General features: G+C 46.0%; 1 protein-coding gene across 2 annotated transcripts; it reads left to right on the top strand.

Moving 5' to 3' along the window:
* The first annotated feature begins 10,787 nt into the window (after nucleotides 1–10,787).
* Nucleotides 10,788–38,648, top strand: LOC148541898 (uncharacterized). Of its 2 annotated transcripts, XM_088473354.1 has the most exons (9): nucleotides 10,788–10,936; nucleotides 14,151–14,216; nucleotides 25,681–25,927; nucleotides 26,018–26,101; nucleotides 28,143–28,231; nucleotides 28,819–29,004; nucleotides 29,088–29,225; nucleotides 29,702–29,894; nucleotides 35,515–38,648. In XM_088473354.1, the coding sequence occupies exons 2-9, from the start codon at nucleotides 14,166–14,168 to the stop codon at nucleotides 35,787–35,789; spliced, it is 1,263 nt and encodes a 420-aa protein (XP_088329480.1). In that variant the 5' UTR covers nucleotides 10,788–10,936; nucleotides 14,151–14,165; the 3' UTR covers nucleotides 35,790–38,648. The 2 variants fall into 2 exon arrangements, with proteins under 2 accessions (XP_088329480.1, XP_088329490.1); XM_088473364.1 differs by lacking the exon at nucleotides 10,788–10,936 and having other exon boundaries at nucleotides 14,146–14,216; nucleotides 25,769–25,927.
* Nucleotides 38,649–57,384: the final 18,736 nt, after the last annotated feature.

Here is a 57,384-nt window from a genome sequence, read left to right as displayed (position 1 = left end):
TGTCACCTGTGAGAATCAGCACACAAGTCAGATTGTTACCAGTGAGAATCAGCACACAAGTAAGGTTGTCACCAGTGAGAATCAACACACAAGTAAGATTGTCACCAGTGAGAATCAGCACACAAGTCACATTGTCACCAGTGAGAATCAACACACAAGTAAGGTTGTCACCAGTGAGAATCAGCACACAAGTCACATTGTCACCAGTGAGAATCAGCACACAGAGCTTTCTATAGCTCTCATTCTATCTTATGACGCATGAAAGCCCTAGTAGTCCCTGTGGAGAATACTCAGCCCAACATTCACCTCCACGCCTTAGTAGAAAACAAAGGTGTCCATGTGTATAAGATGTATCGTGTATATAACATATCACATCACATATCATGCCTCATGCCTCAGTGACCTCACTAGGTCCTAATTAATGTGTAGTCTGCTTTCTCATAAATAATATCTCAGGGTACAAAATTACATCTTGTGTTTAGGCCAAAAGAAAACATTATTGAAAGTACATATGTAAGAGCATCTACTTAAGGTGGTGAGATTAGTTAGATGTCACTAGTAGTAAGCAGCAGATCTTTCTCTAGATATATGACTAGAACATACTGTACTGACCCATGAGGCATTCCGGTCACAAAGCTGTATCTCATTCTTGTATATTACTCATGACACTTTTTTACAGGAATTATTTCCTTAACATTTCACGTTATAGAAACAAAGGTCTCATCCAGACATAATAGAACTCTTGTTAGTGCATCAGTTTCCCAGAAAGTTCTATAGAAGCAGGAAAAGAAGTTGGGCAGGGTCTGGCAAAGAGTATGATTACAACACATCTCCACTCATTACTTAGTTCACGTTTGTGTTGTCATTGACTCATTGCCATGGTTACTGGCAATTCCTACAAAGTTTCCAAAGTCTTACAGAAACATTTCCACATTGAATTCCTAAACTCTGTGCTCACAGCAAAAATCAGCTGCAGGGTGTGCTCAGTGCAGGGAATACTGTGAGAGAGGAAAGTTTTGGTAGTGGGTGAGTGCAGGAAAAGACAAGGGGGAATCCCTATCTGACAAACAGACAAGCCACCCACAAAGCTCAGCAGCTGTACGTATATCACTCTGCATATTTCACAACAGTATTAGAAAGGGTATTATACACATTTGTCAATCGCTTTTTACATTTGTTTTCATGTCGGTGTGTAGGGCCGGATTAACAATGGGGTGGGTGGAGTTGCAGCTCCAGGCCCCCCCCCCCCCCATGGAAATAAGCCCACATCACCAAGGAGGATCCGCTGGAGACAGTAAAAAATTAATTTTCCTGTCACCACAAGCGGCTGTCTGAGGCCCTGCTGATTCTCAAACCCCACCCCCAACAACCGCCTCCACACCCACAAGGTAGAATCTCTCAGTCCTCCGAGTCCCAGTGGCTGGACAAAAATTCAAAGGGCAGCACAGTGGAAGGCTTCTCAAGCCCTCCCTATGCCACATAGTGTTCTTTAAGCCCCTCCTCTGCACCATGTGACATCAGACCGCCCCCCAAGAAAATAGGACCACTTCACCAAGGAGGATCCACAGGAGACAAAAAAAATCTGTCCTGTCACCACCAGCGGCTGTCAGCGGCCCTGCTCATTCTCAAACTGCACTCTCAACAACCACCTCCACTCCCATCTGGGAGAACCTCTCAGTCCTCTGAGTTCTGGAAGTCGAACATAAAATCAAAGGGCTGTGCAGTTGATAGCTTCTCAAGCCCATTCTACGCTACATAGTGTCCCTCAGAGACACTCCTCTGCGCCATGTGGCGTCGCATAGGTGCCAACTCACAGGGCTCTAAGTGGGTGCCACCATTGACACAGGGGTGGACAGAGGAGGCAACACTGACTCCTACTGGCTATCAGAGCGCTGCCTGTGGCTGTACAGCCGACTGCACTTGACTTGACCTTCCTGCCAGCTCCTGTCAGTTGAGAGAAGACCCAATGAGACTGTAAGCCTGGAGGAGTTGCCGAGACAGAGAGATAGAGGAAACATGCGCAGTACAGGTCCGGCGCCCTTCGCAGATTCCCAACCATCAGGAATATGTGACCACTGCTGCATAAGGTCCATAGTCACAGAGGAGAGGGAGAGTGTCACGTTTAGCGTCATGGAGTCCACTACTGAGGGGCTGGAAGTTGTGATCCTGGGTCAAGGAAGGAATCGGGAGGGAGGGGCCTGGATGTTCAGTCACCTCATCCACAAGCATCGGATGTTGATGAGACCTGACCTCGGGCGGAGTCTAACCTGCCGGGAGGTGTTCACCAGTGACCCCTCCAAGCGGGATATGGGTTTCAGCTGCACCCGGCAAGCAGGTTGCGGTTCCCAGGTCAGGGATCTTATGCGAGTGGGAATGGAGAAAGACACACCGCCTTGGCCCACTGGAAATATCTGTACCACTAGTACAGAGTAAGCACAATAGAAATGTGTCCTGAAGAGGTGCTGTGGGAGACCAGAGAAAGGAAATCCACTGAGGAGTATGTTCTGTAGCTAACACTGGAGAATGAGGATGTCACGAGACTAGGAGTGATAATCGTTGCCGTGGAGTTAGAAGGTGAGGGTTTAGAATGAGGAAGGTATCGGAGGCAAAGAAACCGTATATACGTCTTCATCCACTAGCACCAGACGGTGACAAGACCTAGTAAAAGGTGAGGAGTCTAACCTATCGGGATATGGGTTTTAGCCATATCCCGATTGGAGGGTTCACCATTGACCCCTCCAATTGGGATATGGGTTTTACCTGCACCCGATAGGCAGGTCGCGGTCCTTTGGGCAGGTGTCTGATGCTATTGGGGACAAATGGAAGAACATATATACAAGATTAAGGACACAGGTGGATGTGCAGATAACTGTAACATGATCTGTGAAGAGAGCAGATAAACGCTATGGGAATGAATACGAGAATTCACTAGTACTGGCATCAGACACAGTAGACTGAAATAAATACTGGAATCCTGGTACCATGGAACGCTACTAAAAGCTGGAATCTGGACACATGAGATGATGAAAGGATTTCACTGGCACTAGTATCCAAACATAGGAGATGGTAATAAATATTGAGGACCAATCATATACGGAAAGAATAATACTAGTAACTAGATGCTTAAGGAGATAATAGTCCGGAGCACTGGTATCTGCCGTGGAGCCTGGAGCTAAACACAGTAGGTTACTGTTACTGAATAAAGGGGCCCCATACATCAGCAACGGATTGCCGCAATCCTGTTATGCTGCAACCCGGCATCGCGGGATCGCAGAAATCCAATATGTTGGATTTTCCCGATATGACGATCGCGTTCAAAAAATTATCGTGATCGTCAAATTCGGGGACATTGAACATGTAAAAATTCAGCGATCCTGCGATGGATCGCTGAACATCGATGGTGGGTGGTCGGCGTTTCTGACCGGCAGATCACATTTCCTATCACATGGCTACATCGCGACAATCAGTCGCAGATGTATGGGCACCTTTAGATACACTCACTTGTATAGAGAAGCAGAGAGCTGAATGCAGACATGTACTAGGAATGCTAGAGGTCCAGCTGAGAGCTAATTAGTAATTAGCAAGAAACTTGACACCACAGCACACAGGGAAAAAGTCAAGGAACTGAATAGCTCACTATAAACAACTGAGGGCTGATGAGTAAAGGAATAATCCACACTGAGGTCTGGTGACAACCTAGGGAATATTGGATACAATGATGTGTACTGGTCTGGAAGCCCAATGAAGGCTAACAAGTAATCCTCTCTTGAGAACTGGAGACAGCCTGGGAAACGCAGAGTACAATGGTGAAGCCTGGAAGCATACACAGTAGTAATCACTGGAGAATAGAAGTTGTACAGGCAACTACCTGCTGCAAGAGACAGACTTAAATACCCCTAGGCAGTTGGTCATTAGATCATGAGATCAGCTAAAAAAAAAAAAAGTGAAATTAATACCTCGCTGGTACACACATACAGTCAATATAAATTAAATTAAAATAATTTAATAATAGGCACAAAAAGTATTAAATAAATACCATAGAAATATTATATTCACAAAGAATCAATAATATGCGACAATAAAAGATGATAATAATAGTATTGGAACTAAACACTGGTATAATGAACAATGGTTCTTGATGAAATTAGAATGTTCACAATAAAAAATCAGAAAGTACTGTGTCCCGGATGCATAATAAGATCTTATTGAATAGATAAAAAAGTGCACAAGCAATAGTTGTATCCACAAAATGAAAAATATACAATACTTGCAAGAATGTAACAGTGTATCCACTGCCTCCTGATAAATGGATCTGTGCTGCTCGCCAAGAACGGCAAGCAACGGGGGGGGGGGGGCGGAGAATGTATATCCGCGTGGACATGAGCCGCTAAATATCACTGCGGCAGTATAATACCCCTTTTCCACCTAAATTCCGGGTCTGACCCGGAGTTGGAACAAAGTTCCTATCCGGATCAGACCCGGAATTTTGCTGGCGCTGACTCGGGATATTCCCGAGTCAGCGCCGCTCACACCGCAGTCGGGTCTGCATAGACCCGGCTTTTGCAGAGTGAAAGTGGACGCTTGGAGATGACGTCATCTCCAAGCACCACTGAAGCCAGACCAATCGGCCGGCTAGCAGCGCACTCCAGGTCTTCGTGACCCGGAGTGCGCTGTTCCCATAGCAGGGTTTCACGGGCTAAGCCCGTGTTAAACCCTGCTAGTTACCTGGGTTGGATTGCCGGGTCACTCGACCCGGCGATCCAACCCACTGCCCTTTTACACCAGGGAGCTGCCCGGGTTAACCCTTCAAAAACCCGGTGTAAAAGGGGTATAATTCTCCACCGGGCTCCACAAAGCTGGATCAATGTATAATACCTCAGTGGTTAAATGAGCAGCTTGTGGGGTGTAAGCGTCCGGCTATAATGCGGCTTGAAGGTTCCCTGTCCGGCTCCACAAGTAAGTGGCTGCAGCACTGAGTGTCTTGGCACTTTCAACTTGATGAGGGGAGTATTTTTACCACATATAGGGGTGATTGCGTGGACACGACTTCAAGGAATATCCCTCACTAGAAAGCAGAGCAGCTGGCATTTGTGAACAGGAAAGGCAGTTCAAATAGTATTCTGGTACATCAGCATATCTCAGACCGTGGGCAGCAACACGTTTCGTCCCTATCTTGGGACTTTTTCAAGCATAATGCCCATGGTACAGATCCCTCTCTTAAATAGGGGAGGTAATAAATCCAATCGATCCCTAATTGGAATCAGCATATCCTAATTGTGTCCAAAATAGGGAGCCAGAGACAGTTGCTATGATCTTTGCATATAAATTCTCATGGTCAATTATCCATACACAGTAATATCCATATGATGTACAAGGTCCATATATACATGTAGGCGCATAACCATATATAATACACATACATGCACATATACATATGTGCACATAACAGTCAGAATTATAAAGCATACTGTATGTAGCATTCAATACAATACCATATAAATAAGAATAAAAATTGATTGATTAATAAACATTATTAGATAAATCTCATTTAAGAGTAACAATCCACATCTAAGGTATCTAAAATATACCATTGATAGTACCCTATCTCTATAACTAGTACAAATTAATAAACAAAAATTACTAAATTTAATTGAAAGAGAAAATTATATATAATAAATCATTAGGTTTAATTGTATAATTAATCTTAAAATATTAGAAGTATATAATATATAATAGAAAAATTCGACATACCTGGTTCAATGAGACATATTAATTAAATGTACAAATATCAATGTGAAAAAAATCATAAACATGCACATAGCGTGTTTAAACATGCGTGTATGTACAGATGTAAAAGCACACAGAGAAATGATCAATCATGTTTGCACATGCATTGACAAACGCATGTGTGTATGAACCCCCTATACACAAATACATTCATAGACCAGGCATCCACAAACAACAACAGTCATAAGTATAACAAATAAAACAAACAAAATGTGATGGGACCCATGTCTATAATCATCTATATGACCATACGCACATCTAGGTGTCAATGATATATATCCATATGTACTAGCATACACTAAATCTACATATACATATAAAGAGAGATCATCTAAGCAGTGGAAAAATTATATCGCTGTGCTAGCTTAACTGGAGAAAATTATCAGATATAAATCAAAAATATAGCTGAACATAATGTTGCAATCTCCTCGCTGAACACTAGAATGTCAAAAGGAGACATACCTGCAGTAGGACGCATAGCATCACAGGGAGAAATTGACATGCGCATCGAATAAGAAAAAAAGGAGGACAAATGGTGGAGAAATGGAACAAGAGGTGGGTGGGGGACGCCGTGTGGCATCCAGTGACCAGACAGTACATCTGGATGCCAGACAGCGACCACCAACCACATCCCAGAGACCAGCTGACAGACTGCAGGACTGCCATTGGGAGAGACTAGTCAGATGACACAGACTAACATGGCTGCGCCCATGTTCGCCACCGCGGGAACCAGGACGCACGCATGGAAGCCCTAGCAGTCCCTGGGGAGAATACTCAGCCCACCACTCACCTCCACCCCTGGCGACTGAACACCTGACAGCCCGAAGGCGCTGGCACAGTGGTGAGTAGCGACCGATCCCAGGCCGCATTCCTGACAGAGGATATGCTGCTGATTTGAGGAGAAGGAGGATCCGTACTTGTACACTACTGTGCGTACTGAGTACACAGGCAAAGGTATTTTGACACACTGCTGCACTAAGATATGGCACTAGTAAAATAGCACACAGGCAAAGGTGTTCTATCACATTGCTGCACAAGGATATGACACTTGTAAATAATGCAAAGGCACTTGAAATAGCACACACAGGCAAAGGTGTTCTGTAGCACTGCTGTACAAGGATATGGCACTTGTAAATAGCACACAGGCAAAGGTGTTCTATCACACTGCTACACAAGGATATGACACTTGTAAATAATACACAGGCAAAGGTGTTCTATCACACTGCTGCACAAGGATATGACACTTGTAAATAATACACAGGCAAAGGCACTTGAAATAGCACACACCGGCAAAGGTGTTCTGTAACACTGCTGTACGAGGATATGGCACTTGTAAATAGCACACAGGCAAAGGTGTTCTATCACACTGCTGCACAAGGATATGACACTTGTAAATAATACACAGGCAAAGGCACTTGAAATAGCACACACCGGCAAAGGTGTTCTGTAGCACTGCTGTACAAGGATATGGCACTTGTAAATAGCACACAGGCAAAGGTGTTCTATCACACTGCTGCACAAGGATATGACACTTGTAAATAATACACAGGCAAAGGCACTTGAAATAGTACACACCGGCAAAGGTGTTCTGTAGCACTGCTGTACAAGGATATGGCACTTGTAAATAGCACACAGGCAAAGGTGTTCTATCACACTGCTACACAAGGATATGACACTTGTAAATAATACACGGGCAAAGGTGTTCTATCACACTGCTGCACAAGGATATGACACTTGTAAATAATACACAGGCAAAGGCACTTGAAATAGCACACACCGGCAAAGGTGTTCTATCACACTGCTGCACAAGGATATGACACAAAGTGTTTCATGTAAAAATCCACCTAGTCTCAAGGTTAAGCAGTCTCCCGGCTTTATCACCACCTTGAATGTGGTCTATTATTTTATTTTAGATCTTAAACAAGCAATAGAATGCCCCGATTGTTTAACATGCTGGTCTATTTATTTGCCTTCTATGGTTGATCATATTACTGGCGGTGGAGAGCCATCTGATCTTTGATTAATCTGGTGGTCTATCCCACATAGTAAAGGCCACACAGGAAAACTATAATGTATACTACAAGTTTGGTGAAACACGTTTACTTGTGACAGATATGGAAAATTTTGCTGGAATGCGAGTGATTCAAAGTAGGTCCTGGAATCAGGTAATTGCACATTGTTTTTTAATTTAAGTACTTATAACAACCTGGGGACCAGGATGATTGCTGCCCCCCACAGTCAGAGGAGACTGCTGCTGCTCCAGCAACCCCGGCCTGGGTTATTAGTACAGGTAATTCTCTGGAGAAAATTATGCTGCACACAGCATGCCATGATGACCCAGTCAATCTTGTCTACAAGCAGATTGATGGCTGTGTGGAAGATTCTGAAACAATTTCTTAAAATCCCAAAGGCATTTTCCACAACGTGCTCTAAAAAGTTTGTATCCTCTCCTTGGTGAGTGCCCTTTGCAGATATGGCTTCAGTATGTTCTCTTGTAGTGTGAAGGACTCATCACCTACAAAGACAAAATTCTAGCTGTACTTAGTATCCTCAGAAGACGGTAGTTTTCTGCTTAAAGGACCCACCATCCTATTATAATAACAGGATCCGCTGTTTGTACGTGGGGTTATCCACACATGTTTGCCATCTATGGCTCCCCCACAGTTTGGTAAGTTCCACCAGGTATCAAATTTTTCAGCAATACTTTGCCATTCCACCACAGTTGTAGGGAACTAGATCAAAAAACAAATGACAAATATTTTAAATACATCACCTTACCATATCTATAATATTTTACAGACTGCAACACCAGAACTGCTGGTGGATGTGTCATCTGAAACCAGCAAGGTGTCAATGCTGCGCAACATTGCCACCAAAGGTTTGCACATCGCAGCCTGTAGGGTGCGTCGTATGTCCGAGGACAAGAGGTTGCACTTTGAGCGCTTAGTATATGATCTGTTGGTATGGGGGTATCTGGGCTGCTTTGGGCACAAACACACATCACCGACAAGCCTGAACAGCTTGTTAGCGGTAGTCCCATACTGTCCTCCTCTCTCCCAGTGCCAAATACCCCACACACCTATGGAGGTCAGTCCGGCATTCCTACTGCCATTTACTCTGCGATGATGCAGTATCCACCACATACATTACCCCATGACGCTATCCCACTTGAGGGACAATTTACAATTCATAATTATTGCCTTTTTTATGTTGAAAAGAGGTACCCATCTATCAACTACTTTTATTATATGTAACAAGTTTTAAAACTCATTGAGTATAATATATGGTGCTCCAGCCAATTAGCTCCCAGATGTCATTTATCAAACAGTGACAGTTATAAGAGGTAACTGGCTGGAGCACCAATTATCATACACAGTGATTTAAAAAACATGTGTCACGTTTTTATGAATTCAGACTGGGTTCAGTGAGAGAAATAGGAAAAGATAAAGGGCCAAATGTAATAGGGTGAGAGTTTAGAAAATGTGAGAGTTTAGCAGTAACCGCTCACATTGGTTGAGTTTTATCTTCAAAATGGGAAAACATCTGAATGAGATTTTAAATCTTGAGAGTTTTTTAAGTCTAAAAAAACATGCAAGTTCACTCTGTTACTTTGTTTTTGGACTCTATTACATTGGCAAAGTTTAAAAAGTGTCAGAAACTCTCACTTTTCTAAACTCTCACCCTATTACATTTGGCCCACAGTATTTTGAAAACTTGCTGGTTTGATGAAGTTGCTTTGCATGTGTGAGAGATGCGCAAGAGAATAAGAGAAGAATTGCTGGAAAATTATGTGAGAGTTAACTAAGTAATCGGGGTCCGAAAAAAATGCAAGATTTGAAGCTCTTAACTACTTTGGGCAATTTGAGCTGTAACCGACTGAAGTCAGACTTGGACTGGATCCGGACTTGGACTGAACCAGGCTGGACCCGGACTTGGACTGGACTGGATTCAGGCTTTGACTGAACCGGGCTGAACCTGGACGTGGACTGATCCGGACTTGGACTGAACCGGACTGAGGGCCTGATTCAGAGCCACTCGTAAGCGGCCGCTCGTTCGCTCTGAGCGATGTTCGCACAACTGCGCATGCGTATGGGTCGTAATGCGCAAACCAGTCATTGCGGTCGGAAATCGTGCGCTCGCAAAACAGCGAGGGGCTGCTAATTTGATTGACAGAATGTACCGTTTGTGGGTGGTAACAGGGGAAGGTGCTTGAAAACGGGGGAGTGGAGATCCGCACGCAGGTGCGCCTAACGGTAAAAAGGCGTTTAATGGGAGTGCATAATTAGAAAAGGAGCGTCATCGACCACGTCACTTGGTTGTCTTTTAGCCTGAACTGCTCGCAGTGATTGCGGTAGGAAAATCCTACCACAAGTACTGCGAGCAGTTCTGATGCCTTTCGATGTTCCCGATTAATTAAATAAATACCGGACATGACGTGTGTTGCAAACGGCAAAGGGGCGTCTTTACAAAATAGCGAGCGCATTTTTCGTTTGCTCGCTCAGACATAGAGGCGTCAACAAACCGCTAAGAGCGAGCGCTCAATTTAAATAGCCGACCCCTTTTTTGGAACGACCGTCCGCAAATCAGGACTTGGACTGAACCGGACTGAATCAGGGCTTGAACTGAACGAGGCTAAACTCAGACTTTGACTGACCCGGACTTGGACTGAACCGGACTGGATCCGGACTTGGCAGGAACAGGAGTGGTGCTAGTGTTTCGCTGGACCGAGATGTAACCAGAGCTGAAAGCACTTTCCGCAGAAGAGAACTCAGGAACAAGCCTCTGAGGAGCATAGATAGTCTGGACACAGGCAGAGCTGTCGAAGATGTTGCACTTGCAACTAGACAGTGTGGCAGGAAGTCCTTTTATAGTACAGCGTGTGCATTGATTGGACCGGGAACCAGGAAGAGTTTTACCATTGGTGGTGTGGAAGTCAGCTGACCCTACCAAATATATAGTGTCGCCCAAACTCCGGCAGGAGACTCCACACGTGCGACGCCAGTGCAGTAAGCAACGGGAGACAGCAGGCACCAGGAGAGATCAGAGAGACCAGAAACCTGTGGCCGGAGCTGAAGGGGAGACATGACATGAAACAGTAGACGGGACCGCAAGCAACAGTGGTTCTCACAGCCTGTCAGCACCCGTATAGGTAAGTGCCGAGGTTTTGATCTGGGGACTCGAAGCGGTCGTGACAACTTGTTGTGTATAATAACACTTATTGATAAATGGGCCTTTTTATTTTTCTAGTTTAAATTGTATAGTTATTTTTTGTTTTATAACGGGTGTTTTAAAGTTTGCAAAGTTTCCCTCTGCATCTTCAAGTGAGGTGCAGAACCTTCCCTAAATAATTGTAAAGTTACAAATAAATATTTTTTTTAATATATAATTACTTTTTATTATATGGTGACGTGTTTAAAATATGGTGCAAATGTACGGTGAAAATGTCCAAGTAAATTTAATAAAAAGCAGTTTCTTTCACAAGAAATAACAGACTTGTGTTTTTCTTAAAGTATTGCTGTTTTAGTACAGAAATTATGGCTTTGCATGTCTCAGAAATTATATTTCCCAAAGCTTGAGGTGAGATGAGGTTTGGCTCCCTGAACTTGGTATTCTGCCTCCGGATGTAGGGAGTCACCAGATGCAGTAACTCCTGGAAGGTGGCATCATCCATATGCAGGAAATTGCGGTAATCCCCCAGTTCCTCTCCAGCCCCCTTTTGTCTCTCCAGCCAGAATCCCTTCTGTCTCCCCAGCCAGCCCCCCTTATCTTTCTCTGGTTTTTTTTCCGTACACCCCCATCCCCACTCCCTCCCTTATATATTTTAGGATTTTATGTTCTAAGCCCTACCCCATCACTTAAATATTTATTGTTTGTGCCTCCCCCCCGCACACTCCTTACAATATATATGTAATATATACAGTATGTAGTTTATGCTTTAGTCTTTCCGCAAGACCTCCTCCACCCTTTCCCTTATACAGTATGTGTGTATGTGGTTAATAAGCTTGTGTCTCCTTTTTTTTTTACTTACCTGTCCTTCTATTTCTTCCTCTCCTCCTTCTCTTCTCGTCTTCTGATCGCTGCTGGGGCTCGGCTCAGGCTGGCCAGGGAGGAGCATGTTCGCTCCTCTTGCAGGCTGTTCTTCTTCTAGCCGGTGTATGAGAAGTTAGGACGTTACAACGCCCTAATGTCTCACTCCCCTTCATCTGCATCAGAGTTCGCCGATGTAGGATGAGGGACTAAGGGAGGCAGAGACAGCCGGGTGCACCACTCACGATTCCATCGCAGACGGTGCCTGGCACCTCACCAGCGCAGCAGTGGCCAAGCAGACGGAGAGTGGAGCCCTTAGTTTCTGCTGGCCGTCAGGCATGTGCATGCTATGCACATCTGCGGTCTTTCCAGTAACAAAACTGTACCGGTCCGGGAAGCAGATGTTATGTTAGCCCCTGGGTCTGCCTCTGGGTAGGAGCCAGGTAGGAGCCAGGTGCAGGCCCCCTCTCTGTCCGGGCCCAGGACTTCAAGCCCGATAATTTCCCCCTGATGGCGGACAGGGCATATTGAGTGAGGGATATTTGTGTGTCTGTTATGTGGCCAAGGTATGATGTGAGTGAGGGGTATTTGTGTGTCTGTTATGTCACGGCTGGATAATGTAGCTGTTGGAACTGCGGGCCCACCATGAAAATAGACCCACTGCCCACACAACCAGCTGGCAGGGTTAACAGGAAAAAAAATCCTATCACAGACTGCCAGCTTGTGTGTGCTGTCTATGGCCTTGACCAGAGCCGGATTAAGAAGGGCGACCCCTCAGGCATTAGTGAAAATGAAGGCTTGCGGTTAGTGCTGTAAGTAGAGAAGATGAAGGGGGCGTGTTCCGAGGAGGGAGTGGGGGGGCTAAATGGCCAATTGTAAAAGTCCACCTACCTGCTGGGCAGGATGATCTGCATCACTCCCGCTTCCAACTCCTAGTGATAACTAGAATAACCAGTACCTGGCCTGCAAGGTAAGAGAGAGTTTAACTACTGAATATGTACAGCATGAGTGTCTCAAACTCTGTGTGCATGTATGATCCTCTGCATATGTGACTGTATGTGTTACCCTGCATATGCTTATGTGACCTGCTGCATGTGTGAATCTGCATATGTGACCTGCTGCATGTGTGATTCTGCATATGTGACCTGCTGCATGTGTGATTCTGCATATGTGACCTGCTGTATGTGTGACTCTGCATATGTGCCCTGCTGCATGTGTGTCTGCATATGTGACCTGATGCATGTGTCAATCTGCATATGCATATGGGGCAGCACAGACGGTGTAATGGTTAGCGTTACTGCCTCACAGCACTGAGGGCGTGGGTTCAATTCCCACCACGGCCCTAACTGTGTGGAGTTTGTATATTCTCCCTGGGTTTGTGTGGGTTTCCTTCGGGTACTCCGGTTTGCTCCCACACTCCAAAAAATATACTGATAGGTTAATTGGCTCCCCACAAAAATGATCCCTAGTGTGTATGTGTGTGAGCATGTGTTAGGGAATATAGACTGTAAGCTCCATTGGGGCAGGGACTGATGTGAATGGGCAAATATTCTCTGTAAAGCGCTATGGAATATGTGTGCGCTATATAAATAACTGGTAATAATAATAATAATATGAGACCTGATGCATGTTAAATACATTTTTTCTTAGGTAATGGAATCGATGGGAAAGACTCTTTAATATTTACTGTCTACTAGTAACTCCCTAACACTATCTCTATCTTGTGACTTATGACTATGCTCTTAATTTTAGACTATAGGGACTCCCTCTTAAGTGCCCCGAGTCCCCCAAACCTTTTTCTTAGGTAATGGAATCGGTTGGAAAGACTCTTTAATATTTACTGTCTACTAGTAACTCCCTAACACTATCTCTATCTTGTGACTTATGACTATGCTCTTAATTTTAGACTATAGGGACTCCCTCTTAAGTGCCCCGAGTCCCCCAAACCTTTAATCCAGCTCTGGCCCTGCCCAATGAAACCCAGCCGTGCCGCTCCCCCTCCCACCCAACTGTAAGAACTCCATTCTTTCCAGGTCAAGTGAGTACGTGGGCGTAATACAGATCACTGCCACAGCACAGAGGAAGGCTACACAAGCCCATGTGCCTCTACAGAGATATATGTGTATATACAAACTCATACATCAGTAAAGGGACCCGGGTCACCACGGTCTGCTTTCCGCTCGTCCCCATTCCACCTCCCGCTCCATCCAGCCCCCCTACTCCCCAAACCATCCCCGCTGAATACTTACTCAGATCCTGGCACCCGCATGCATATATGAATGTGTATACATACATATATATAATATATAATTTTTATTATTATGACATTATTACAGCATACTGCAGTCAAGATGGGATGCCGGGCAGCATTCGGAATCACACATGGTGTCATGGGATGTAAGGTGAGCTATTCTCTTTTAGTTTTGTGCATACCTCTGATGACAGGTGTGGTATGTTGACATGTTCTGAATCTCGACATGCAGGATGTCAACAATTTAATGCAGCATTACATTATGTAGATGCTGCAAATTTATTGAGACTTCTTTCCTTTTAGACCTAGTAGATTTGTACATTTTCTTTGAGAAAAGTCTGTAATGCAGTTGTTGCTTTCTTATTATTTTATATGTGTCAGGCTTATTGGCTAATAATGATTAGTGTAATTATATTCGGTTATAAGTATAATTATTAGTATAATTATATTTGTATCGTATATATGCTATTACCTGCTTGCATGTACTTGGTACTATTATTTATGCTATTAACTATTTGCATATACTTTTTTTTTTATGTATAGACTTTATTTCTATAATAACCAAGCAAACCCCAGTCAGGATCAGGGGCGTATCTACCCATTGGCCAGGATGGCACTCGCCAGGGACGCCGCCAAGGGGAGGCACCATCTGGGGGTGCCACCCATGGCCAGGGGGTAGAATCAAGACAGGGCCGCCAGGACTGCAGTCCTGCGTACGCCCCTGTGGCTTGGCGGCTCCTCAGTGCAACAGCAGCAATGGGGCGCACATGACGTCATGTGCGCCTCGTTAAAAAAAAAAAGCTTTATTTATTCTATGTACCAGGCAGCCGCCAGCAAGCGATGGCGGCTGCCCAGACCTTGACATCTGGGAACTTCCGAGATGTCAAGGTCCGGGCAGCCGCCATCGCATGCCAGCGGCTGCCTGGTAGGTATAAATAAAGCTTTTTTTTTTTTTGAACAAGGCTCACTTGACGTCATGTGCCCCTTATCGCTGCTGCTGCTGCACTGAGGCGCTGCTGGGCCACGGGCTGAAGTTGGTAAGTATTTGTGGGCTGCGGGGGGATGGTGGCTGGATGGTGGGGGCCAGGGACTGGAGTCGGGGGCTGGATGCGGGGGGCCAGGGACTGCAGAAGGGGGCTGGATCCGGGGGGCCAGGGACTGGAGCCCCGCATTACAGGCAGGCTAATGGTTGGGGAGACAGGAGGGGGGTGACTGGGGAGACAGAAGTGGGACGGTGGGGCTGGGGAGACAGGAGGGTGATAACTAGGGACACGGGAGGGTGATTGCTGGGGAGACAGAAGTGGGATGGTGGGGCTGGGGAGACAGATGAGGGATGGCTGGGCAGACAAAAAGGGGGCTGCCTGAAGAAACAGAAGGGGGTGCTGGCTGATAAAACATGGGGGTTGGCTGGGGATACAGAAGGAGGGTTGGCTGTAGAGACGTTATAAATACAGAGGAATTATTCAAAAAATATGGGGGGAAGGGTGGCGCCAGTCCATTACTTTGCCAGGGGCGCTCGGACCCCTAGATACACCCCTGGTCAGGATGTGCCTATGGGATGAGTAAGACACTGCCCCCCCTTCCCCCCTCTTGGCTGCTGCTCTTCACTGCGGACCAGCTCTAAGGCGGCGGCCACGCATGCGCAGTTTGGCAGAGCTGCGGATGTGACCGCGGCCTTTGACCCTGCCTTTGGCTCTTTCATATGGGGGCGGGCGGCGCTATCCGCCTCCTCCGATCCTGCCTCGGTGCATCAGCACAGGATGGGACTGCGGCAGTGCTGTCAGGCGGAGCCGCGGCTGGGCATCTTTATACTGGGGGGGGGCTGCTGCTGCCCACTCAAGGCGCGGTGTGCATCTCTCCCAGGTACCACAGACTGCCTCATTTGTGCCCCAGATCATAAGGGGCTGTAATACTAGCAGCAATGTGTTGTAGTGGGCAACCAGGGTATGTGCCTGTTGCCTTAGGAGATGTGGCCACTGCTTTGATCACAGCCAGCCCTCTTTAGTGTCTAGGGCAAGAGTGGGTAGGCAGGCAGGCAGGTAACAGGTTAGGACCCTTCTGTTCCGGCAGGCTGTTGCGACTGCATCGGTCCAGGGTGTTTGCCCATCTCACTAGTGTCAGCAGTGTAGTTTCTCCCTGGCGTAGCCACTCTGGCTAGTCCCCCTGACACTGCTTAGGCGTTAATAGCCTTACGTATGCTGGCATCTCTGGCCAACACATTGACCTCTTTGTTATCAGTGGAGGCGGTCTCTCCTGGTGCGTCTGCAGTCCATTCATCATTTCAGCTGTCTCCTCCAGTTCAGGCACAGCTGGGCCTTTGGCTGTCCAGCTTCTCACTACCCTGGGTGTTCAGTCCCTCATTCTCCACCACCTTCTACTGTTTCTGCAACACATAATGCTGTGGTGTTTTTTTGTTTTGCAGCCCTTATGTCTGCCGGTGTTGCTGCTGTTCCTGCGGGTACCCCTTTGATGTACTGTACATTGAGGATAAGTCTGCTGCCACTAGTCATTTGTCAGCTGATGGCGCCTGTTCTGGTCCTCTCAGTGAGTCCATTGCGCCTGCTCGAAGGGATAGTAAGTCGTTGTGTTCTTCGTCCTCCTCTGATACTGATAGCTCAGAGGATAGAGGCAGAAGGCAGTCATGTTGCCGCCGAAATCATTATCGTCATAAGATACAGGCCATCAAACTCATCAAGCGAGGACAGTTCGGTTTCTCCGGGGGAGACTAAGGACCTGATTCAGACCCGTTCGCTAAGGTGCGATCGCTCGCTGCCGCACGATTGTTGCTCAGTGCGCATGCGAGGCTACCTCAAGGGCTACAAGCAGCTCCGATGGCTCTCGATGTTACCGATTACTCTAACAATTCCAGGAGATGCCGTGTGTTGCGAGGGGAAAGGGGGCATCTTTATACACTAGCGAGCGCTCAGTGCCGTTGCTCGCTAAGACATAGAGGGCATCCTTACGCCACACAGTGCGAGCGTGGAATTTAAATATCCAGCCCCTTTTTGCCAGCGAATGGCGCATCTTGCAAGCAGGTCTGAATGAGCTCCTAAGGGTGGAGTGGTACACTGCGATAACACAGCGGTACTTAGAGGGCTGCGTTGGAGGATTTGTGACTTTATTCATAAGGGCAAATATGTTAATGTTTTTTGCCCTTGCGGCGAAAGCTAAAACGATTACAAGGCAGCTCAGTGGCGCGGGTGTATGGGGAAGGAGGAATATTGCTCATACCATATTTTTCAGGAGGGTGTCTTATATTTGCGGCGTGCTATCTGGAATCCCGTCCTCAGGAACACTTGAATGTCATCAGGTATCTTCTGATGTTTTGTTCTGTGAGCAATTCCTCCTGGAGGACATATGTCGAGAAATTCCGGCGTAAGCAGTTGTGATCCTCGATCATTGCTTTTGGCTGCAAGACTGTGAAGGTTTGGCTGGAGATGACTCAGCCAGCCCCCCATCTCTTCAGTACCTGCCCCTAGGTGCCAGCAAACTCCCTTCACCCGCCACCCCCCTCGTTGCTCAAAATGGGAGGGTGCTATGCCTTCCATGGTTACAACTGCACAGCAGCAGCCCGTTGCGGGTCACAGCACGCATGTCTTCGATGTGGGGGGTCCTCACCCTGCAAAAGATTGCTTCCTTGCCAAATCTGTTACTGCCCCCGGCCGACCAGCTGCCGGTGGCGGATCTAAGTAGGTCGGCATTCCCTATATGCTCCGGTCGTATATATATATATAGGGTGATGGCTGAGTTTTGTTTTGGGGTTTTTCATGATGGGTTTCCTTTGTCAAATTCTGGCCTTGTTTCTCACGGTTCTCCCAAAACATTTGAGGTCTGCCTCGGAGCTGCCGCACATAGTTGCTCGAGAAAGTTATAAAAGAGGTGAAGCTGCAAAGGATGGCGGGTCCATTCCCGACCCCTCCTTTGGCAGGCCTGTTTCTCTCTCCTGTGAGCGTCGTCCCCAAGAAGGAACCAGGATTCTTTTATATTCATGGGCTTTCACTTACAGGACGTTTTCTACATAGACAAATGCTTGCCTATGGGCTGTTCCATATTGTGCGCCTTTTTGAGCGTTTCAGCACATTCCTGCATTGGCGTGTTGCTGCTGGCACAGGGGAGGCCGGGGTGGCACACTACCTCGATTTCCTGTGCATTGGTCTAGCTGATTTCCCTCGCTTCGGTAATCTATTTATCAATGCAGTCATTGTTTGCCTTTTTTTGGGGTTCCCCTTTGCGGACAAGAAATCGGAGGGGCCAGTGACACGGCTCTCCTTCCCGGGTATCGAGATCGATGCCTTGGCGGGTTGCGGTCATCTCCCCCAACACAAATTAGACAGGTTGCACGGGGCGATTGTGGTTGCGCTAGGCATGGGTAAACTCACCCTGCCTCAGGTGCGGTCCATGCTGGGATTTTTTTACTTTGCCTGCAGGGTCATTCCCATTGGGAGGATCTTCTGCCAGAGATTGGAAAGGTCTATTGCAGGCGTCCTCCGCCCCCATTATTTGTACGTTTATCAGTCAAGATCAAGCGTGACTTGTAAGTTTGAGATGTGTTCTTTTCCCAGTTCAACACAGTGAATATCTGTCCTGCCCCATCCTGTAGAACTCTCAGATGCAACTTTTTACTAATGCTGCTGGCGCGATTGGCTTTGAAGCTTACCTCAATGGTTTGTGGTGCGCTGCACCTTGGCCGTTGACGTGGGCTGCGGAGGGGTTCACTAAGAACATGCTGTTGGTTGAGCTGTCGTTGTTTTACGACTCTGGGGGACCGCTTGAGGAATGCTAGTATAATTTTTGGTGCGACAATCTGGACATATTGCATGCGATTAACTGTCAGAGTTCGTCCTCTCTTCCGGTCGTTCATTTGCTAGCGAGACTTGCTCTGCATTGCCTGCTGCTTAATGTCCATTTTGTTGCCAGGCATGCACCTGGTGTACAGATTGGGATTGTGGATGCACTGTTGCGGTTCGACTGGCTTGTTTCGGGAATTAGTCCCTCAGGCTGGTTTCCCTCAGGTGACCCGTCTCCTCATTATGTTTGACAGATATTGGGGCCAACATGGGGGAATTAGCTTTAAGGGCCATCGCCCCAGGACTATGCGCTGTTATCAGGCGTTTTTTGGAATGGGTTCTGGGTTTCAGTGGCTCATGCACGTAAAACTTACAGCAAGTCATGCTGTTTTTTTCTTTGGGATTTGTATGCGCAAGGGCGCTCGCTCACTGTGTTATGGTGTATTTTAGCAAGCGTGTAATTTTTCTCTGCATTATATGGCAGGCCCGACCCCTCCAGGTCCTTCATAATTTCAGGGGCCTTGGATGGTTGGTCCAGGTCGATCCCTACAGCGTTTGACTACTGGCGTCCTATATATATTTCCATGTTGCTTTAATTGGTGGCTGCGGTCCCTTCAGTTTGTTTTTCAGATTTTGAATGTTTGCTATTTCAATTAGGCTTTGCCATGGCGCTTCATGTAACGTTTTTGGATCTGCAAATTAGTGCCACCTCTAAGAGGGCTGACCCACCACGCACTATAGCGGACATAATTGTACGCCCAGATGTGATGTATGCCTTATACGGCGCTCCTAGACGGACCAGGTTGGTAAAGGGCGCTGGTTTTCACTTTAACCATGTCCCATTCCAGCAGTATGTCCGGTGGCGCTGGCGAGCGCCTTTGAGCAGGTGTGCGGCGAACGGGATGGGGCATGGTTGATGCACGAGGATGGATCCCTGGTTACAAAATACCAGTTTTGTCATGTGTTGGAGAGTGGCCTGGTATCTTTCGGGCTCGAGCCGGGTGAGTTCGGTACTCACTCATTTAGAATAGGAGCTGCTACATCTGCGGCTTCTGCTGGGTTATCCGACGGGGATATCCAATCCCTTGGTCAGTGGCGTTTTGTTGCTGCGTTCCCACTCTATATTCGTCTGGGTTTAGCTATTTTTGCATCAACGTAGCTCACCGGAGGCCTAACCTCTTGCCGACCTACTGCTGGAGTCTATGAGGAATTTTTAATTTTTCCCCCCGGGGGCCCAATTGGCTTCTGAATTACATGATATGGCGTGATGGTTAGTTTACTCCGGGTTTTGTTTTTTTTTGCCTCAAGTCTGGTTAGCTGCGTGGTTCCCCTCCCCCTTTCCCCCCTCTTTGTTACTTTTCCATGTCTTGTCAATACAGTGTGTCTGTGGTTCACTGCTTTGTTTGTGTTTTTTTGTCACACTCCGGGCTGTCACGCTGTCGGGATTGCGGCGCTTACCTCGTCGGGCGCTCTGGCGTGGTCCCTCCGGTGGTGGTGCTGGGCCTTGGAGAGCGGCGCTGGGCACAGGGGGTCTCCACAGCTTGAGGGGGCCCATCTGGAGAGTCTTGTGTGCTGGTGAAAACTGACAGCGCTTCCACTGCTGGGCGGGGCCATTTTGGATCCTGGTCAGATGTCAGGTTGGAGCCAATCAGCTCACAGCTGTCCAGGGAATGCTGGCAGCCAATCATGCACTACCTGAGGGTACTCATTGGGGTGCACAGCAATTAGGGACAAGGCCTGCAAGGTGTATGTTTGGGGCTAGCATTGCCAGGAGCACTTGCATGGATGAAAGGGCTGGCTGGGACCTGTAGTTCCACGGTTGAAAGTAGCGTCGGGGGATACGCTATTAGCGGGCAGCGTGTACGATATGTATACCTTTTTGTATTGTCGAAAGGTAGCGTGTAGATCTTTTATCTGTGGATCTATTAACTGTCGACCAAATTGGCATTGATCTTAGACTAGGCGATCTTTTATCTGTCGATCTATTCACTATCTACCTATTTGGCTTTGATCTGTTATTCTGTCTATCTTGTTTGTTGTCGATCTGCATATCGTCGATATGCTTTGTTTCGATCTTATGTTTTGTCGATCTCATGTCCGTGTCGATCTTCAGGTGGTCGATCTAGGGGTCTGGTTGATCGAGCAATTGTTCCTGTTAAACTAGTAGGAGTCGATGTACTGTGGTCGATGTATGTATTGTCGATCCCAGTTAGGATTATCAAACAACCGGATACCCCAGAGGGAATCCTGAATTATACCATCTGAAGATAGCGTTATTAGAAGGTTGCGCAGTGTAATGCAAGTTGCCTCTCCCGCTACCCCTCCTTTTTATACCCTTTTTATTTACTTTCTTTTTGTGTTTAATTTGTCCTCTTTTCTTTTTGTTGTTGTTGTTGTTTCTGTAACGATATTATAAAATTAGTGGCTGATCAATAATTGTGATGTACAAACCATTTTTTTAAGGATCAATGTTTTATTTGTATTTTATTGTATACATTTTACATTTGTTCTTTGGTATATTGTGTTTCTTGCCAACTAATATTCTACATAAAAGAGGTTAAAAAAAAAAAAAAAAAAGAGAAGAGAAGATAGCGTTATTATTGCACGGCTTCCTCCAGTATTTTCTTACATTTGAACATTAGTAAATTTCAAGCAGATCGCATTTCTCATTATAAGTATGGGAAATACGATCTGCTTACTAAAAAAATATGAATTTAATGACTTGCAGGAGAATTTTGTGAATTCTCCTCCAAAAGCCCTTAATACATTTAGGTGATACTAAAATAATGTGAAAAGGATATGAAAACACAAATTTAAGGCTTGATTCACTACTGTACGCAACTGCGAATACGCACACAAACTGCCGTTTGTTTCTCACTGCACATGCGTAAGCATCGCAGGGCGCAAACCCGCCGCTGCCATGGGGACTGCAAAAGTGCCGTTTGTGAGTGGTGACGGGTGGGGGGGGGGGTCGTCCGAACGCAGGCGTGCCAGTGCGTTCGCACGCCTTGGATAAATTTGCCACTGCGATGCCATATGCAGTCTGAGCTCTCTTAACATGCGTGGTTTTTACTCATTTCTGAGAAAGACAAATCAAGGGGATTAAGGGCCTGATTCAGAGCCGGTCGCTCTGAATCAGGGCCGGTCTTTTTTTTTTTTAGAACGGCCTCCTGGCCGCTCGCATAGCTGTGGGTGACCACCCACAGCTATAGTGAGCGGCCAGGAAGATGGTCGCGATGGTCAAGACCATCGCGACCATCGGGCTTGCGACGAGACCCTTGTGGTAGGGTCTCGTTGCCACAAGCCCCAGAGAGATCTCTCCCACTGACATCACTCGTGAAGTCAGTGGGGACGCCCCCAAACGGAGGCGTTCATATGGGAACGCCTCCATTTTGGGCAGCCACTCCCCCGGCCCACCCACCAACAGCGACAGCACGCCCCCTTTGTTGCGAGACCCGGAGCAACGGTGTGCCGCTATCCGGGTCTCGCGCATGCGCACGACGGAGCCGACTCCGTCGTGCGCATGCGCATTGGTCCACCATCGACCCAGTTGCGAGCGCACAGCGCTTGCGGACCGGGTCTGAATCAGGCCCTAAATCCGCACTGGAAACAAAAATTATGTATTACCGCCCTTGAGCATGAAAAGTTGCTCAATAATTAGCACATAAAGACAATCATAAAGAAAACCAACTATGGAAATCAATGCAATGTATAGTATACAGGACTTTTGTCTGGTTGGTGGTGCTCCCATGTGTCAAAATAACAATACATATATGCAGAGAGAGAAAGAAGACTCTTTGGCCCTCATTCAGAGCCACTCGTAAGCGGCAGTACGCTCATTCCGAGCGATATTTGCACATCTGCGCATGCATACGGTTTTTAGTACGCATGCGCGAACCAGTCAGTGCGGCCGCAAATCGTTTGTTCGCTATATAGCGAGTGCCTGCTAATTTGAGTGACAGAATGAGGCGTATGTGGGTGGTAACAGGGGAAGGTGCTTGAAAAGGGGGAGTGGAGATCAGAACGCAGGCGTGCTTAAAGGTCAAAGCGGGTGTTTTTTGGGTGTGCATAATTAATACAGCAGCGTCATTGACCACGTCACTGGGTTATTTTATAGTCAGAACTGTTCGCAATATTGTGGTTGAAAAAACCAACCACAAGAATAGCGAGCAGTTCATACGCTGTTCGATGTACTCGATTAATCTAATAAATAGCGGACATGACGTATGATGCGAGCGGCCAGGGGGCGTTTTTATCAAATAAACGAGCGTATGTTTTGCTCGCTCGTTCAGACATGGAGGCGGCAACAGACCGCAAAGAGCGAACGGTTCATTTGAATAGCCACCCCCTTTTTATGAACGAGCGAGCGCTAATTGCGAGCGGCTCTGAATGAGGGCATTTGTTTGGGGCACTCTTATGCGTTAGTTAATTTGCCTAAAATATAACTTTTATTAGAATTTCCTTTAAAATAAAGTGGGCTCAGGATATCGCCCAACACACAAAAAAAAATACAAACTTTAATTTTGTAAGAACTAAGGGCCTGATTCAGACCCAGTCGCAAGCGCTGAGCACTCGCAACCGGGTCGATGGTGGCCCACAGCACATGCGCATGATGGAGCCGGCTCCGTCATGCGCATGCGTGAGACCCGGCTAGCTCCGAGTCGCAAGTGCTGAGCGCTCGCAACCGGGTCGATGGTGGCCCACAGCACATGCGCACGACGAAGCCGGCTCCGTCATGCGCATGCGTGAGACCCGGCTATTTCCGGGTCTCGCACCAAAGGGGGCGAGCTGTCGATGTTGAGTGACAGCTTGCCCCGTTTGGTGGGCGGGCCGGGGGGGTGGCTGCCCAAACGGAGGCGTTCCTGAGGGAATGCTTGCCATTTGGGGGCGGCCCCACTGACATCACGAGTGATGTCAGTGGAGAGATTACGGCTCTGTTAGAGCCGAAAGCTCTCTGGGGCTTGCGATGAACGAGACCCTACCACAAGGGTCTCGTCGCAAGCCCGAAGGTCGCGATGGTCTTGGTGGTTTTTGCGAGCGCCTCTGAATCAGGCCCTGAATTCTTGTCTCAAATCCTATAAACCAGGACTAAATGTTGCTTGTATCAAGCAATGCAATCACAGGTAAGTATCTCCGTACCATAAACCCATTAATCAATGATTCGGGTATTAGGACAGATCATGCAAGCATAAGCGAATTAAAGCAACTTGAAATGATACCCATCAGAGGTATTTCTACTTAGCAATGCAGAATCAGAAAAGTTACATAATATTTTTCATAAGAAAAACGTTAGTTCTCCCATTACGACAGAGATATACAGTAATTTCTGAGTAAGGTCAGAGCTTGTGCAAGTGTACGTGAGGCTGCGATGGTACTCGATTGTACCGATGGTTTCTCTATTCTGCTAAGTATTATGGATGTGTGTAATGTAAAGTGGGGGTCCTTATGTAGTGCTTAGTTTGCATTGGAATGGATTATCATACTATCGCAGTTGAACTGCTTATGTATGCAATATTGCGTTCCATTGTGTATCTGGTCCTTAGTAAGGTAGGGTACACAACAGTTCCAAGTTCTAAGGAATATGACTATGATCATTTCTGTAGCTAGTGTTTCTGTAATAAATGTGACAGCACATACATTTTTAAACCTAAAATTATTAATGCATGTACAGTTTTACACATATTTTATTCAGACAAATTTTCTTTGCTCAATTAAGATTAATTGGTAAATTAAAAGTAACTAGTTAAACCACTTGGTAGTACCCAAGACATTTATTGGGAGCAGACAGTGAAGTCTCAAACAAGTCTCTATATAGTATATTTCTTTAGAAATAATAAATAAATAATTCTTCCTAGTAACTGTCAGTAAGAAAAAAAGCAACATTTTACCTAGTTAGTAGAGGTCAGTAAAATGTAGGTTCTTACTGGTGCTACAATAATACACAGGAATATCCCACAAACATTTTGAGAATGTATACAGTTGAGGGAATCGGTATGTAATGCCGGCGGCTGATTAGGTGCCAGATGAAATACCAACGCCGGAAGCCCGAACGCTCTACATCCCGACTGGGGCTTGTAAGTACCCTAACCCTCCTCTGCCCCCCCCCCTCCCAACCCTCCCTTAGTGGTGCCTAACCCTAATCTCCCCCCTGGTGGTGCCAAACCTTAACCTCCCCCCGGTGGTGCCTAACTCTAACCCCCCCTTCCCGCGACCTAAACCTAACCCTCCCAGGGGGGTGCATAACCCTAATCTTCCCCCAGTGGTGCCTAACCCTAACCCCCCCTTTCCCTAGCCTAACCCTCACCGGGGGGGTGCCTAACCCTAATCTCCCCTGGGTTTCCCTAACCCTCCCCCCCACGTCTAACACCTAACATACCCCGCTTACCTTCGTTCGGTATGGTGGCTGTCGGGATCTTGATGGGCTAAATATAGGCGTTGGGATTTACACGCCTATCTTTAGTCCCAAGTCGGGCTTTCTGCGTAGGGATTCTGGCATTCTGTACTCCGGTAAGTTAACTACATCCCCAGTTGAGAACCGTCTGCAGCAGTGTTTCCCAAATCTGATTCTCAAGCACTTCCAACAGCTCATGTTTTTGGAATTTCTGTAATCATGCACTTGTTGTTTACAGCCAGATTCAATTAGCCGCAGTGCTTACCACGGGCTTGTACCTCCAGGCTTTAACGCCTATTTGCTTGTGCGGAAAGCCCGCGGCCAACATGCGTTAACCTATAGATATTGGGTTTTTTATAAGATCACCAGTAAAAAAATAAATGTAGTTATGTTCTCCATGTCAGCAATCTCAGTTTATGTTTGTTTTGTGTTTTTAGGTGAGACTGATTGCTATATGTTCGCCTCAGCAATGCAGAGGTTTGTCTACTGTTTTCAGTGCTCCCATTTGTTCCTTGCCGGCTACAGATGCCCGCTCTGTGTTTACTGGGGGCAGAGGTGGTACCAAGGTTCAGGTGGTGGATCTGCGCAGTGATGCAGTAACCAAGCCCTGTGCGGAGATGAGAAGAGCAATGGTTGAGGTGAAGGTTGGAGATGACGTGTTTGGGGAAGACTCCACTCTGAATGGTAATAAGTATTCAACATAATGTCCGCATACTAATGTTAAAGGGGAAGTCCAATACTATAAATATATTTTATTTGTTATTGTTTATGTAGAGATCCAGCATCGTGCTGCCCAGCTGCTTGGAACACAAGATGCTCTCTTTGTGACAAGTGGGACCATGGGAAATCTGGTCTCAGGCAAGTGTCCCTTTTCTTAAAGGGGTTTCCACCAACAATAGATTTTATTTCGATTATTACTAAATAAATTGGTTTCTCTCTATCTTCCTCTGTATTTATATTAACTACCATGGTATATACCACAAAACTGATCTCTTAGGTTTACTTATGAAAGTAAAACACAATACCCCCCCCCCCCCAGGGCAAATTTGACGCCTTTATTTGTGCAAATGTCCCTACTTACTCTTTACTTGTTTACATTAGTTTATATTTACTGAAGTGGCCATTCTCTTTTGTGGGATGAGATTTATAAACGTTACACAAACGAGGGAGATTTATGGGGTCATTCTCTGGTCTGCAAGTGACTTCTGGCGGTATCCTAGGCTGGGACGCCATTTGCCCCTCCAAGGGGGACTACAGTATAATAATATGGAAAAGTGAATTACTGACTATATAATATAAACATTTACAAGTATAATAGTTACACATGTAAGAAATACAGTGTTGATGTTCCCATCCCATGACTGATTTATAGCATGCTTGTCACCTAAATATAACTCTCCTAAAGATTGTAAATGTGTGAGCAGGGCCCTCTGGCCTTGTTGTCTGTTAATACCAGTGTTGCCTACCCTCCCGATTTGGCCGGGATCCTCCCGATAATCGGGTGCAGCTCCCGGCCCCCCGTAAAGGCAGGCAAGCCTACCGGCGGCCGCCGATCCCCCCGACCCCCCTCGCAATTAACTGCTAAACCCCCGCAGCGGGGGGGGCGTGAATCACGTAATTTTGACCCCGCCTTCTGCTTCACAATGCATGTATTATCGGCATTGTGCAGCGGGGCCAAAATGGCGTGACCACGTGACACCGTCACGCCTACAAACATCAGTCACCCGCCCGGCCACTCCCTCTTTTGCCGGCCACGCCCCCCTGCACTGTCGATCTGTCTGCTCACTCCCAGAAGGAGCAGCCAGAAAGTTGGCAACTATGGTTAATACCCAGTCTTGTTTTATTGTGTTTGTCTCTAATTACAGAGTGCTATGGGAGATAATGGCACTATAATGTACATATGTTACATTTCATATAGATTATAGGCCAAAATGGTGTATTGTTTTCTATTTTCAATGGGTTTCACATTAAAGATCTGCAATGGATTGCCACAGTTCCCCATTCTGACCATGTCGGGGCTAAGGCATCTGGGATATTCAACATGTTGAAAATCTCAACCTCCCGATCCCGACCTGAAAATGATTGGAATCGGTGAGTTGTGAATTTTTAACATGGTGAATTTCTCCGATCCACCGATGGATCGCTGATCATCGATGTCTGTGGATCGGTGGTTTTAGTCGCCATTTGGGTTGGCGGCAGCACAACAGCGAATCGAGGCTCTGGTGTGTGGGGGCTGGGGCCCTTTAGATAGATAATAGATAAAGCATTAATGTGGCAAAAGACGGCAGATGAATCGTATTATAGTAGCCAGCTTTCAGTACATTGGCTCTAAATGATCACATAAGATCAGTTACTTAGAGACTTCTAGTCACCATCAACTATTTAAAAGTATGTCTGAAGCATGTATGATACAGATAGGGAAGGTCACAGTTTTGTAGCTGTTTTTTCCCCATTAATAGCATGTGTGTTTATAATTTACATGTACTGTAGTTGGTCTTTTATGCAGGCTGTACTACCCAGGTTAGATTTTCTAAAATTGCATCCAAAAGTGGCTGAACAAACCAGCTCTCAAAATAATAAATGGATGGGAAACTGGACCCAACCTTCCCCAAAATCCCACAAAAGATGACGCAGACTGATTTTACAGGGTCAGTTTCTTAAGGCACACATCCACATGCCGATATTACTGAGCGATTGCACGATTACAACATCGTAATCATGCCATGCCTATGTAATCACGAACAAATCGTGCACTATTATGTCGGATACAACCAGCGATGTGCACTCCTGCAAAGCTAATTATTTAGTGAAAGTTACAGGAGGACATGTACAATGTACAATACATTTATGCTGCATATTAGCAGTAATTACAGCTTGTATTACATGTTTCTTATCATAGTTATGGGCCACTGTCGAATCAGAGGGGCAGAGGTGCTGTTTGGGGATGAATCTCACATGTACATTTATGAACAGGGGAACGTGGCACAGGTAAGAGGTGTTTTTAAGAAAATAAAAAAACACATTTCATGCTGCGATTGCTGCTGGTACCAGCATGGGCCACATCTGTCTCAGTCATTGGAGGGTAATATAGGGCTTGATTCAGAAATGAACACTAATGTGATCACAGCTGCGATTTCGTACGCAATACAGCTGCAAAAATATGCTAATAATATTTTAAATATCACCCAAGCTTAAGGAATTCCACTACTGCCTTTGTACATGTGTACGACGTCACTTACCTGCGTAAATATCAGTAACATCGACGCATATCTTAAGCTAGGAAGCTTAAGCTGGAGAGAAGTAGTTTATCCACATCTACAAAGCACAACTTGATGCCAGATGGATCAAATCTAATTACATGTTGTTGTTTTTATTAATCCATATGATTAGAAAGGCAAGTCAGACTGTTAACTATTGTTTAACCTTCACACTTCTAGTTTCCATTCAAGCTTTGTTAAAGTGCCTCTAGAATAGATACATTATAACCATACAGATGATAATGCCGGCTCCAGTTGCCGTGGATTGTAAAGTGAACATGCTGGTTGGATGAAACTTTAATGCACATCTTGTCTCAGGTTGCTGGAGTGTTTGTCCGGCCCGTAAGAACACTGAAAAACGGGTGTCTGGACCTGCAAGATTTGGAGAGTAAAATCCAGCATAAATACCCTAATGTACACTATTCACAAACACGTCTCATATGCCTGGAGAATACCCACAACCGTTTGGGGGGACGTGTACTACCTTTGTCATACATGAAGGAGGTGGGTGTTGTTTGTACCTTTGACTTGCGCATTCTGTCTGTGTAGTTCCTTACCAGCTAAATGCAGACTCTTGACCTGTGCAGGTGCGGGACCTTGCAGATTGCTATGGGTTGAAAGTCCACCTGGATGGGGCACGGCTTATAAACGCTGCTCAGTCGCTGGGGGTGGAGCCAGCACAGATTGTTCATTTCTGTGACTCTGTATCTCTCAGCCTTTCCAAAGTAAGTATGGTTACAAAAAGACAAAATATAAGGATAAAACTAGTGGGTTCAGAAAATTGTTATATATGGTGGACAGAATATTTTCCTTTGGCAAATGAACTACCACAGTAAATGTGAACCTTTAAAGGAAGATAAATAGGTAGACACTATGCATTTTGGTTTACTATAAATTAGATTTTATTTATAATGCATCACATGGGTTCCATATTGCCGTACATGGGGATAAATCTGGCAACAGAATACGTAATTACTGTGAGCAGTTGGTATAATAAGGTAGAGAAGACAAAGGAGAGTGCCCCCCTCTCATTTGAGCTTAAAATCTGTAGGGGATATAGGTGGACACACTGGGAGAAGACGGCAGAGAATACAGGTTGACGATTGCTAAACTAGATTGAAAAAAAAAAAAAAAGAGTTTTAAACTTTTAAGAGCATGATGGGGGGCTGGGTCAGTACAAATCTCTTGTGTTCCATTTCAGGGACTGGGGGCTCCGGTGGGTTCATTAATTGGAGGGCAGACCGACTTTATCGCTGAGGCTCGCAGGACAAGGAAGATGCTTGGAGGGGGAATGAATCAGGCTGGTATACTTGCAGCTGCCGGGTTGGTAGCATTGAATCATGCACAAGAAAATGTGAAGCTGGATCACCATAATGCAAAAACTTTTGCTAAAGGTAACAAGTATGTTTGAAAGCCTCATGTTATGTAGTGCTGCTAACACCACCAGGGCCGGTGCAAGATTTATGGGTGCCCTAGGCAAAGATTTACCCTACCGCCCCTGCTCCCCCAGCCATCTACATAAACACTCACACACTTTTAACAAAACCTTGGTAGCAAAATTTGTGTGTACATTTTGGACAGTAATATGCCACACGTACCCCAATACATAATATATCAACACAGCTGTGCCACCAATTTATATTTATGCCAGACACCAGTGACCTAATACATAATTATGCCACATACCACACTTAAGTGCTCAATACATTTTATGGCGCACATCAGTGTCCGCAATACATAGTTATGCCACACATGAGTGCTCGCAATTCCTAATTATGCCGCACATGAGTGCCCGAAATACATAATTATGCCACAAATGAGTGCACGCAATACAGAATTATGCCACACATGAGTGCCCGCAGTACATAATTATGCCGCACATGAGTGCCCGCAGTACATAATTATGCCGCACATGAGTGCCCGCAATACATAATTATGCCGCACATGAGTGTCTGCAATACATAATTATGCTGCACATGAGTGTCTGCAATACATTATGTATTGAGGCATTGATGTGCGGCATAATTCTGTATTGTGGGCACTCATGTGTGGCATAATTATGTACTGCGGGCACTCATGTGCGGCATAATTATGTACTGCGGGCACTCATGTGCGGCATAATTATGTATTGAGGCATTGATGTGCGGCATAATTATTATGCCGCACATGAGTGCCCGCAGTACATAATTATGCCGCACATGAGTGCCCGCAGTACATAATTATGCCACACATGAGTGCCCGCAATACAGAATTATGCCGCACATGAGTGCCCGCAGTACATAATTATGCCGCACATGAGTGCCCGCAGTACATAATTATGCCACACATGAGTGTCTGCAATACATAATTATGCTGCATATGAGTGTCTGCAATACATAATTATGCCGCATATGAGTGTCTGCAATACATAATTATGCCGCATATGAGTGTCTGCAATACATAATTATGCCGCACATGAGTGGCCGCAGTACATAATTATGCTGCACATGAGTGTCTGCAATACATAATTATGCCGCACATGAGTGCCCGCAATACATAATTATGCCGCACATGAGTGCCCGCAGTACATAATTATGCCGCACATGAGTGTCTGCAATACATAATTATGCCGCATATGAGTGTCTGCAATACATAATTATGCCGCATATGAGTGTCTGCAATACATAATTATGCCGCATATGAGTGTCTGCAATACATAATTTTGCCGCACATCAATGCCTCAATAAATAATTATGCCGCACATGAGTGTCCGCAATACATAATTATGCCGAACATCAGTGTGTGCAATACATAATTATGCCGAACATCAGTGTCTGCAATACATAATTATGCCGAACATAAAGATGGCGAGAGCTATGCAGTGACAAACAGCAGTAATCTTAGATTACCATTGTTTGTTAAATATTGAAAGCATTACATAACCCCATTAGCAAGTGCTGAAGGGGTAATGTATTATTGTTAAATGGGGCCCTGAGTTTCCGTCACCCTCTCTGATCGATGCAATGTATCAGTGCTAGGGCGGCTCTTATGCTTACACTGACTGCTACAGTATGTACTGGTAAATAGACCTGAGTACAGTCCCTAGGGCTGTAATACCTTATTTGACACAAATCTTAGGCTGTTGTCACATAGGTTTTCTGCTGACTGTAATAAGTAGCTATTTAACTTCAGGGGCAGGGTGCATGACGTATCGCAGTCCACTGCTCTTCACGTGCATGCTGGAGTTAATTACGCCGATTTGCATGAAGACAATCACATAGGATAGCTCTCTTGGTAAGATTTGTCTTTTGGGAATGAGGAACCTCCAGGTCTATGGCAGAGAAGTCCTCTGGCGTCCTCCTGTGTATGCACAGAAAGACGCGTGCTGCAGGAAGTGCTGGGAGGAATCTGATTGCCCACCACCTCCAAGCCTCAGAATGTATCGCATTCTGGGACTTGGTGCATATGAAAAAATGATGTTGACCGCATTTCTTGCTTTGCTGCATCCTGCTCAATAGAAATTATATATAGAACTATCACTCTGAAACACTGAAAAATTAATACCGCTTTTCCTCCAAAGTCCCGGGTCTGACCCTGAAATTTACCCCATTCCCACTGTGGTGGGTGCAGTGTCGGCGCTTGGAAATTACGTCATCATCAAGCACTGGAAACTCCAGTGCTCCCCTGAACACCAGACCGGAGCGGACTGGCGACCTGCGGAGGGGGGGAGGGTCCTTCCGGGAGGGTGTCTGATGTCACAGGGGAGACGGGCAGGGAGAGATTACAGCTAGCCACACCTGTAATCTCTCCCTCCCCGGTGACAGCTGTCACAGACACCTTCTGATCTCATCCAATCACCATGCCATTTACACTGAGCCTTACCCGGGTCGTTCCCTCGTAAAACCCTGCTCGAAAATCTGGAAAGAAATGCCGGGTCAGACGACCTGGGATTTTTCACTAGGAGCCTTTTCCACTAAGCCGCAACTCGGGTTGACACGGCAATAACCTGGGTCTTTGCGGAGGTGGAAAGGGGTATAACTGTTCTTTCTGGCTATTCTTTTTTGCTGAGTGAAAGTCACTTTTCTGGCACTGGGCTTACAGGATTTCAGTGCACCTTCCACACAGTGGAAGCAGCAATTCTTTATTGGTTGAACTAACATTCATGAAAGTGCAGCCCATCAATTCCCTCGTGCCAGTAAAATCATTAAAACATGAGCAATGTTCTCAAGACTCCAAATAAGCAGGTAGTGTGTCTATCCCAATATCAATTATGTCCACAAAAAGGCTCTGAGCATCAAATACACTTTACCTGGCAACACTTCTTAAAGGAACATGAGCCCAACCAATACAGCAGAGATCTCTCGGTCCAGTCTTTAGTAAGTATGTCTCCATATTTGCTCACATCTGAGATTCTGCTAGCGAGAGCACGTCTTCATATATGCAACACTTCAGTAGGTGTCTGAGGATCCCATTATTGGTTCTGTGTACAATATTGCTCTTCTAAACCATAGATACATCCTTTACATGGATAATTCAGTCCCTCCTCCTGCAAATTACAAGGATATGAGAAGTCACCAAAGCAAGTCCATGTTTTATGTAAAAGTCATGGAAATCTGAGGAGGGAACTTCTAATTTACATTAGAGGCAAGTTATTGTTACATTATGACCAGCGATATCAGATTTCATTTTATTTACATGACTTTATAGATCTTGGCGTCATTTGTGTAAACATGTTATTTACCCCTTTCAGGAATGCCCACTGCTAATAACTAACCTTCCAGATATGCCACAATTCCTATTTAGGGGCCTATTTATTAATAATCGCATTTGCAATGCGATCTGGGTGTGATATTAGCACCCATGATCGCATTGCAGTTGCGCCGGGATGTAATAAAGAGCACCTGCAGGGACAGGGCTTCTGGTATCCCCTTTAATCGGGTGTTTTCGGGGAATATACTGCAAATATTAAATTATAAATGGGCCCCTTAGTCTTCTGTTGCTTTACTAGTAACCTTATACCAATACTAGTATTTCGGACTTGTCAGTTGCTGCGTCGCTAGCTATTGTGCAGAGTTTCTCCTCTCTGTCCCTCTATTCCTCCTGTCTCTCCCTGTTTTTGTCTCTATTCCTCCTCTCTCTTCGTTTATGCCCCTGGTCTTCCCGTCTCTCCATATTCTTCCTGTCTCCTATTTCACTACTGTTTCTGTGCTTATCCTACCTCATTATTGGATTCCTTTCCATGTATCCCTTATATCACTCTCTCCACCTCCCCTTCCCTATCTCTCTCTCTCTTTACTATGTTCCTTCAGTTATTTCTCCTCCTCTTGCTCCATCTGTCTTTCTCTTTCCATCATGTCCCTCTCTCACTCTTTTCCTTGCTGCCTTGGGGCCTTTGGCCCTGATTCAGCTTCAGACGGAATAGCTACGCTGCTCGCAAGCAGCTTAGCTATTCCATCTGTGCTGATATGGTAATGCAGCAGGAGGCATCACGTCCCCTGCTGCATTACGTATCCGAGCTAATTTGTCCAACGCAGCATTGGATACTCCGCGGACAGTCGGCCGGCTAAGGTGACCCATGAGGTCACGCAGCTGCGAGGAAGAGGCCAGGAAATCCCTGTCGGCCACTGGAGATCTTGGCCTCTTCCCTCCCCCCGTACGGTGGCGACATGCCTCCATTTTGGGTAACTGAGACTGTTACCGTGCGCATGCGCGAGACCCGAATAACGACAGCCAAGCCGTCGTTATGGATCTTGCACCAAAGGGGGCGTGCTGTCGATGGTGATTGACAGCACGCCCCCTTTGGTGGGCATGCCGGGGGCGTGGCTGCCCAGACGGAGGCGTTCCCATGGGAACGCCTACCGTCTGGGTCCGGCCCCACTGACATCACTAGTGCTGTCAGTGGGAGTGTTTTTGGCTCTGATAGAGCCAAAAGCACTCCAGGGCTTGCGGCAGTGAGACCCTACCGCAAGGGTCTCGTCGCAAGCCCGATGGTCGCGATGGTCTTGACCATTTCGACCATCATTTTGGCCGTTCGCTATAGCTGTGGGTGGTCACCCACAGCTATGCGAGCGGCCAGGAGCCCGCTCCAAAAATGAGCAGGGACGGCCCTGATTCAGAGCGAGTGCTCTGTCAGAGCGTCCGGCTCTGAATCAGGGCCTCTGTCTTTTGTACAGTGATGCCCACATCTGCCGCTTGTGTTTGATGATGCAGCATAGGTCGCACAGCAACAATATGGTGTCTTAGAATGTCTGTCAGAACTAAGATGACGGGGCCAGTACCAACGTGTACAAGGACGCAGTTGCTGGCTCTGACATGTGTTTTACTCGCCAACTCACAGTTACCTACCACAAATGTAATATCCTCTTAATCATTCTGTGCCCAAGTCCACACTTTACGAATACCATCTTAAATCCATCGTGACACATGGCAGTGTGACCCAAATGCACACATAGTATAAAAAACATCGGCCAACTGCAAAAACACTGACATTGCGTCCACCTCTGAATCGGGCCCTTTGTCCTGTTTTATCTGCTATCATTGGTCTGGCCGATATATCGGTCCAGTTCCGTATTGGTATTGTTAATCCTGAGAGGGGCAAAGGGGGGGGAGCGGCTCCCTTTATTTTGTGGTGCCCCGGACAGATATACAGGTGCAGCTAGAGGTGAAGAGGGATTTGGTGCAGCTCCTTAAGCTTACAAGAGGGAGGGACGTGGGCAGAGCCTACTATACTGTGCTCTGAACAAATTGACAGTCATGGGATGGAGTAAGGTAGGGCTGGCATGGCGGGATGATTTACAGGAGTGGCTGGTAAGAGCTGAGGGGGAGAAGGGAAATATGTTTTGTATAGTGTAGAATCTGTGTTGGCCAGTAAGAGGCCAGTATTTCTCTGAATGACACCTTCCTCCTTCATCTATTGGCTGTGCTGCAGACACTCACTTACCAACATTATTATACAGATAGGCTGAACTTGTTGTTCCAGTCAACATAACCCCCATCCTCACCTTTGACTATCTTGTGCATACTCTGTTCCTACAGCTGTGCAGGAACTGGGCTCACCAATCTGCTCCGTGGACCCGACCATCGTGGATAGTAACATTGTTATGCTGACACTCACCGATAAACTTTCAGGGGAGGAGCTGTGTGCTCAGCTGAGTGAAGTGACCACTGCAGAGCTACAACGTGGACAAGCGGTGACTGTGAAAGCGCTAGCCTTCTCATCTCGCCTCGTCCGTCTTGTCTGGCATCGTGATATCTCTGAACAAGATACCCTGCTCACAATAGAGAAGCTCAAATATGTGCTTCAAATATGACACCTGAAAGCTGGACAGAGCCTTCCCTAGGGATACTCAGGGCCAGGTTCAGCAAGGATCGATGATGCAATCGTGGAAGCAAGCGAGTACGCAGTTTTCCAGGCTAAATTATGCACATGAGTGCGATCGCAATGCTGCCGCCGCGCAACATGCAGACGCTCACTGCCCTTTGCTCACATCTGTAATACCTTGTCTGTGAAATCTGTGAAAACATCAGTACCATCGAGTACCATCGGAGCCTCACGCACAATTAAGGCAGGTCAGACCTCACTCTCAAACTGCTAAACTTCCTGTTGGTATCTAGAGGTCATACTTAATTATGTACGCCCCTGTAACGGCGTTCATACGCACTGACACGCCTGCGTTCACTTGACTCCTCCCCCCCTGTCAACACTCACAAACGGAACTTCCTGTCAATCACTCTGCGATGGGTCTGTGTACACACTGCGATCTCATTCTCGATCGTAGAGGTTAGATCGTGCACTGCGATGCATGCGCAGATCACGAGAATTGTTCGTCTGTGTGCGTCTTAGCTCTTGCAATCCTTGCTGAATCAGGCCCTCAGAGCAGAATCATTGTGTGATCTCTGTACATCGTGATTTTACCTTCTGCCACATCTGTGCCACGTAGATCTATTTTCATGATTGCAACAAAGGATGAATGTAGAGATTACAGATCGCTACTAAAACTAGTTTTACATGTTTTGGTGAAATTATTCCATTAAAACAGGGACAGGTAGTCTAAGGGGTCTATTCAGCAAGCAATATTTCACTTAAATCATGTGGAAACTAAGGTTATATATATAACATTTCACTTTCTTCTACTCCTTACTCCCCATAAGGGCACCTAACACATGACTGCCAACTCCCTGCTGCTTATTGTGAGTGTTTAATCGCTATTGCAGCAATGTATATAAATCGTGTCCTTGTCCTGCACTGTAATGTACTGTAAGTTACTTGTCTCTTGTTCACCTATTAGTTCTATGTACTATGTAAGGCGCTGCGGAACACTTGTGGCGCCATATAAATAAAGGATAATAATAATAATAACAGCAGCAGAGATTTTGGCACTCACTCGGACGTTGCATATGTGTTAATGCCCTGTTGCCCTCCTCAGGAAAGAAATCCTCATATGCAGACAAATAAAGGTGACACTCAGAGACTCCAATTTAGGTGAAAAAGTAATCCTGGTTTATTTTAACATTTCAGCAGTGGTCAGGAATAAAGTACAAACACCAATGAGACATATAATACCCCTCCATGTGACCACCTCCACCTGAGCCAGACAACAATAATCAATACACCGCTATAGCAAGTAAAGGTGAACGGTGAGGTCCGAAAAAACTCAGACCTCAAACCCCCAGCAACAAAGGTGATTGATAATTGTCGGCATCTGTGTGAACAATACATATTAAAAAGCACCATACACAATCTAAAATGACAGGACTATGGGTCTGATTCAGCAAGGATCGCAACTGCGATTATGCACGCAAATGGATGATTGTTGCGTTCTGCGCATACATCACAGTGCGCGAACACTCCACTGCGATCGGGACTGCGACCTAGACACATCGCAGAGTGATTGACAGGAAGTACCATTTGGGGGTGGTGAATGGGGGGTGGAAGGCGAAATGCATGCGTACCAATTCGTTTGAACGCTGTTGCAGGGACATGCATAAATTATCCACTGCGATGCCATATGCAGCTCTTGTACTCACAGGGGGCGATAAGGTTAGCAATTCCTGAATAAGGTCAGAGCTTGTGCAAGTGTGCTTGAGGCTACGATTGTACTCAATGTTAACGATGGTTTCGCAGTCTTGCTAAGTATTATGGATGTGTGTAAGGTAAGGTGGGCGTCGTTATGTTGTGCTACGACGGCATCGCGATCACAGTGGATTAGCATATCTTTGCAGTGAGACTGCATGCCTAATCGCTATTGCGATCTGTACTGAACCAGGCTCTAAGTGCAAATCAAAGTGAGCATACAGAAATAAAAATCATGATATATAACATTTGCATAATAATATAGCCTGATGTATATGGTATAAATACTGAAATAGGTATACTTTAATAGAAGCATTTTGCAATACACATAAACATTGCTACATCAAGAAATGCAGGGACAGCGTGTTAACACAACTGCTGTATCGGAGAAGTGTATTGCTGCTTAGCGGGGAAAAGCAAAGGAAAAATGCTAATAATCGAGACAAAATTTGCCGTAAATATTCAAGCCAAAATTAAAATTATTACTAAATAGACCTGTAAACTGGCTTTGCATACAGACTGCTAGACTATGTTTTAAGTTTCTATTAACACAGACGTGTAAAAAAGGACTATATTTTAGATATCCAACATGCTGCTAATGAACACCGCCCAATAAGTCTTAAGGTGCCCATACACTGGGCGATAAAGCAGGCGATCCAACTGATTGGTGCGATTTGCCTGCTATATCGCACCGTATATGGCCCTGATATCGGGCCGAGCGTGCTCCCGCGGGGTCGTACAACGCACCCTGATCTGTCTGCAGGACTATGAGATATGGGGATGCGATGTGCGATCCCGTGGATTGCTATGCGGGTGAGACAGGGGGGACCCGGCATATCGGGCAGTCGGCCACCCGATCGCACCGTGTGTGCGGACCGCCCGATATGTCGGACAACAGATCCCCTATCGCCTCGCACAGTGAAATCGCACCGTGTATGGGGGCCTTTAGAGATGGAAGTACTGAATTATTTAATCCTGGGCAAAAGCCGTACATTGCATTATTTTGCTGATACTGATTGTTCTGTCTATGTCTTAGGCTATACCCATTTTCATTTTAGACTCTTATTGTACATTTTATAATTTTTCGATTATTGGCATATGCATTTTATGTGATATATATTTTTATTCATTATGTGTATTTTGATAGATTAAACTTTTTATATCTTGTAGCTAGCGCTCCTATTTCTTTTGTGAAATTACCCTTATTTGTTGCTAGTGAGGTTCAGCTCCTAGCAGTAGTCCCCTAGTACAGTGTATTGACAGTTATTGCATTTTATTGAATATTCTACCAGTTTGAAGTAAATTAGTTATATTAGAGCCTATAGGTTTTATTTTTTGCTTCTTTACTAAATAGACCCCTATATTTTAAACAAGGTTTTTCTAAGATGTAGATATTAAACAGTTTGGGGAAAATACGAAATATACCTCACAGCTAATTGGTCATGCTGCGCGGTAAAATGCTATCCCCATGCTGTAAACCAGGGGTTAACGTGCGCTAACCCATTGATTCTAAGTAAAGTGCATAATCAATGGGTTTCACCGCTCCTTAAAATGTAGAATCTGCATTTTAACACAGACTTTTCTTCGCAACTAATGAGACTGCGAGGAAAAAATCTGCCTTTGGTAATTAGCTTGCAGACTTCTCACAGCTAATTGAATTTTGGGGACTACGGCCTGGCTTGAACAGAGGGCCTTGGACTAGGATGATCCTCCCTGGTTGCCTCCAGTACCCCTGGGTTATTATTACCAGTGTTTGCTACTGTCTGCCTATCTTAAAAATGCTGTAATATATGGCAAGGTTGCCCACTCTTGCCATTATCCTTTGCCTTATGTATTGAACCATTGGCGGCACGCATTAGGACCCATATGAACATTGGAGGGTTAAACAAATCAGCTCCAGAAACCTCCTGTTTGTACAAAACGCTGCCGCTTTCTAGCAATTCATCACTCACCTGTTCCTGCAGGTCAGGTCTTCCGGAAATTCTCAACATTGTAGCCAGCATCCTCGGGACATGGGCGCCGCCATCTTGTGTTTTATCATGTGATTGCAAGTCAGCCAGTCCGGGATCAGTTTGGCTGCACATGACTGTTGCAGCCAATCCACATCCAAGCTGTCCTATAAATCACTTCCAGGACCTTCCATCAGTGCCAGTTCAACTTCTGTGATTCCTGTAGTCTACTTGGATTATGCATCTCAGTTCTCTGGCTCCACAGTACCCTCCTGCTGCTGAGTCTCTGTTTAGCAAGCTGAGCTATTCCCTGCAAAAGCCTGTGTGCCTGATAAGCTTCAGGTGCTTCCACTGTTCCCACCTGCTGCTGGAAAACCTCCATTGCTGTCTGTCTGGTCATCTGCAATACCAGTGTAAAACTACAAGTAGGCTGCATACACACACAACAATTTTGTTACCAACGATTTTATGAACGATTTTTTGTCAGATTATCTGTCAGATTTTTTAAAGTGTAATGAATGATTTTTTGAACTACAAATGATTTTTGTTACTTCCCTTGATGAAAATCGTTCAGTTGGTCAGTCAGAATGAACTACAAACTAGAACGCGCATGAACAATAATCGTTCATCATTATAACTCAAAAACTGAACGATTTTTTCAATGATTGAATGATAACGACGTAGTTATAGTTAAATCATTAAAAAAATTGTTACGTGTGTATGCAGCTTTTCTTTGCATTTACTGTCATCTGCAATACCTGTGTAAAACTACAAGTTATGGAGCGTACACACGGTCAGATTTGTCAGACTTGTCAGATTTGTCAGATGAACGACTGAACGATTGAACGATTTGAACGATTTTACCAAAGTTTTGAACGATTTGAACGATTTTTGACTGCATTAAAGTGAATGGAATCGTCCAAGTCTGACTGCAAACCCATCAGATGTCAGATATCGTTATCTGACAAACGGGAACGTGCATCGTTGATCGTCCATCGTTCAGGCATGTCAGATATGAACGATTTTCCTTCAGATATGAACGACTGAACGATTTTTAAATCGTTATCGTTCATATCTGAAGGAAAAATCTGATCGTGTGTATGCACCATTATTCTGCATTTACTGTCACCTGCAATACCTGTATAAATTATAAGCTACTCTGCAATACCTGTCTAAACCACAAGTTACTCTGCATTCACTGTCATCTGCAATACCTGTGAGGATTTACAAGCCACTTTGCAAGACTACACTATCTTTTGTTCCTGTTTTTAGCATGGACAATCCACAAAAATATATATATATATATATATATATATATATATATATATATATATATATATAGGGGGAGGGGCCCCAATCCACATATATAGTCTACAGCTGTTCTCTGTGTTGCAAGCTTCACCCAGCTGTAACAAAACCTTGGTCACTGACGAATCCAAGACAAAACCAAACATTAATTCTGCATACACACGTAAAGATTTTCTGTCCAACCATCCAACTAGTTGATTGGTTGGAATGAAAATCTGGTAACGTATGGGAGTAACTGATGATCAGCAATTTGCTCCTAAATGCCAAAAAACAGGTGAAAATGGTCATCAGACAAGTTTGTTAAATGTTTGATCTAAAAAATATGTTCAAACAACAGTTTTTGTCCATTTTCCGGCGTTTGGGGGCAAATTGCTGATGTCATGTACTTTCATACCTTACCAGATTTTCATTCAAACCAATCAACTAGTTGGATGGTTGGACAGAAAATCTTTACGTGTGTATGCACCTTTATTCTGACAGTGTGAATTGGCCTAAAATGTATTCGGCAGGTAAACCTATCCAAGGTTTTGGCTCTCTGCAAGAAGTATTGAGCTGGCTGGAAAACCAGGAGATAACCCAGAGGCAGCTGTTCCAGTTCCTTAAAGAACTCTCTATTCGCCTGGATACTATGCAATTGGCCATAACAAGTCCAGGACATGATCCGCCTCCTGCACAGGAAAGATGTAGTCAGCAATCTTCAGGCTCATGTATGCAGTTACCCACACCTGAGAGTTTTGACGGAGACCCCAAGAAATGCAGGGGTTTCATAAATCAATGTGCGATCCAATTCGAGCTTTTGTCTGTACACTTTTCTTATGCCAGAACCAAAGTGGCGTACATGATTTCACTACTGTCTGGACAAGCTCTTGCATGGGCATCACCATTATGGCAGACTGCGGACACTATCCTCAGTGATTACCCTCGCTTCATATGTATCTTTCGCAAGATTTTTGACGAACCTGGTCACTCCACCTCTGCCGCAGCTGAAATATTTAGTCTCAGGCAAGGATCTTGTTCTGTGGGACAATACGTCATTCAATTTCATATCTGGTCTTATGAGCTCAAGTGGAATGAGGAGGCTCTATATGCGGTCTTTTGGAATGGGCTATCCGACCAAATTAAAGATGAACTGTCTGCCCATGAACTCCCTACCCAGCTCGATGCCTTGATCTCTTTGTGTACCCGGGTTGATCTTGGTTTCAGGGAGTGTCAGTTGGAGAAGGGTAGAGCTGATAAAGATCCATCTTGTCAGAACTCCTATTCTACTTCCTCTCCTTCTCCAGAAGAGTCCATGCAAGTAAATCGTGCCCGCCTGAACCCAGTGGAACGTCAGAGACGACTACGTGAGAGCCTCTGTTTGTGCTGTGCAGATTCTGGTCACCATATAGCAGCCTGCTCCAAGTGTCCAAGATGGCTGAGCACAAATGGTACTGGAGAAACCAGGTTGGGTGTGGCAACGAATTCTCCATCCACTCCTGATTGTGTTATCTATGTCACCCTCAAGCATGGACAGACTTCTAAGTATTTGGCAGCACTCATTGACTCTGGTGCTGAGGGAACTTTTATCACTTCTGATCTTGTCAACAACCTCTCTTTGCCAACTGAACGACTGTCTAGTACAGGCCTGGCCAACCTTTGGCTGTCCAGCTGTTGTGAAACTACAAGTCCCAGCATGCCTTGCCACAGTTTTGCTATTCGGGAATGCTAAAACTCTGGCAAGGCATGCTGGGACTTGTAGTTTCACAACAGCTGGAGAGCCACAGGTTGGCCAGGCCTGGTCTAGTACTATCCATCTTACTGCTGTGGATGTTAGTTGTATACCCAGTGGCATAATCGCCTATCAGACTACTGGCATTGAGCTCAATGTCGGGGTGTTACATTCTGAGACTTTAAGATTCCTTGTAATACCAAAAGCTTCCAATTCCATTGTTCTGGGACTTCCTTGGCTCCAGCACCATAATCTTCAAATTGACTGGGTTACGCTTCAGGTTACTACTTGGGGTCATTCTTGTCAGCAAAACTGTATAAAAAAGGTGTTACCTCATCACACCAGTAATGTCTCCTCCTCATCCAGCGAAACACCTGAGTTACCTCTTCTTCCAGTCCAATACAGAGACTTTATTGACGTTTTTAGCAAACACTTCCTCCCCACCGTGAGTAGGATTGCCCTATAGACCTCATTCCTGGCAAGACACCACCTAGGGTCTGAATTTATCCATTATCTCTCCCTAAGACTACTGCTATGTCCGAATATGTGAAAGAAAACTTGGAAAGAGTATTCATACGCCCTTCTGCATCCCCTGCTGGAGCAAGGTTTTTCTTTGTAAAAAAGAAAGATGGAGGTCTCAGACCCTGCATTGATTATAGAGGTATTAATGATATTACAATATAAAACCGGTACCCACTGCCTCTCATTACAGAACTGTTTGACCAAGTAAAGGGGTCAGTTGTGTTTTCCAAACTAGATTTACCTGGGGTTTATAACCTCATTCATATTCGTGCTGGGGACGAGTGGAAGACAGCATTCAATACCCGTAATGGCCATTACGAGTATCTTGCCATGCCATTTGGCCTATGTAATGCCCCAGCGGTGTTTCGAGTTCATATGGGCTGGACATAATCCCCGCATTCGTACATCTATCCTAGCTAAGAGTACAGTCTCGGTGGTCTGGGTCTCCCCATTTTGCAAACCTACAATTCAGCATGTCAACTCAATCATATTGTATCATGGCACTCTGCAACAGGGATTAAGAAATGGGTAGATATCGAAAGCTCCTTAATTCAGGGAGGATCTGTTAGCTCTATGGTATGGCTCCCCGGTTCGTGCAGACCAGCCTCTGCCTTTTTGCTTATTTTACTATCTGATTATGGGATAGGCTTCGCAGCTCTTGTGACTTAGCTTCTTACCCATTGCCCCTGACCCCAATTTGGAACCATCCTTTGTTTACCCCGGGCTGTGACAATAAATTTGTTGCTTTGTGGCTTAATTGTGGCATTGAACACTTCACCCACATTAAATGTGCATTTGCTACTACCACATTCTCAGACCTCCAGGACCGCTATGGCCTGCCCTCCTCATGTCACTTTCAGTATCTTCAAATTCTTAGCTTTCTCCGTTCTCAACCAAGTCCTCTACTTTACGCTCGCCTACTCCTTTTGAACAGTTATGTTTATTCTCAATTGGCCAGAAGGGTAACATTTCACTAATTTATCATTCAATTTTGGCCCCTGACCCCTGGCCTGTGAACCCCATGAATTGACTTGGGAGTCGGACTTGTCGTTAGCTTTGGAGGATGATCAGTGGGATGAGATTAGATTGCGTACAGCTAAGGCCTCCACTAGTGTATCAATTAGAGAAACTTGCTTCAAAGTTTATTCCCGATGGTATCTAGTACCCACCAAACTCTATGCCATTTTCCCGGCTACATCCAATTTATGCTGGAGACTATGTGGAAAGGAGGGCACCTTCCTTCACACCTGGTGGTCCTGTCCCTCTATACTTCCTTTTTGGGACCAGATTCGTTCATTGATTTGCTGTGTTCTTGAGATTAGGGTAACGTTAGATCCTGTGGCGGCCCTATTGAAAGCTCCTATACCTGGAATTTCCAAGTCCTAAGACAAATTGCTTGTACACATATGCAATGCAGCCAAATCCCTAATTGCCAAACATTGGAAAGATCAAAGCCTGCCTCCGTTGCCTGCCCTTGTAGCAAAGATTAACTTCATAGCCTCCATGGAGTATATTACCAGTTTACAAATTAATGGGGTTGCTAAATTTCAAACGAGCTGGTCTCTTTTGTTCCAGTCTCAGTCTCTCAATATTCCAGGGCTCTGCTGACCTTTCTATCTCTCCCCCCCCCATCCCTTTATATATTTAATTTTTTTAATGTATTTATTTAAATTACCACTTCTTTTTCTTTCCTTGTTTATTTAATTTTTTCTTTCACATTATATTACTAATTTTTTGGATTTATGCTACTATTTTTGTTTGCTTTAGTGTTTGATTTTACTATAATTTTTTATATATCACTATGGCTGGAGTTTTGAATTTATTTCCTATGCATATGTACTTCATTTTTTATATGTATTTTGGATGTTTTTCACTTTTTTTGTAATCAACACTGTATTTGATTTATGTTCGCTGTACGATTTACTTCAATAAAATAAAAAAATTTGTTTAAAAAATGCTTTAATATATGTGTTTCATGTTTTAGTTTCTGTGTGTATATTTGATTATTGTTATTTCCTGTAATTGTTTTTTCTTTATCCGTTCATATTTGAATACCTTTTAGGCTTTATTTCTACTTTTGAACTCAGAAAATGTCCACATTGTCATATCTTATTTGTTTTTGGTTAGGCTATGTCGTTTAATATTTTTGGGAGTCTCTTTGTTGTCCCTTAGATCCTGGGCTGGATAAACCATTGCTTTAGGGTGCACGGGAATAGTTGCCCCTATGTTTTCTGTGTTAGGGGGTTAGGTAGTGTAGTTAGGGGAAGGGTTGTTTTATTTGGGGTTCTGGGTATTCTGTAATTTTCAGGGTATGGTAATACAGGGTGGGGTTAATTAGGGGTGGTTGTTTGTTAGCATAGTCCCCATTTGAGATTAAGGCTGGTATGTATTTTGTTTTATTTGTAGTCATCTGATGAGTGTTTGTTTTAAGTCTGATAAATAGAACCAGGTCACTGTCGAGAAAAGCCTGAGTAACTTAGTGTTCGAGGCTGGAGTATTTCCTAGTCAGATTATCCAGTTTCGTTCAACTTCTGACATGGGACGGGACCAGGGGGAGGTCTCGGTCAGCATTCCGGCACACTGTATGTGCGTAAGAGCCGGGGGTGGTGCAGGGCTGCTGACTGACAGATGAGCCTGTCATGTCAGCTATAGAGTGAGGCGAGCCATCAGCATCCTGCCATACTGTATGTGTGCCACACACACTGGGCCGTAACTAGGGGTGTGCGACCGGTGCTGCCGCACAGAGTGCAAGGGCTCTGTGGACGGCACTTTCGTTGCTCCCTGGCCCTTACTTCTGGCTAGCAGGGTGCCTGAAACTGCACCCTGCAAACAGAATCGATTGTGCTGTGCTATCCGCAGCATCCTGTGGATGCTCCAGACAGGCAAACTGCATTCTGTGCAACTGGCCAGTTGTCCCCAGGACGCACGGTCAGTAAATGTCTTGTTACTGGCAGAAGTACGTGCAGCAATATTTAAAAAGACAGAGACAAATTTATCTTTGTGTCTTGTGGGTATATTTATCAAAGTTCGATTTTGCATTAGATTTTATGTTCGATTTAACTCACCTGAAATCGAATCAAATCGAATGTAGAAATCCCTGTCAAAATCCCACATTTACTAAAATTTGATTTTTGGAAGCCTTTTCTAAATCAAATTTGATTTGGTACGATTTTGAATAGTGATTTCTTGTTCAATTTTGCATGCTCATGTCCAACTCGAACACCAAATCGAGCTTCAAATCCCCAAAATAACAGACCTGCTTCATGCTGGCGATTTTAGCATGAGCAGGTATGAATTACACAGAGGTATGCACAGATAAGTGAAATCCGTGCATGCTTCCATTTGTAAAAAGTTTGCAAACTGTTAAAACTAGAAAAAAAAAATGACATGGGGTTCTCCCTAAAAGCACAACCAGCACCAGGCTATTCTGAGCTGGTCCTGGTTGTGAAAATACATGGGACAAAAGATGTTGGGGGCCCCTGTATTTTGGATAACTAGCACTAGGCACAGTGAGCCGGTCCTGGTTTTGTAAATACAGGGGATAAAAGACATAGGGGTCCCAGGTATTTTCCAAAACCAGCACTGGACTATTTCTAGTGGGGGTGTAATACCACAGCCGGGGTATCCTTTCACCGAGTAAATCAGGAATTTGTATGTTGGTTTATGTAAAAGTATAATAACTGTGAAAGTTACTGTAACTGTAAAAGTGTAATAACTCACATATAGTGGGGTATTACATAATACCCCACTATGTGAGTTATTATAAAAGTACCAATGTTTTGCCGATGTTCGATTTTGAGTGGTATTTGAGTGAGATTTTGGGCACGACAAGTGCAATATGTAATGCAGCCTCACCCAATCGCAAAACATATGAATTGCTTTGTCAGGTGCCCATTATTTGTCTCTGCCCAAAAAATTAATACAAAAACTCCCTCATGTGAAACTATTTTTTTCACCATTGTAAGTTTCACTCTCTCTTTATCCAGCTTAAGGAATTCACTGAGTGTCAGCTCCTCTGCTTTCTTCTTCAGACTGATAAATAAGCAGCTAGGGGCGTGCTTCTTGTGCTCCTGTGCAATTATAATGGGAATATTTTAGTTACTGCTAAAAAGTTTGCTGCAGTATCTCAGGGTTAATTGTCTATTGATCCAAATCCCCAGCTAAGGGAAAAGCTTCCCAAGATGGCTCCAACTTTTGATTAACTGTCTGAGTAAAACAAGCTGTTCCCACTGCTTACTGTAGGTCGGAGGTTAGTGTAGGCATCTCACCTTTAATAACAATCTTTCGGTGTTGTTTCCCATTACACAAATAACCACCCACCATGCTGCTATTCCATGAAATAAGTGTTATATGGTTGGGGGAAACAGGCTATTAGTGGTTCTGATCTTGGAAACCAAAAGCAAACTGAAGTATATTTTTATTTCCGTAAGGAGCAATGACTTCTCATTAGGCTATAACACTCTGGGCTCTATTTATTATCATTATTTTTACTAAAATAAAGTGAAAAATGGTGTTTTGACACCCTTTTCACATTATTTTAGTTTCACCTAAAGTTACTACAGGGCAATTGGAGTAGAATTCGTAAAATTGTACTCCAACCCCTAAGTATCACTTATTTTTAGTAAGCAGATCGCATCATAATTGTAATGGGAAATGCGATCTGTGTGCAAGTTACTAAAAATAAATTGTGAAAAAAATACTTGGGGAGGCCCAGTGATAATAACGCCACCTGGAGGTGGCGTTATCCAGGGTCTCCCCAGGTTACTGGACTCCTGCTCCACACTAACGGGCAGAGCAGAGCCCGGAGCCAGCCCCAGTGATCAGCTGTGTGGTCTAAACAGGACACACGCTGATACACTGCAAAAAAAAATAGTAAAAAAAAAAATTAACTACCAGAGTCCAGGTACAGGAGTTCAGGGCTCTGGTGATGTCCTCTCTCCGGTCAGCTGGTCTCCCATACTGCACTGCTGCCCGGTCATCAGGTGACCGGGTCCCAGTGCATTATGGGATGTCAGCAGACCGGAGCCATGGAGGACATCACCGGAGCCCGGATCATGCAGGTAAGTACAATTAAGGGAAGGGGGGATCCGCGATCGCGGGGGGCGGGGCTTAGCGCCAGGGGGTGTAGCAGCGTCGGCCGGGGGGGGTGTAGCAGCGGCGGGCACTTGTCACTGTATTTTTTGCGAAAATGCTGTGATAAGGCTGCAGAGGGGATTCGCAGGGACAGAGCTTTATCGCAAGCTCTGTCCCTGCAAGGGATTTTTTAGTAAATCCCTGTGATATTGCCTGAATTCGCAATGCGAATTCAGTCGGTAATATCACACTACAATCTGCATTCCCAATGCGGATTGTAGTAAATAGAGCCCTAACTCTTAGTCTATGGTTGCATTTTAAATACACCTAATAATATTAAGGCCATCTCTCACTCATAGCCAACAAGCACCATGTCATTTTTCCATGTGCTGAAATAAAGGACCATGGCCCTCATTCAGAGCCATACGCTCTGAGCAGAGCGCACGCTCTGAATGAGGGCCGCCCTCCATAAAAATGGAGCGTCCTCCTGGACGCTCGTATAGCTGTGGGTCACCACCCACAGCCTATACGAGCGTGCAGTTTGATGGCCGCGATGGTCGTGACCATCGCGACCATCGAAACTGCGAGCCGGAGCCTGCGGTTGAGGTTTTCAACCGCAAGCCCCGGAATGATTTTGGCTTTATCAGAGCCAAAATCACTCCCACTGACATCACTAGTGATGTCAGTGGGGCCGGCTTCAGACGGTAGGCGTTCCCTTGGGAACGCCTCCGTCTGGCAGGCACGCCCACCAAAGGGGGCGTGCTGTCAATCAACATCGACAGCACGCCCCCTTTGATCAGACACAACGAGCGAAGGACTTTCCTTCACTCGTCGCGTCTGGCGCATGCGCACGACGGAGCTCCCTCCGTCGTGCGCATGCTCAGTGCAGAACATCGACCCACTTGCGAGCGGACAGCCGCTCGCGAGTGGGTCTGAATCAGGGCCCATGTACAATATGACCGAAACTGAAGTGGGAAGTGTTACAAAATAGACAAAGGATCATGTTTAGACAAGTTAACACTTACATAGGGTCATCATCTAGTTTTCATCCTTCCAGTTTTCCAGGCGCCTGGGCTCATTTATTTTTTGCTGCTAACTAAAGACGGTCTGTTTATTGCTGATTACATCTATTGCTTTCCGATTATCACCTGCACTTTGGAGGAATTGATCTGTAACACCCTGCCGTACAAACAAGCAAATTAAGGCTGCCGGCCTCTGAGCTAATCAATTGAGCTCTTGCCGCTTGCATGCGGGAGCTTTAAACAAGGACCATCCGGCTGGTAATCCATCAGGGCAAAAGTGAGCCAGAGGACCAGGCGGCTAACACACTGCAGTGCTGCTCCATCATGGCGGCATCCAACCCACAGTGCCACACACAGAGGGCCTGACTCAGACCCGCTCGCGAGCTGGTCGATTGTGCCCTAGTGCGAATGCGCACAACGGAGGCCGTTGCTATGGGTCTCGCACCAAAGGGGGCATGCTGTCGATGTTGAGTGACAGCACGCCCCCTTTGGTGGGTGTGCCGGGGGCGTGGCTGCCAGACGGAGGCGTTTCGATGGGAACGTCTACCGTCTGGGTCCGGCCCCACTGACATCACTAGTGATGTCAGTGGGAGTGATTTTGGTTCTGATAGAGCCAAAAGCACTCCTGGGCTTGCGGCAGCGAGACCCTACCGCAGGGTCTCGTCGCAAGCCCGATGGCCGCTATCTTTTTGGCCGCTCGCATAAGCTGTGGGTGGTCACCCACAGCTATGCGAGCGGCCAGGAGGCCGCTCCAATTTTAGGTAGGAGGGCCCTGATTCAGAGCGAGTGCTCTTGTCAGAGCGTCCGGCTCTGAATCAGGCCCAGAGCTCACTACAGGGATGGCTCTGGGAAATCTAAGTGGAGATTACATCAAAGGTGCTGATTCAGGCTAGGGTGAGCTACGGGGCCAGAGTTAGAGTTACACCACGGCACCCTCGCATTAATCCACACACTCCGAAAGCTCCTGCCCTTGCTCCCTTTTGCCGCACATACAGTGTACTTCAGGAATTACATTTAATATAATCGGACTGGACATTGCAGACCCTTTTTAGACTGGGTGAGATTTTACCTTTCTTTACCGTTGATATTTACTACCTGGACTGATTTATGTCAGATATGACTCATTGAAGAAAAATTTGCTTTTTTAGCAGTCTAAGGACCTGATTCAGACCCACTCGCAAGCGGCCGCTCGTTCGCGGCCGATTTTTCCAATCTGCGCATGCGTATGTATCCCAATGCGCGTGCGTGAACAACTGCGAGTGACCTGGAAAGGCTTGCTCGCCCAGGATAGACGGCCCTCTGAATGAGTGACAGGAGAGGTCATTTGTGGGTGGTAACAGGGGCAGGGCACTACTAACGGGGGAGTGGAGGTGCGAACGCAGGCGTGCCTAAGTGTTGCAACGCCATTTCAGAGGCGTGTATAATTAAGACGCAGCTTCATAGTTCACATCACTTGGTGGAATTTCACACTGAAGCTTGCAGTGCTTGCGGCAGGGTTTAGTCAACCTCAAGTGCTGCGATTGCATTCGATATTGCTCGATGTACCAATATTTTTAGGCACTTCCAGGAGATGACGTGCGCAAATGGGCATCTTAAGAATGGATGGTGGGCATCTTTATACACAAAGTGATCACACGCCAAGACATAGTGGGTGTACTTATATCTTGCCTTGCGATCGCTTGCCTTGCTGGGTGTGTGCCAGATTTGCATAAGCTGGAAGCGAGCGATTGCATCTAGTGAGTGGGTCTGAATCAGGTCCTAAATTCTTTTTATTGCTACAACATACCCAATTCGGCATTTTTTTCATATATATGTTTATTGTCTAAACCTTTATTGTGGTATAATAATTGTTTTTTATGTTTGTCTACCAGTGCTACTTTTCTTTTTTCTATTTGTGTGGAGACTGTTGTACATATAGACAGGGTGTCACAGAGCGACCGAACCCGGGGTACTCTTACCAGGTCCGATGACGCTGGGGTCCAGGCTGGCGAGGGACAGCGGGCGGGAGATCCCCGGCGCCCGCTGTCAGTTGTTCTATCTCTCCCCCGTTGGTTGTGTGCAGGCGGCCGTGGCTTCCCTAGGTACGCACACGCCATTCTGCTGAGGATTTAAAGGGGCAGGTGCAGGATGAAGAAAGGGCTGATTGGGGCAGGTTGAGCCCTGACCTTTCAAAGGAAGTTCCTGAGAGCACTCCATTGCCAGAGTATAGGCTCCATTACCATACTCCAGCGTTCCTGTGCATATCCTGATTATTGGTACTGACCTTGGCTTTGTTAGTGACTTCGATTCTGTTTGACCCCTGGCACCAGTGGTGGGCTGGGCCGGGGGGCAGGGTGCTATGTGCCCCCTGGGCCGCAGGCAGTCTGTGTCACTGTGACACAGACTGCACCGCGTGTGTAGCGCTGACCGGACGGAGTTCGGTCAGCGCTACACAAGTGACAAACCGGCAGCTGTGCGCTTGTTTTGAACAGCAGCCAATGAGAGTCTGTCAGACTCTCATTAGCTGCTGCTGCGCCCACTGCAGGAGCCGCTCCATCTTCCGGCTCCCGCAGTGGGCAATGGGAGAGATGTCATGATGTCATATGACGTCTCTCTCATAATGCAGAGCGGCCCGGCCCGGGAGGACAGACGGAGGAGCAGATGGCAGCGGCGGGAGCGGGGATTCAGATAAGTGTTTTTTTTTATTTATTTTTTTTATATATTACGTGTGTCTACGGGGGGGTCTGGCACTACAATGAGGAGACCACTACTGGGGGCACTACAAAGGGGGGCATTACTACTAGTGGGGGCACTACAAGGGGGGCATTACTACTAGTGGGGGCACTACAAAGGGGGGCATTACTACTAGTGGGGGCACTACAAGGGGGTGGGGGACTACTACTACTGGGGGCACTACAATGCGGAGACCTCTACTGGGGGCACTACAAAGGGGGGGACTACTACTACTGGGGGCACTACAAGGGGGGTGGGGGACTACTACTACTTGGGGCACTACAAAGAGGAGACCACTACTGGGGGCACTACAAAGGGGGGGACTACTAATACTGGGGGCACTACAAGGGGGGTGGGGGACTACTACTACTGGGGGGCACTACAAGGGGGGGACTACTACTGGGGGTACTTCAAGGGGAGGGGACTACTACTAGGGGCACTGCATAGAGGGGAGGGGACTACTACTAGGGGCACTGCATAGGGGGGAGGGGACTACTACTAGGGGCACTGCATAGGGGGGAGGGGACTACTACTAGGGGCACTGCATAGGGGGAGGGGACTACGACTGGGGGCACTGCATCGAGGGACCACTGCTGGGGGCTTTATATAAAGAGCAATACTGGGTGTAGTGCATAGGGGGGAGACTACAACTGGGGACACTATTTAAGGGGCATTGCATAAGGGTTACCACTATTGGGGGCACTGCATGGGGGGTGGACTGCTACTGGGGGCACTATATAAGGGGCACTGCATAGGGGGTACCACTATTGGGGCACTATATAAGGGGCTTACTATTGGGGGCACAAGGGGCACTGCACAGGAGGGACCACTACTGGGGGCACTATATAAGGGGCTTACTACAGGGGGCACAAGGGGCACTGCATAGGGGGGATCACTACTGGGGGCACTACTGGAGGCCTGCATAAGGGTGTTCTCTCCTGTGGCACACGGCGGCACTGCATATGGGCACTACGACAGGGGGCTGCCCCATATCTTTATTTTTACCTTACGTTAATCCCATATGGACCTGTCCCCTCCCTGGAACACTTGAGGGGGGGGGGGCGGCGCCGTAGCACGCACGTTTTTCGGGCACCCTGGCTACACGCTACTCCTCTGCCAGGGCCGCCTGCATGCATTTGCCACCCAGGCTAAAAGTTGCCAGCCAGCCCCTGCCTGGCACGGTGTTGATATCTGGTTCTGACCTTGGCTACTCCCTGTGACCCGTTACGTCTGCTCCCTGGTACCATCTCATCTATTGGTTCTGACCCGGCTTGTCGACTACGCTAATGTCTTCTGCACTCCAACCAGAGTTCACCAGCACCTGTATAGGGAAACCTAACCTGAGGGCCGCGATCTGTGTGTCGGACACATCCAAGTCCATACCTTCAGTATTCACCAGTCCCTGGTGAATACTGCTGGCACATTAGACTCTGCACCTCAGATATAAGTCAAGCCAATTCCCTGAATACGGGTCGCAGCCACAATCCGTCCGAGAGTTGTGACACAGGGTTGCTGACATTTTGGCTGCCCGTTCCGGGAGGGAGCAGCCAGATCGGCAAAGCAAAGTTGGCGTGGTCGGCATTTGTGGGCGGAGTGGAAACGTGGCCCAGTGATTGCGTCATTTTGGCCCTGCTACACAATGCCGAGATTACCTGCATTGTGAAGTAGAGGGCGGGGCCAAAATGACACAATTCAGCATGAATCGCGTCACTAGGGTATTCTCTTTTAACACCGGGGGAGGTAGGGGTGGAGGGGTGGCTTGCCTGTCTTTCCGAAGGGAGGCCGGGAGCGGCACATGATTTTCAGGAGGCTCCTGGCCAAATCGGGAGGGTAGGCAAGTATGCACATAGGTCATCTTCCAACACCTCTGATAGCTGCTGTGATCCCTCCATTTCCGATAGCAGATTACCCAGCAGGAATATGAAGCATTACAGAGTTTGGCCCTGGCTACTAACACTAAACGAAGATGGCATTGATTAGCCGCTGTAGCCTATGGACTACATTCCGCAAAATTTACTAGGAGAGCGTTCCTACAGGATTCTCCCCGGCAATGGCTGCTGCTCACGCGTGGTCTGCACAATGCACAGAAGCGCTGCAGGGACCCAATATAGAATGGAAATAATCACAATCACTTCTTACACATCACAGGGGTGATCTCCTTTCCAAGCCCCTGTCCCTGCAAGTGGTTATGCTCATTTCTTACTGTCTAAGACCTGGTAATTGATACATATGCCCCATATCAGTGTCTGTTTGGCCAGCACTGGAATCCTAACAAATGATTTTGTACCTTGGTAGTTTGGAATCCACTTGTTAGTCAAGTACAGATCAGAAATAACTTGAATTTACCAAACACATAGCTAGTGGCATCCTGCTCTCTCTAGTAGAATCAGAAACTCCAGCTGCCAGCCTCACCCTTCTCTAACACCCGCTGCCTGGCAGTGTGAGACATGGAGCAGTACTGATTACAGGAATAAAGGAAGGAGAGACATGGCATCAGTGTGTTCGCCAGGAACAATGTCACCACGGGCACTCCACCCAACTTATTTTACATGCAACCCAGCACTGTCCTGCTTCAGGGGTCTGATGGCAAAATCAGACACAGTAACAGAGATCCCTCACCCGTCTTTAGGAAGCAGGGCGAGATTTGGGCAGCAGGAACATTGCAGAGAGGGCAGGCGTGTATCATTTTGCCTCACCATGTATAGCGCTTCCTGCTTTGCCCCCAATAACGCCACCGGGATTTGTGGAGAGAAACCCCCCCCTCTGGTGATTCCTGTAAGACCCACCCTAGTGCTGATGTGAGTGTCTTACCTCCTGACCGCCCCCACTGTGCATGCGTGAGATTTCACAAACATTGCGGGATCTCGCGCACATCAAATTATTTTGCTGCTTACACATTATGATTGTAAATGATCTGCCTGCTTAGTGTACACCGAGGATTAAATGAATGGTAATTTGCATGTGGCGGAGAGAGATAAAGTGCGGCTCCCGGAGAAGAAGTGAAGTGATTGCATTAGTGATCATTTTATTACTAACACATTGTCGAAGCTGGATTATTGGCTGAGACAAGATCAGTTTAAAATTGGATCGCAGCGACGCCATCTTGTGACTGGCCGCAAGACGCCATTTTGGAAATTAGATCGCAAGATGCCATTTTGTGAATGGCCGTCCAAACGCCATTTTAGATAAACTCACACTTTAGTACATGTGGCGATATTACTATTAGCATCATGCGATTGCATCTTACACCATTTCTCATATACACATTAATACGCACAATTGCGCAGTTAACTAGTCGCATATTAGCGAATGCATAAGATCCTGTATGAAAATGCTGAATATTAGCTTCATGCACACGCATCTGCCCCAAGTTAACTAGCGTCTTTACATCAAACTCCACATACTCACACATTACATATCCACATACAAGGTTCCACAAGCTTTAAGGTATAAGATTCAAGTATGCACATTTACTATAATTCCTATGAAATAAAGATTATTTTGTAACTAAGGTTTTATATGTGATAAGTAAGCCATGTTTGGTATTGTACTGATGCGTACTCTCTCAACAGTATTCCGGTAACATCGATGTAGAGATCGCAACAGGCATTCTCAACTGATGGCCCGCAGAGACTTCAAGCAACAAAATGTACATTATATGACCAACCGTTAAGATTAGCATGAGGCGGGAAACCAGAGACCACCAGTTGTTAGAGGCTGGACTGTGTCTATTTGAACCAACCTGTTAGATGCCTTGTAACATATGCCCTCTCCTTTAGGACCAATGGTATTAGCAACAAACTTCTCTATTGTGTTGTCTATTTCTGGGGGGTATAAATATGTGTGCTCTGACCCTGGGTTTCTGGTCTTCGTGCTGAATGCTGATTGACGAGGGGTTTCTTGCTGATGCCTACATCTGGTCCAGAGCACTGCATATGTATAACTGTACTTGGGTCTGTATAATTCCTTTGTGCTAAATTGTACTTATAACTAGCGTGTAACTGACTGTACTTTTACTTGAATAATACTTTGTGCTTTGGAACCACAGGTTCTAGGTCTGGAGTCTTTATTTACTGTATAACTGCGTACGCAAAATAGCGTCATCCTTAGAGGTTTATAGGCAGGATATCAGAAGGTATAGGCAGGGGTGTATAGAGGTTCAAAGGCAGTATCGTTAGTTGGGGGCTCGTAATGAAGTCACTTACCCACTCACACAGCACATACGGTTATCGATATCTCACCAAAGGGTGGAGTGGCCACATGCAGGGTTTACCTGCAACCGCTCGGTGCTGAGAGATCGCTACCCATTTTCGTGTGAGCCAGGGACGCTGACTAGAATCCAGGGACAAGAGAGGAAAAAGTTTGTTTTCCTTTGTTGATAGAACCTAACATTTAAAGGGGTGCCGCAGTATTGAACACGTGGCTGAGTCGCAGTTTTGCGCACAGTAAAGACGCACTTTTGTGTACGCAGCTAAAGGTTGTCATACGGTTGTGTGGTAGTCGCATTATTGTGTATGCGACTGGTCGCACAATAGCGTATACGTACTTCCGGTTGTGCTGCCACATGTTTAAACAAAGCCATTGAGTTTACATTATCAATTGTTGCTAAATATCTGGTTAACATGTATTTTTCTGCGCAGGAAGAAGGTGTGTAACTGTGAGTGTTTGTTTAGGGTGTAACACGGGACCTAAATGTTAAGGGTATCGTAGGACCCTTAAGTGCTAGGCGCAGGAGTTGGCCTAGTGACTCTGTAGCAGCTTACCATTTACTTTACACAAAGCAGGTGTATGGTTTGTTATTTTTGTTAGGGTTCGGCCCCCAGCGTGATTATAGCGTTCAGTAATCAATGTGTGTGATCTGTTAGGCTTATTTGAACACTATAACTGAACCACATAATCTTGGCTAGATTGTGATTGTGAGTTGATGGGAGAGTGGACGAAATCAACTGGAACACAAAGGGTACTTTGCTGCCCCCTAGCAGTTGAGAAGTAGTCAAATAGGGATTGCTGAGCGGAAGCGGCCTTTACTTCCGTAGGTGAGTGGAAGCGTCTAGAGGTCCTCCATAAGGTTTGCGAATACGCCTTTTTTCCAAGACGTTCGCAGGAAAGTGAAAGTATCTTGACTGTCTTTCACCTGTTTAAATCTTTATTGAAAAACGTAGGAGTTGTCTCAGAATGGGAGCCACGCAAACAATAGAGATGTTAGACAATAATGTGCTGCTAATGGAAGCACCGCTTGGATCGGCCAATCGTATTATGCATACTAAGTACGGTACTTATGCAATAAGGTATTGTGATGTATGGTTTAAAATGACGATGAAGAGTGTTAGACCGTTTCCCAGAATTGGTAGTTTTGATAAAGATGTATTAGATAATGTCCGGGATCAAATCAGTCTGATGCGCTCCCGAGAGAAAAATGTCAAATATTATGAATGTTTAAAGTTGTGGCAGCATGAAGGGGATGCGTGGCTTAAAAATGCACAAGCGACGCAAACTAGCGTTGCGAGCGCATTGCCAGAGAATACATCCGCGACGCTG

This window comes from Taudactylus pleione, unplaced genomic scaffold, assembly GCF_031769625.1.
Source record: "Taudactylus pleione unplaced genomic scaffold, aTauple2 ptg000016l, whole genome shotgun sequence".
NCBI classification, from domain to species: domain Eukaryota; kingdom Metazoa; phylum Chordata; class Amphibia; order Anura; family Myobatrachidae; genus Taudactylus; species Taudactylus pleione.
The sequence above is the reverse complement of the archived record's forward strand: the minus strand, read 5'-3'. Positions and strand labels throughout refer to the sequence as shown.

Coding starts and splice junctions, on each gene's coding strand:
- LOC148541898 (XM_088473354.1), top strand. CDS start 14,166: ATGGGATGCCGGGCAGCATTCGGAATCACACATGGTGTCATGGGATGT. Junction 25,928..26,017: donor GGAAGACTCCACTCTGAATG/GTAATAAGTATT, acceptor TTGTTTATGTAG/AGATCCAGCATCGTGCTGCC. Junction 28,232..28,818: donor AACAGGGGAACGTGGCACAG/GTAAGAGGTGTT, acceptor ATCTTGTCTCAG/GTTGCTGGAGTGTTTGTCCG.